General features: G+C 38.0%; 1 protein-coding gene and 2 pseudogenes across 2 annotated transcripts; 1 reads left to right on the plus strand and 2 right to left on the minus strand.

The window, feature by feature from the left end:
• The first annotated feature begins 18,956 nt into the window (after positions 1-18,956).
• LOC145134206 (putative protein phosphatase 2C 65) lies at positions 18,957-21,314 on the plus strand (annotated as a pseudogene). The gene is made up of 5 exons (XR_013719005.1): positions 18,957-19,463; positions 19,559-19,891; positions 20,094-20,208; positions 20,453-20,676; positions 20,756-21,314. The product of XR_013719005.1 is annotated as a putative protein phosphatase 2C 65 (transcript).
• A 1,419-nt stretch (positions 21,315-22,733) lies between these two features.
• On the minus strand, positions 22,734-28,742 carry LOC145134475 (influenza virus NS1A-binding protein). The gene is made up of 11 exons (XM_079069314.1): positions 28,608-28,742; positions 27,990-28,118; positions 27,694-27,875; positions 27,040-27,588; positions 26,830-26,928; positions 25,545-25,863; positions 24,437-24,636; positions 24,276-24,352; positions 24,085-24,186; positions 23,139-23,325; positions 22,734-23,062 (listed from the first exon to the last, which is right to left on the minus strand). The coding sequence occupies exons 2-11, from the start codon at positions 28,105-28,107 to the stop codon at positions 22,973-22,975; spliced, it is 1,923 nt and encodes a 640-aa protein (XP_078925440.1). The 5' UTR covers positions 28,108-28,118; positions 28,608-28,742; the 3' UTR covers positions 22,734-22,972.
• Positions 28,743-34,677: 5,935 nt separating this feature from the next.
• LOC145131103 (secreted RxLR effector protein 161 pseudogene) lies at positions 34,678-35,229 on the minus strand (annotated as a pseudogene).
• Between the last annotated feature and the right edge of the window lie 36,860 nt (positions 35,230-72,089).

A 72,089-nucleotide genomic window follows, 5' to 3' on the forward strand; every position in this document is an offset into this window, starting at 1 on the left:
TCATCAGTAGTTTATCATCTTTAATACATTGGTATTGACTATAGTTTTTTGTTTCATTTTAAGCAAGAAAGATGTTGAACTTGAAAGCAAAAGGAGCATCCGGTGTGAAGCCAACTAAATTCATTGCACCACAGGTTTTGAACCGCAACAGAACTTCAAGTGCAAAATTCATAAGCAGAAAATTACAAGATGAAGAAATCGGCTTCCCAATATCAACAACCACATCCAATGCACCTATAACATCTACCACCAAAACCCCTAAACCTAAATCATTAACATCAACCATGACTACCACTTCCTCGACATCACTTACAACATCCACACCATTCTCCGCAAATACTTCCAAAAGTTCAGAAACTGGAACAATACAATCCTTAACACTTACATTAATAACCAAAATTTTAGCACGTACATCATCTAAACCATCCTCAACACCGACTTTCACTACCACATCATCAACACCTATATCTACTACCACAACCTCAAAACCTGCATCTACACTACCATCCTCCATAAGTAAAGGAACTACAACATCCTCAACATATACATCTATCCCAACACCTACCCCAGAATATACCCCATCAACAACACTTATCCCTGAATCTACCCCATCACCAATACAACCAACCATGAATTGATTTGTTGTGGAAAATATAGAAAGTGAAAATAATTCCTCTGAAGATCATGGACCAGATGGACGTTTAACTGTTCATGTTTGGAAAAAAACATGAGTTACCAATCATATCTTACAACTTTTTCTATGTATAACCTTTTGGTTTACACGTACATATAAATTCAAAACTAAACCGATCACATGATTACTTGCAGGCTCATGCCACCAGGCCCTTGTGCACACTTTATTAGTCGGTACTTTTTACAAAGAGTAGATCCATAAGGGTACACTTGGGGAAAAGTAACCAAAGAAATGGGCGAATTATATTGGGAGGAGTTCCAGGTAGTTAACTATATGTGATCAATTGTTGTTTGGTAAACATTTACATTTAAACTTATGTTTATATTGTTAATGTGTAGAAAAAATGTTGTTGGGATGAAACAATAGACTCGATGGTGAGGCAAGCTTGGGCAAGGAAAACGGCACAAAGTTATGGACAATATCTCTACAACATGCGGTGCCCACAAAGAAACCAACATGGCTTTAAACCAGCTCATATTCCACAGGAAGTATGGAACTCCTGGCAATTAAAATGGAATACAGATTAATACAAGCTAAAATCCGAGCAGAACAAGAAAAATAGGTGTAAGAGTGTGGCTGATGGAGTAGCACAACCTATACATAACGCTGGATCCGCAAGTCATTTGAAGATAGCTTCTGATTTGGTAATTTTTTTAATGGTACATCAATTTTTATATATGTTTATCTCTATATTTGACATTTTATGGTATTTATGTATCACACCCCAAACCGGAACGATGGAAACGTTCGGGGGCGGAGGACATCATGCTTAGTATCACAACACATGCATCATAGTAATCAAAGTAATAAACAACCATTGCATTAATATTTAAGTGTTTACAATGTATTAGATTCACAAAAGATTGACACCAAAAGTAAACAACAAAACAAGAAATGAAGCTACTATGCTCCATCTTCTGAATCCATGTGCGCATACCTGTCTACTAGTTTCCTGAGAATACAAGTTATTTTGAAAGAGTAGATCAGCATTTAAGTTGGTGAGTTCATAAGCATTTTTGTTATAAAAAGTACAGTTTGAGTTCTTTAGAAAAGTTCGCCTGTTCCTCCAGAAAATCCTATATTTTCTGATGTGATAAAATGATAAGTAAAAATGACTCTGCAATTTCTTCTATGAGTACTTGATGAATAAAAGTTATATACAATCCGGATCAAACAGACAATAAATTGTGTGGATCTGCCCTAAGCCCACAACCAAACAAGGAACAGGAAATGAGGCAAAAGACACACATTCCATTGTTTGTTAGATCCTCATTGTATATAACCCTGATGTATTCACCAGGTGCTTATGGAGTTAACTGTAATAGTTCTATTATATTTGATGAAAACATTCCTTAAAAAAATCATACATTTTCTTTAGTAAAAATGGTAACCACAATAGTTCCTTCTATAATCACTTAGTTTATACTAGTTATATATAATCTAATATCGAACAGACAGTTAAATGTGTAAATTTACGCTAAGCCCACAACCAAACAAGGAACAAGAAATGAAGCGGAAATCACACATTCCACTACCTATCGGATATTAATTATATATAACCCTAATGTATAAACTAAAGAATTATAGAATTAACCATTTAAGATCCTTTAAGTTATTCTAGTTTAATAAAACAAATTAAACCTTTTATAGATAAGTTTCTAGTTTCACTAACTCTATTGTGAAACATTGTTTTTGGTAAAAATGCTATTGTTTTCAGAAAGTTCTATCGAAAGTTGTTTATCTCAAAAGAATGATGTTTACCATATAAAATCCTATATTTTCTATAGAACTGACTGGTTGTCTGCGTTGTTCGAAGATTGAAAGCACGAGTACAAATAATGTACTTACTGTAATGTTATCTAGTTATGTTGATAAGTTAGACTATCTGAAGACTTGGTTGTTCTGAAATCCTGAAACGATGATACTACCCTCCTATGATTACCTAATACATACGAGTTGTATATAACCGAGATCGAACAGACAATTGATTGGGTGAATCTGCCCTAAGCCCACAACCAAACAAGGAACAGGAAGTAAGGCGGAAAACACACATTCCACTGCCTATCGGACTTCAGTTTTATCTAACCCTGTGGTATATACTAAGTAAGCACATAGCTTATATCCCTTGAGACTGATCATGAAAAGTATATTACTACGTAAATATGTCGTTTTTATCTATTTGTGAGTTTTACGACCATACTAATTGGACCGGTTAAACACGATGTATTGTAGACGTCGAAAAGAATATGACATTTGTCACCCGCAGACCTGCCGGTCCGACTGTAGCTAAAAGTGAGGTGCGGGATTGTCAATCCTGTATAGATCTATACACGAATTCACGCTCTCCCTCCAGGAGACTTTGGTCGTAAGGGTTGACTTTCACTGGTACTTATATGAGTAGTAGAAGACGTGTCTCACAAGCTAGATTAACGACTTTACAAGTAATAATGTGGAAAACCATTTTTATAATTAACAGATAAGTTCTTAAAAAGATCATTTTTGTGACAACCCGATATTTCGAATCAATATAATGACCTAAAAAGTCAAAAATTGTAATCTCTTTTGATATAATGAAATTAGCGTCAAAAATAAAATTTTCAAAAGTTTCTATTGGGTTGCATAAAATGATAGATATCGTTTCAAGGGTTTCAGAAATATAAAGAACACTAAAATCCGAGTTATAACGAAGAAGTTATGACCAATCTAAGATTCGCGGCAAAAACCGGCAATACTGGTAAACGTAAAACGCGAAGTTTCAATACAATAATTATTAGCCTTAGGTGTCTAAATGAAACTTGTAGATATCATTAAACCGTAAACATACATAAAAACAACGCCCAAATCTGACTTCATATGAGGAAGTTATGATTTTTCGAAGCTTCGGACATAACAGTAGACAGCTAAAAACTCGAATTAGAGATCGAGCGACTTTTTGCCATAATGACCTAAACAAGAATCGAAGATCTCAACAATATTAGCGCAACGGTAAAAAAGTCTGACGAAAACGGACGTCGGATGAAAGAGTTATGGATTTCTGACGGAGTTTTCCTGTCCCGGCCTACTAAAAATAATATATAAATAATATATTGATAATATATTAAAAATAATGCCAAAATTTGCCAACGGAGTCTAAATGAGAGTTGTAGAGCATAATCTCGCCTACGCGTCGATATAAAGAACGTCGAAAACGGAGTTCGTATGCGAAAGTTATGAATTTCTGAAGTTCGGGCGCGAAACCCCAAAACTGTCAGTGGCCACGACGTGGAAACAGTGCCCACGACGTGGCATGACTTCTGACGCCTCCTGGAGTCTGCCAGACCCAACTTGCGATGACACATGCAGTGACGGTCAAGCCCACGACGTGGAAATAGTGTCCACGACGTGGAAATGAAGAAATCAGCCCTATAAATAGAAACCAAAGGTCTTGGGTTTTGGCTGTTCAATTCTACCTTCCTTGCTACTTTTGCTCTGTGTTAAGCATCCCGAGAATGCCCCGAAGCCCCGGTAACACCTCTAACTCACGACGCAAGACCCGAAGTCCCGACGTATCCGAGAAACTTGCTTTCTTACCAGTCGAAGCGCGGCCCGAGTTAAACATCGTCTTCTTCACATCGTCACTTCTATCATGTGAGTTCATACCCCTACAACTATGTTTTCAAATACTTTGTAAATGCTTTTATACACTTTTAAGGGGGGGGGGGGGGGAATACAAGTAAACACACGATTATCCTCGTGTGAAAAACATCAATCTTTTGCTATACTTGTTGTTATTTAATCAATCATATGTGATTGATAACTGTGTTTCAAACAATAGGATTTCATATACTTCAAACTGTGTTTCAAACAATAGGATTTCATATACTTCAAACTGTGTTTCAAACAATACGATTTCATATACTTCAAACTATGTTTCAAACAATAGGATTTCATATACTTCAAACTGTGTTTCAAACAATAGGATTTCATATACTTCAAACTGTGTTATCAAACAAACTACTTTTAAATCATTTTATAAATTGACATCAAGTCATCAATATTTATTATTAAACTCTTCAAAAGGTTTTACAAAACTAATTTTTTAACTTATATATCGTCAAATGCATGTCTATATATATAGTTATGTAAGTAATGTTTAAAGGACTTAGAATTGCTAACCCACTTTATTTCCTTTTTCTTGTTTGAATGTGTACTTAGAGTAATCGGTTAGTTGTCCGAAGGTCGTCTAAACATTAGTTATATATTATGTATACATATGTAGATATAAAAGTACCAGTCAATCATTCAAATACTACAAAGAAGAATACTATAACAGAAATTACTAGTAAGCTATTATAGGTATAGTTTAGGAGAATACTATCATAAACAAATATTAGACAGAGAATACTATAACAGAGAATACTACAACAGAGAATACTATCATATACAAGTACACACAGAGAATACTATCATATACAAGTACATACTAAGATACTATAACAGAACGAACATACTAAGATGCTATAGCATGGAACAATTACAGGATCTAACTATACCAATGATCACTAACACATTGTTCTAAACAAAAGGTGATAATAAATTGGGTATACATGATCATATAACTTTAATGTGGATATTATGACCTAGCAATTCGTTGCGGAAGTCACCCTTGTTTCCCAGAATCTCTTGTAGGGAGAACATTTAGTATGGGAACTACTCATCACATTATGACCTTAATAAAACAAATATGTTTTCAGGTAATTAGTACTGCAGGTTGTCAATTCTGAAGACCCCTGAGTACTTACTTTTCCCATTACTTTTATATAGTGATAGTTCTACTTGAAAGTCAATGCAAGCTATTTTCGAGTTAAGATAGTTATAAACTAGGGGAAAAGCATCCACTTTTATAGAGAAACAAACATTCAAAACAGTCGGGTCTTGGCAGAAGACTACTTTTTATACTAGTAGGAAATATGAGATTTTCTAGGGGTTTTTAAACATATACAAACATTTACATTGAACTTTTACAAACATTTACATTCAAACTTATACAAACATTGACATTCAATACTTATGAACTCACCAGCTTAAATGCTGATCTACGCTTTCAAAATAACATGTATTCTCATATCGTCAGTAGACAGGTACCGATGCCAGGTTTTGAGAAGACGGAGCATCTTCAAGACTCGTCTTTTATTTTTGATTATTCATTTTTGGTGTCTTATTACTATTAAAGAACACACTTGTATGAAATTATACTATTAATGCAATGGATGATGTTGTTGCTTATTTACTATTTTGCATTGTTGTGATACTGGACATGACGTCCTTTGCCCCAGAACGTTTCCGCCGTTCCGGTTTTGGGGTGTGACACTTTTGTTCCTTAAGTTACGCTTATTAAAGTTTATAAGCTTATTTCTATGTTCTATTCAAAGTTTCATGTTCTAAATACAGTTCATTGGTACAAAGACATAATAAGCAATTTATATTTTAAAACACAACATTTCTTGTGTTATACTTGTATTCCTTCCCTCCCCCTAAAACATTTAAAAAGTTGGAAAAAGACATGGGGGTATGAACTCACCTTATGTGGATGATTCAACTGAAGATTCGATATAGAATGATAAGTTCCACAAGTGAACTTCCGAAGCACATACGAGTCGTAATGACATATAATGATACATATAGGCATGAAATTAGTGATTCTAACCACAAAGGCGATTGGGAAACAACCTAGGTTGCAAGAATAATTTACCAATTGAGTGTTAGAAGCAAGTTGGAATGCTGAAATAGAGTTCACGGTTGGGCTTGATGTGTTCACGGCCCTATGGGGTGTTCACGGCCAAAGAACACATGAGTGTTCACGGCCCAAGTTGAATAGTTCACGGCCCAAATGAAGGTTCACGTCCCAAATGATGAATGGTTCATGGCCTTGGAGGGTTCACGGCCCAGAAATGGTGAAGAACACTTGAAGATCTTGTTGTTTGGTGAGTGTTTGAAGGCCTTTTGATGTATTCCAAGAAAATGGTAACGAAAAGGGACGAAAAAGAGTGAAAGATGAAGTTCTTGTGGATGATACTTGAGAGAGATTTGAGAGAATCACGGCCAAGAGGTGAGAAATGAATCAAAAATGAAGTATACTATATATATATATATATATATATATATATATATATATATATATATATATATATATATATATATATATATATATATATAAGGATGGTTCACGGCCTAAGAGGGGTTCACAGCCATGAACATGATTCTTAGTCATGAACCTCACTTGTTGAGGTTTTATGGCTCGAATGTTGTTCTAGTCACTTTCACAAATGAAAAAGATAGACAAATTCATGTAATATTCATTTCAGTGCAATTAAACTTTTATATTGTAGCTAGTCCATAATATCATTCATAACTTTCATATCTTTTAACTTATATTATTTTTATTTTGTAGGCGGCATATACAGAAAAACGGGAAGAGTTGGAAGCTGAAGGTGCTGAATTTGAGGAGGACAAGCTATTTTATGATGTTGTTGGTGGTCATGGCAAAAAAAAAAGACTTTATGGATTAGGCTCTTTTGCAAAGGCGGTTCCCAATAGGAACGGTAAAACGGATGTATCTTACATTCTGGAAAAAAATGATGAAATAGAAGAAATGAGGGAGCTTGTTGCTAAACAAAAAGAGCAAAATGAAGAGATTAAAGAAATGAAGAAGGCCCAAGAAGAACAAAACAATGCAAGAGTCGAGCATCTTGAAAAACAACTTCAAACGGCAATTGATCTTATTAATGTCTTTACAAAACAACACTAGTAGGTCATAAAGTGTTGATATATGTTTATTGCAAAGTATTTATTTTAGATTAGCAACTTTCATTTTTCCATGTAATAAATAATTATTGTATTATTTTATGATATAATGTTATTTGATTTTTTTGTTATTTTTGTTTTTCATATATTACTACAAAATAATTTGGATCTAATTTATAAATCAATTATCCATCGGTCCATATGAAATATGATATATAATATACACCACGAAAATTGCTAGGCATTCATGATCACGGAATTTGTTGGGAAGTCATCAAACAGAAGTTGCTAGGGATTCATCACCACCAAATTTGCTAGGGATCCATGACCATGGAATTTGCTATGGATTCATCACCACGGAATTTGCTAGGGAATCAACACCACGGAATTTGCTAGGGATTCATCACCACGGAATTTACTAGGGAATGACCACCACAGAATTTACTAGGGATTCACCACCACAGAATTTAATAGGGAATCATCACAATGGATTTTTCTAGGGATTAACTACAATGGAAATTGTGATGGAATAACTACCACGAAATTTTTGATGGAATCCTACAACGGAATACACGACGGAATACCATCTACCACGGATTTCATTCCGTTGTCACAATTGCGACGGAATCATTGTTTCCCTACCAAACGCTCGCTATGGGCTTTTTTGGGACGGAAATCGGTCGTCCCAAATTTTGTCGCTATTTGTCCTTTCCAACGGAATTTCAGCTTTTCGCAACAGGATCCTTCCCTAGCAAAATCGCTTTTTTCTTGTAGTGTATGCTTTTCCATTCTTTAATTGGGGGTTTTATAGTCCATAAGAAAGTAAAGGATGTGGCGAAGCAAGAAGCCATTAATCGCAGTTGCTGAAAAACTGAAAATCTAGAATTTATCTGATTGGACGCGGGGCGTCCTTTATTAGGTGTGGCGCGCCTCCAGCCCATGGGTCAATAATGTTTTTAGGGTTTTGGGGTATTTAAAGGCCATTAACCCCTAGGGTTTGTCATTTCTCAGCCTCCCCTCAGTCCTAGAAAGTAAATCCTAGCCTCATTTGAGTGTTGTGAGCTTATCCTCTCTCTTTAAATCATTTTTATGCTAATTTGAAGAGTTTTGGTGAAGGCTTCAAGAAAGGTGTAACTTAGGAGTTGAAGCTTGAAGATCCTTATATTCTCCATACTTCTGGACCTTTGTAAGTCACAAAGACCCTTACTTTATTATATTTCATCCTTGGATCTATGAGATAATGGTGTTTTGGTCCCTTTGATTATTTGATCTTTGGAGTTTGGACAACTCCATGACATTTACATAATGTTCTACTTCAGATAAAATGTTTTATGGGGTAGAGGGTGCATGCAAGAGCTCTATTTACTCTATTCATGAAGATAAATGGAATCTTGGATATTTTAGAGGTTAGGGTTTCAGATCCAGTTTGTTTAGGATGTCTTAATGGATAAAGCTGGAAACTTTATCCATTTAGACATCAAGGAGATCTAGATCTGAAAGTTAAAGGTTTGGACTTAATGGTTTAAGTCGAAATGTATGGGCTGGACAGGGTAGGACGTGGCGCGTCTATTATGGGTGTGGGATGCTTTTTAAGGTTTTCTAGATGCGTCTGATTTTTTAACCGAAACCCGATTGTTTTGTCTTATAGTGAACGTGAGGCGTCCTTTATAGGGCATAGGGCGCCTGTCTGTCCAAGTGTTGACATTTTGAATTTTGACTAAGCTTGATCTTTGGTCAAACTTTAGGAAGTTTGGTCATAGAAGAGTCCGTGGTCGTCATCTATACTCCGCTAGATGACAGAATCAACAACAACAACATTGAGGCCTCTCATCATTTTATCCCACATCGTCTATTACATCTACCCATGTTTTACCCCAACATTTTGTAGATATAAAATACATATACAGTTTAAATCATTTAAAACATGTATAAAAATCTTTCATCAGCATAGACAGCAAGTATTCAGACAATATGCACACATAGCACGTAATTTATATTAAATACTTCATATCTATGTGTAAGATGAAAGTGACTATGCACTCACTTGTTAAGGTGGTGACTCGGTACTCGGACAGTGCTTCATTATCTCAAAACAATTTTCCCTTGACAAAACCTAGCATCAATACCACTAGGGTTTAGTCTAACGTTAACCGCGACTAATTAATAGTCTAGCTATTATTATTATTATATAAGCGTTAAACAACACTCTATATAACTCATAATAATAACCCAAATAATTATTTTAAGGACCTAATAACATTACTATAATTATTTAAAAAGCTATATTAAAAATAGCGTAGGCGTAGCTCACTTACAGCGGGTTTTATAGAAAACCGGGCTTTGCTTGGAGCAACGTTTCTAAATCGAAAGACCCTTTTTTCTCGGGACTCCGGGAGCCTCGGGGCTTCCTTCGGGTGCTAGGGGTTCACCTAGGTTTTAGGGGCGTTAAAAACCCTAGAGAGAGAAAGTAGTGAGAGAAAGAGTGGAGAAAAGTGTGAAAAATCCGGGAGAATTCGCATGGTATTTATAGGGCCAGCAAGCTCGGACTACGCTGCGCGTTCAGCAACGCGGGGCGTAACTTCGGATAGGGCTCCAGCTCCTATACAGTTGGCTCGCACTTGCATCGGAAGGGATAAGGACCGAAGTACGCTGGGCGTACCCGGCCTCGGACGCGGGGCGTAGTGAAGGCGACGTGTCTTCATCCGAAGGCTATCTGCGATCAGCAATCGACGGCTGGAAATGCGCCACGTCAGCACTTCTATCATCAGCTTCACAAATTCAAGTGCAATCTTTAAAAATTCGTAACTCTCGCGTACAAGCTCCGTTTTTGATGTTCTTTATATCCACGTGTAGGCGGGAACGTACTCTACAACTTTCGGTTAGACTCCGTCAGCTAATTTTGACTTTATTTTAAAATTTATATTTTTAACAGGCCGGGACAGGATTGGTCCGTTAAAATTTCATAACTTCTTCATCCGGTGTCCGTTTTTGTCTGTCTTTTTATTGTTACGCTACTATTAACGATATCTTCGATTCTCGTTTAGGTTGTGTTGGCTAAAATTGCTCGATCTAATACTCGAACTTCGGGCTGTACACTGCTAAGCCGAAACTTCGAAAAATCATAACTTCCTCATACGATGTCAGATTTGGGCGTTCTTTTTATGGACGCTCTCGGTTTAACGTTTTCTAAGACTTTTGTTTAGATCTCTAAGGCTAAAATTTTCTCTATCGTAAATTCACTATTTACGTTTCCCGGTGTCGTGCCGGTTCCGTCGCGAAACTTTGACGGGTCATAACTTCTTCGTTATAACTCGGATTTCGGCGTTCTTTATATCCCCAAAATCCTTGTTTCGATAACTACAACTTTATGTAAAGAAATCGGGCTTATCTCACACTTTAATTTTGACGCTTATTTTATTCTTTATTAATTATATCTTTATAATTAAGCATAAAATACACAAATTCACATAATACTCAAATATTTAATCTTTATTACTTCAAAAGGAGTTAAAATAGTTGACCTAGACTATTACATTGTCTAAAAATGATTAGCCACGAAACCCGGACGTTACACTAAACAATTTCAGAACTCACAACAATAAGTCTTAATTGTTCTAACTTACTGTCAAATCTCACAATTCGAACTATGAAGAGGGATGTCGTAATCATAATCGAATTTGAGAATGCAACTTACACAATCGTTATCTCCTTAAAATCTTCCTAGTGAAAGCGTTTCCTCACAATCATTTTCATGACGTGGAGAGAAACCTTATGACACTTAGATTTTATGGTGTATGTGTTCCTATCCATGTGAATTTGTCATAACCATAATCATAAGATAATGTTTGTGACAAATCCAAACTCTTATGGACAGAACTTGTTCATTCTTAATTTCTTGCCATCAAGGGTCCCACCATTGCTTCCATGTCTTTGAGCAGCTCACCCTACCTATCAATGTACTTTCCATTGATCAGGGTGTCTTGCCTCTATACAATCATTTGAGAACTTATAGAACTCATATGCATAGTTAACTTAAACTGGAATGGCACATAAACAAAACTATGTCAACACGATAGGTTGCAAACCTCAAGTCGTGTGCTAGTGATCAACAATAGTGTCTACTCTTGATTAGCTCTTGAAACTCTTCAAGACCATTTAGAATCCCATTGACCTCTTGACATATAAGATTCTCTTGTCAAGAAACATTCCTTGACAAAACAAATATTCAAGAGTCAGTGTGGGTCCTTATCAAGGCAAACACTACACACAATTGGTCTTAGTTGGTCTTTGTCTTATCCAAGACATCACAACTTACTAATTTCAAATGTGTAAGAGTAAGAAAAACATTTTCCTACTCCATATTGTGTTAAAACTTCTTAAGATGTGTCACTCAAATCACAATTTTGGAGTACGACTCTAAGACTCGATTTTGGAACGAAGTATGATTCACCTTTTGATTTAACCATTTCAACAATTTCTGATTCCTCTTCTTATCCATACTAGTGTACTAAGGTGTCCTTAGAGGATCAATTGTGATACAGTTTCATAATCACTAAGTTAATCATAAAATAGATACTTAAGTATTCTCCCATCTTTTCAGATTGGAGAAACTTTTATCTTTCTGCCTGATTGATTCTTTTTATTCGTTCTGCTATTCATTGAAACTTTTTCAATGATTCAGAATCATACTTAATCTTTTAAGTATAATCACATTTACTAGACTTTTAGTAAATCATGACGAATAATATTATTGTTCTTTGTGGTGGACTTGACTAGTGCACAACTATGTGTACTAGATCCCCTAGTTCTTCACTTGAATCACATCTATATGTGAACAAGGAATTAGTCTCAATTTTCCCAAATGCGAAGGTTCTCATTCATCATACAATACCAGTTGCATGATTTCAAGTTTCTGTCCAATTAAAACTTGGGCGATGAGAATCTTTCCTTATTTGGTAAATTTCTGACATGACCACAAATAACTAAGAATCATATCCATTTCAATATTACTAACAATAGAAACAAACAAACATCAATTTTCAATAATAACATTGCAAGGATAAATAAATAGGATAAAACTCAAAATTTCATTTATTTATAAAACGCGGAAAAAACTTGTCCTTACAATGTAATTCAAATGAAAACTATGCTTATTACATATTCCTAAGCAATTTATCCTAACTCTTGAACATCAGCTCAAAAATCCGATCTTCGAATTATGCGATCGAAATGCATCTCTTCGTGATCAGACTCAGCTCACTCTTCCTTTAAGCTTCATTTCTTTTCTTCGATCCTACAAAACATCAAAATGTAATCATATCACATCATGTATCAAGAATCTATAAATAGGAACTTAATAGAGTTAGATAATGGATTTTACCTGAAGCAGAGTCATACATCTTGACTCTCCCATCTCTTAGATCTCTCAGGTAGTTAGGGCAACTTCGTGACCAATGCCCCTTCTCTTGGCAGTAGAAACACACAGATTCTTTGGGAATGGCACAAGGGACTATCTCAGACTTAGCTTTTCTCTTATGTAGAGAAAACTTTTCTGGACTTCCAATGTTGCCATTGTCCATAGAAGGTTGGGACATTGACTTACCGGAAAAATTTGCTTGACCAGTCCGCCAAATCATTTCTGATTCAGCAGCAATAAGCAAATAAGTCAAATCAATGAGTGTCACGTCGTGGTCCATCATATAGTACTCTCTAATGAACTCACTATATGAGTCAGGAAGTGATTGAAGAACCAAGTCAACAGCCAGCTTCCTAGAGACTTCGACACCCAACATTACCAATCTGTCAATGTGCAACTTCATATCGAAGACATGAGCACGTACAGACTTTCCATCTTCGTGTTTGTTTGGCAATAGGGCTTGAGTGACCTTGAACTTTTCAAGTCTTTGAACACGTGGGTCAGGGAGAATTATTAGAGGAGGTTGAGGAAGTGAAGCATGATTTCCATTTCCACAATCCAATCGTGGAACATCATCTTCGTGTGGAAAACTTTTTCCAAAGGATTCAGGAGAAATTCAAGTTAGTTGATAAAATCCTCAATATAGCACCCAAATGAAATATTGAGGCTAGGATCCAACACAATATTCTACAATTTGGAAGAGGGATGTCGTAATCAAAATCGCAGAATAATTGAAGGTAGGTAGATGACGATTTACCAATTTCCACCATGAAAAACGAAAATTGAAAATTAGGTTTTAAATGAATTGAAACTCCTAGATCTTTTGAGATTCATTGAACTTTTCAGTGACATGTTTAATCTCGATTATGCCCTTCAAGTTTGTGACTAGGATGTCGAGGATCACAAACAAGGTGTGGATAACCATGCAAATATATTTGGTACTCTCAATGTTACAATCACGTAATCAATGTGCCGGTTAGCCACACACGCTCCATTGATCTATGACAAACATCGAGTCACCCTTTGCCCCCTTCGCTAGACTCAAATTAGTGTGCCGGTTAACCACACACGCTCCACTAACGTCTTGGCATGGGTACAAAGTGTAATTTCATAGAATAGCATCAATTCCACATTTTTCCTAAAGTAACCAAGATTTGGGAATTTATAAAAGGGTTTAGTTACTTCGTATTTCATTATACTTATAATGGAAGGTTGTGTCATATCCTACCCGTTCGGCTAACGACCCTCCACTAGTCAAGAGTACGGTGGGTAAGAGTGGATACCCATTCAATCGTCATTTTATAGGCAATTTCCTTAAACGCCCCTTAGACACCAGCTTCGTGAATGAGGCCTACTAATGGTAAGACTGACTCTTTACTTATACATATATAATATGTTAAACCTTTAATGTTATATAGTACAAGGTGTATTTTATACTTTTAAAATACTAAGTGGTTTAAACTTATTAATAAATTAGACCTTTAATTTGATTAATCTCAAACCATATAATTATGATTTATTAATTATCTCTTTTAATTAAACTCTTAATTAAATTAATAAACCATAAGGGTGTAAATTGAACTTTTCAAAACTTTATGGTTTTAGAATTTAATATTTCAAAATTAATACCTTTTAATTAAAATTAAATTCCAAAACCTGAGGGCAAGTTTTGAAACCTTTCAAAACGTTAGGGTTTAACTATTTAAATTTCAAAAACTAAAACTTTTAAGTTCAAATTTAAACTATAAAACCTATAGGGTGCAATTTGAAACTTTTACAAATTACTAGGTTAAATATTTGACTAATAATAATCTTATATTATCCATATTTAACCAAATCCATCAATTTTGATGAAGATAATCATTCCAAACTTAAAATATCGGATTTTGGCAAGAAAAACGAGTTTTGGCAATTATCCTCAACAAAATCTGGTAGAAAAATCAAAAATCCCGGCACCAGAGCCCTGGACTCGTCGAGTCCACAATGGAACTCGTCGAGTAGGACCTACTCGTCGATTCCATTCATGGACTCAGCGAGTCTGCCTGACAGAAACCAAAAATTTCGATTTTCAAGATCTTTGTTGGTTCACTTTTGCATCTATTCACTAGAAAAACGACCTAGGCTCTGATACCACTGTTGGGTTATGAGCATTACATCATTCCTATGGTGTACATGCACCCCTAATTGCTTTGATCTAGTTTTTCTACTATGAACACAACAACATTGAATACCAAAGCATAAACCCTAGATCTAACATGCTATTATCGAAATTAACATAAGATTAGGGTTAGAAACTTTACCTTGATTGTTATGTAGTAATAACAATCGCAATCCTTCTTGATCTTGACTTCTGAAAGCTTAGTGACTCAAGTGTTGCACCTCTAATGGAGTCACAAACACCACTAGCAACAAGATGACTTAGGAGAGGAATGAGGAGCACCAAAAACGTCCAAGATCTTCTAGAGGAAGCTTAGCCATGTTTTTGGGAGCCCTAGGGGTCTTTATATACTTGTGTGGGCTGCTAGGGTTTCAGGTGAAACCCTAATTCTCTGCTTAGGCCTTAAGCAACCCATGGAGTCCCTCTAGAAAGCCCTTGGACGAAACTCATATGGGCTTCCCATAGATTTCGTCCAATGCCCTTTCCATTAGGAATCCATAGCCCAATTTGCAACTATAATATAATTGCAATATCAGTCCCTTTTATTTAATTAATCTCTTCTAGCCACAAAATCAATTCTTAATTAATTCTTGACTAATATTTATTAAACAATATGATTTCTCTTTTAATATATTATTCTTATGACATATTAATAAATCATAATTAATCCTCTTTCTCCTTAATTCATCCTATCAGTTGCTATGGTGAAGGCAACCCAAAAGGACCATGCTCATAATCGGGTCAAGTACATACCAAAATAGTTATGGGCTTAGACACCTAATCAAACATTTCTGACTACGCTTATTGTTTTTGCATGACTAACAAGTAAATCACATAACCCTAAATAGTATTTTACAGTACAAGTAATAAGAGAATGTTATTAATTATAGCCTTAAACGGGTTAATCGGGTTAACCCGAACCCGATTAAGAGAGTTTTTATACACCCAAAACTCGACCCTATACATACTACGGGTTATTCGGGTTGACCCGATTTCAATTTTAGACCCGATTAACCTGACCCTATTTACATTATTCAGGTTCGGGTTCGGGTCGGGTTAGTCGGGTTCGGGTTTTTTTGACACCCCTACCTACTTTTGATCGTAGCTTTGGTTAGTTCTTTATAGTCAATGCACATTCTCATTGTACCATCCTTCTTCTTTATGAACAATATTGGAGCTCCACAGGGTGATCAACTAGGTATTATAAAACCTTTGTCCAACAACTCCTGGAGTTATGTCATTAACTCCTTCATTTTTGTAGGCACTAAAAGATGCGGTGCTTTCGCTATCGGTGTCATGTCGGCCAGTATTTCGATTCTGAATTCTACCTGCCTCTCTGGTGGTAATCCTAGTAATTCATCTGGAAATAACTCAGGAAAATCTAGCACCACAGGTATATTAGTCATTGCCTTCTTCTCCTTCTTCTTTTTTATCACATATGCTAAGAACGTTGTACATCCCTTGACTAGGCATTTTCTAGATTTCATCATCGTGATGATTCCAGACTTTACTCTACCCTTATCTTTATACACTATGAATGGCTCTCTCCCTTAGGGATTAATACGCACCATCTTTCTTCCACATAGGATGTTTGCAAGGTTTTCTCCTAACTAGTCCATATCGAGAATTACGTCGAACTCACTTAACTCGAAAGGTAAAAGCTCTCGATGAATTTTGTTTCCATCCAAGTTAATGCTTACGGCCTCTAACCTATTGCTAACAGATACATTCCTACCACCAGCTACTTCTACTAAGATAGGGGTACTTAGCCTAAGTGGTGATAACTTAAGTTTCCTAAAAAATTCATGTGATATAAATGAATGATCTGCTCCATAATCAAATAATATCTTTACATGAATTTAATTAACTAAGAATGTACCTGAAGCAACATCAGTCTCTTACTTTGCTTCATTGAGGGTCTTCTGGTAGCTTCGACCCTTGGGCTTTGGTGTTATGATCCTTGGTATTGGTTTCTCAACCTTTGGGCACTCTGCCTTCATGTACCCCTCCTCTCCATAATTGAAATAAGTTTTTCCTTTTACTGGGCAATTTATAGAAATATGCCCTAGTTTCTTGCACTTGAAGCAGACAACACAGTCGCCGAAATGCTTCTTCTTGCACTGGTCACACCACTTCCATTCCTAGTTTCTTTTAGTCCTATTGCTTGACTTTGATAACTTCTTCTTCTTGTTGTGTTTTTGTTGTTGTTTCCCTCGACTTTCCTCTTTTCACCGACTTCCGCTCTGTCGGTAGTCCTTTTCTTAATCATTCCTTCCACAGACGTATTCCACCAACGAAGTGGCTTTTTGGGACTCAACATTTTTCCTAACATATTCCACCAACGAAGTGTTGTGCCCTTGAACTGCCTTACATATGGCGTGAAGTGGGTGGGGCTGCATGGTCTTATCAGGCCCGTCGCGCTTCTAGCGTGCGAGCGTACCGTTTTTCATATTTTCAAAATTGCGTAACTTCTTCATACAAGCTCCATTTTTTTACGTTCTTTATATACACGCGTAGCTATCAACGGGATCCACAACTTTCATTTAGACTCTGTCAGCTAATTTTAAATTTATTTTTTTCACACAGGCTTAGACTATTAAAGCCCGTATAAAATGCATAACTCTTTCATCCGGTGTCCATTTTTGACAGACTTTATATCATTGGACTCCTATTAACGAGATCTTTAATTCTGGTTTAGAAAAATCATAATTTCCTTTCACGAAGTCAGATTTAGACGTTCTTTATATGCACGCTCTCGGTTTAATGACTACTATGATTTTCGTTTAGATTACTTAAGTTAAAAAGTGATCTATCCAAATTTCACTTTTTACGATACATAGAGATGTGTCGATTTAATCGCGAAACTTTGAAGAAACATAACTTCTTCATACGAAGTCGGATTTGAAAGCTCTTTATATCTCCGGAATCCTTATAGCGTATACTACAATTAGGTTAACATTATTTGTCCTAAATAATCTTTTATCTTCGACGCGTATTTTAACCTTATTTATTATATTATTAAATACTTGTACAGTTTGCATAAAATATCGTAGAAAACACATAAGCACGTAAATATATGAATAATTCTTTTTTATTCATTCATATAAATGTTACAATAGTTTACCAAAGTGATTACAAACTATGACTAATCTAGAAGGAAACGGGGGCGTTACATTACTCTTGCATGGTGGATACTTCTAGAGAATCTCTTCTTTGAGTAGTTTGTCATCTTCATCAACTTCCTAATTGCCAAAAAGAACCAAAGACTTCAAAGGATGTAATCTTTTCTTTTTCTATGGTTGTTTAATCTTTCTAAGTTTTGCAAAATGATCATTGATCAGTAAAATGGTTTTTGTTTATTCAAATGTAAAATCGTTTCCGTTGTTAATTACGTCAAGTTTGACACTATAACTAGACTATTTTTAAATAAAACGCAACACTATATACATACATGTATGTGAGGTTTTTTTAGGCCTAACACCCTTTAATGTATCACCTTTGTTCCAGATGATTATTAAGAAGATTAATTGTGTGCATACAAACATGTGCATATCCTATATACATACATGTATGTTTTTATGGACATATATGTACATACATCTTTAATTGGCATATATCTCTCATCGTTTTACTAGAAAATCAAGCGATAACCCAAAAGAAGTGCCCCATGTCGATGATAATGACGTTTGATTTATCTTGCTGGTTATCTATTAAAAGAAACTTAAAAATCGGCAATTGTTTTATCAAAAAAATAAATCCCCCCATTTATGTATGCATCCTTTGATCGACCTATACAGAAACACCATGAATAATTGCGTAAAATAAGAGGTTCCTAAACAGGAGAGATGATAAAAAGAAAAATAAAGATGCATGGATCGAAAGAATGGCAAAATTACGGTCATTTTGGTTGTATCTTCAATGACCGTATTCTTTTGCCAACGATCATCATTGTAAGATCATTTTTGGCATGCATTCACCTTCAAATCTTCATCCAGATAGAACGATCATCATCTTTTTACCACAACAAAACAAATTTCGTCACTAAAAGAGTCTAAATAATTTATTAATATCTCAATCATGACCTAGCTAGGGTCCATCGTATCAATATGTTCTTTTACAAATTCAAACTTAATCTTTTTGATTTTTTGTGAAACTTTCCCGTCTTGTTAGTTTCATCTATACGAAATATGGGTGCGTGTTGTACATGCCAAACGGGCTTGAGATACCGATCGGCACCCATGGATGACCATCATGCCAAACCAAAGGACATCGAACCCGAGGATAGCAACCAAGTTATAGCCATTGGCGATTGTGGGGCTCGTATAAGGTTACAAGGGTCTACAAAGTTTATATCCATGTTCACTCGACAAGGACGAAAAGGGGTCAATCAAGACGCGATGACAGTTTGGGAAGTAAGAATTTGTAAAACCCTAGATTTTGAAGATTTATAATCATGTAAGATTTTGTTCAAGAAACCTTTAAATTGAATCATCGTACAATTTTTCAGAACTTTGGTGGCAAAAGGGATATGGTCTATTGCGGTGTATTTGATGGACATGGTCCATTTGGTCACAAAGTATCGTGTTATGTACGCAATACTTTGCCATCAAAACTCTCATGGCTATTTAGAGATTCCGATATTCATGGAAAAACTTGTTCCCATCATGGTCATGGTTCTAAGAAAAAGGTGATAAATATAGACGATAGTAAAGATCCCGTTCTTTCTTCGTGGAAAAAGAGCATTGTTGAATCGTTCAAAGAAATGGATGAAGATCTTGAAGCAAATAAGAGCATAGATAGCTACGGTAGCGGCTCTACATCGGTATCTGTAATTAAACAGGTATCGGTGCTTATTGTCACTACTCGAAACTTAGGCATTAACGACGAATTTTAAGCAGATTGAATCCGTCAAAACACCGTTAGCGACGGATTCAATCTGTTCAACTCATCCATCGCTAATGCTCAAAGTATTAGTAGTGTCCAAAACTAATAATTGATGTAACATAATTGTTTGGTTTCTCATATAATGGTAGAATTCGTAGGGCAATAACTTGATAATCACAAACTTAGGAGATTCTCGAGCACTCCTTTGCACAAGAAATGGGAATCAACTTCACACATTCCAACTAACGGTTGACTTAAAACCTAACACTAAAGGTAAAAGCTTTTTTCCAATACTATAATTGTGGATCCTCAATATGTCCTTTCGCGACACTTGTCCATTACATACATTCACACATGGGAAATTCGTCGCTTGCCTATCGCAGAAAAGGTTTTGTTAACTTTTATTAATGAAATACATAATGAAGTTTCGAAAATTAGCAACAAAAGTTTCTTGGTTTGCAACATTTATGTACAATTTCCATTATATAGTGATTCTTAATGAATGATCACTAAACAGGCGAATACGAAAGAATAAAGAGTTGTGGTGGGAGAGTACAAGCAATGGAACGTGAGTTGAGTGTGTTTAGGGTATGGATGCCGGATCAAGATTGCCCCGGACTTGCAATGTCATGAGCTTTCGGGGATTTCTGTATAAAAGATTATGGACTTATATGTATTCCAAATATATACTACCATAAACTAACGGACAAAGATGAATTTGTGGTATTAGCGACGGATGGAGTAAGATCAAGATCAAAACTTTCACATTGTTCGATGTAACCCTATGTTCATTTTTTGATTTTATGTTGATTTGGTTTAGGTGTGGGATGTGCTCACAAACAACGAGGTGGTAAAAATAGTCGGATCTGTAAGGAACCGATCAATGGCGGCAAGATTTCTAATAGATAACGCGATGCGAGCTTGGCGACACAAGTATCCATCTTCAAAAACCGACGATTGTTCGGTCGTTATTTTTTTTTTAAGAAACAACGATTTTCTTTAGCAAAATCAGGCCCTGAATTGATCGATTTAAGTGTGGATGATCACTAGGATCTTGATGCAATGAACATACAACCCTAAAATCGATTGGGGATGATGGCTTTGACATTGCTATATTACCACATTGAAGGAGATAAAAGTTCGAGAAAGGCAACCAAGAAAGCACAACTTCTCAAGTGAAGGGCATGTGAAAGATCGATTGATGGACTCAGGTATTCGTTTGGTTTTAGATAGAGTTTCAGATGATAGTGATATAGAAGCAATCTAAACTCGATGAATATATGTACTTGTAGATGAAGAACAAAGTGGATTTCGATGTGTATACATAGGAATTTCACGTCGATTTCACTTTAATATAAACTCGGAGTTAACGGTTTTCACGAGAGAAGTTCACTCATATCATGATCCTTAAATCAGTTAAATATAATAGAAACACATGTAACTAAGAATGTTCAAAAAAAAAAAATTAACCATCCATGTTCATTCAAATCATTCATTGATCATAAAGAGAAGAGTACGTATTTGTACATTCAATCATTAAAGTTTATAAAAAATACAAAAAATAGGAACAATGTCAAAAATAACTATGTACTTTTTGATTTGTATGCTTTAGGGGGTGTCTGGGAAAACAGTTTATTAGCTTATTAGCGGTTCCACACCGCTATAATCTAAAATAGTGTTTCAATAAAAATAGTTTATAGCGGTAACAACCCGCTAATAAGTTATCTTTTTAATAAGTTAACTCCTAATTTATTAGCTTATAAGTCAATAAGCTAATAAGCTATAAGCTAATAAATAATAATTTTTTTTTTGCTAAACACCAACTTAGTTGAGTGTTTTTTTTAGTGTATACCTAGTATCCCCACTTTCTAGTCTCAAGACATTTAGTTAGCACATTTTTGTTTAATAATAAAATATTAGACTATTCATAAATGTATATTACGGATGACGATGTGTTAATTTGTTTTGGTTATTTTTGGCTTGACTGGTTTAAGTAAACGGGTTGTCTTAATCCAACCTAACATGTTTATTTATCAAATAGGTTGATCTGGTTGTTTATTTTATCAAACGGGTTGACCTGATTATTTATTTTTATTCTTTTTATCAACCTAACATGTTTAAAAATACATAAAACTTAAAACTTCATTAATCTTTCAAATAAAAATACATAAAACTTAACAACTTCAATAATTGTTAAGAATGATTGAAGGCCGATAGTGAGATGACAAAGAAGGAGAAGGAGGCAGAGTACTTTCAAAAATACTATAGCGATTAGGGTTTGTTCATAATATGGAAGGGTAGGAGGAGACCGATAGTAACGATTAAGGTTATGTGAGACAAGAAGAATAACATAGTAGGCGAGTAAGGATTTAAGGTTTATCCGATTACGGCTACTACTTGTATCGTGTATATTTTTATTTTCTTTTCTAAACTTTAAATTATTAAAATATTAATTACATATTAATGCTAAATAAATATAAACTTAAAAAACTTAAAAATCTTAAACAGGTTAGCAGGAAATTTCAACCTAACCTAACTCCTTAATTAAAGGTCATAGACTAATTGACCCGTTTAATTAAATGGGTTGAAAATCTTAATTCAACCTGCTAATTATTAGGTTGGGTTGGGATTGACAACTCTAAATATATTAATTAAAAATCAACAAAATACAATAATAATAAGTTATCTCATTGACAATTTCGAACTATTAAGGTAAAAAATGATCACAACCCTAACTACAATACCCTAATTGATTATTTAACACCGTCAACCTTCATGAGCATAAGGTAAAGCTCGACTTCAACTTAATCAATATTTTCTTAGAGAGTCTAAAAAGAAATAAAATAGACTCGATTCGAAAACCATAAATCTCTACAAATTTGTTACTTACAACTAGTCGCAATATTAGATCATAGCAAAAACTATTAATCTCCCATACGTTACCCTAATACCAATTTACTCCATAAACTTCATACCATAAATCCAACAACATTTGATTAACAAAACCGGTTTAGCGAAAATTAGCCTTTGCTCATATTCATAGAGCTATAGCCGATAAAAAACACTTTCGCCAAGCAACATTGGAATTTGTCATTTCCCACCCTCGTCCTTCCTTGTAGCATTCAACCTACCATTGCCAAATGCCAACAGTCAGAATCTGAGTCAAATGTCTAAAATACCCTTAGATGATGGAAGCCACTTACAGTGTCGTTAATTTCTTTGCCACTTTTGAGGCCACCAAAAACGTAAATAGAATCTCCGGCGACTGCGGCGGCCGAAAATCCCCGAGGGTGGTTCATTGGCTCTCCGGTCATCCATGATCCAGCTCGAGGATCATAGACTTCTACGGTTGACACCATTGCATTACCATCATAACCTCCTAAAACATATCTACAAATCAACAACAAATTTAGCATTAAACTATCAATGTAACAACATTTTATTTTAATTTTTTTTCGAATTTATGCAACAAAGTTGTTTTTAGATGATATATGAAACCACAAAAATAAAACATTCTCATGATTTGGCACCGGTTAAATGTTTATTTATGTAACTTTGTTTTGCTCTTTTACCAATTTATGTAACAATGTTTCAATTTTTTACCATTTTATGCAACAATGTTTTTCTCTTTTACCACATTATGCAACTATGTTTTTCTCTTTTACCACTTTATGCAACAATGTTTTTCTCTTTTACCACATTATGCAACTATGTTTTTCTCTTTTACCACTTTATGCAACAATGTTTTTCTCTTTTACCACATTATGCAACTATGTTTTTCTCTTTTACCACTTTATGCAACAATGTTTCACCTTTTTACCACTTTATGCAAAATGTTTCACCTTTTTACCATTTTATGCAACAATGATTCATTCTTTACCAATTTATGCATCAATGTTTCACCTTTTTAGTTTTTCACCAATTTATGCAACAATGTTTCACCTTTTTAGTTTTTACCAATTTATGCAACAATACGTTTCAACTGGTTAAACAAGTTACTAACAAAATGTCACATCTTTTTGTCCTAAAACAAAACGTGATGCACATTTCATATAAAAAAACCACTTTGTTGCATAAATATGAGAAAAAGTGAAACATTGTTGCATTAATACACATTTAACATGTGAAAAAAAATATCAGAAGCCTTACAGTTTTTCATTCAAAACGACCATAGAAGGGCATCCCCTCACTGAACTCATACTCGCTATTTTCTTCCAAGAATGTTCTCTGGGATCAAATCTTTCAGCAGTCCTGCAGACATAACAAAATTTCCACTTAATAAGAAAGAAGAAGGGTATTCACGTCTTTTTCACATTAAGAACGCCTTAAAGATGAAGTACCTCAAGTAGTATTTTTCATCATAACCACCAGCAGCATAAAGTGCCCCATTAAGTTCAGCAGCAGCCAAAGCAAACCTCTGAAAGAACATATATACATTTTCTTTTTAGTAGTTATATAATTTCATTTGAATCTTTTACAATTTTATAAAAAAAAATTTAACCTTTTGAAGCATAGAGCGAGTTGGAATCCAAGAGCCAATATCAAAATCCAACATTTCAACAGCTGAATAGCATTCTACACCATTTCCACCACCAACTGCATAAATTTTATCATTCACAGTAGCTCCACCAAGACTTCCATTTTTCCTACTTAATGGAGGGCAAATTGTCCACTCATTTGCTACCGGATTATATGATTCAGCTTCACATATACAAACAAACAAAAAAGTAAACAATCATTACTTAAAACACGATTGTGAGGAGATAATGAGGATCCCGTTGTTACAGGGGGAAAAAACGAGACTGAACAAGGGTATTTACGTCTTTTACACACATAATAAATCCAGAGGAAGTCATGGGACAAAAAGCTGCAATTTTTGTCCCAATACACCAATGCACAATAACCTTTCTAGGGCTATTTTTTATGATGAGGATAAGAAGGGCATTAACGTCTTTTACACACATGAAAGATCAAGAGCGAGTCTTTGTCCCACCTTTTTTAATGGGACAAAAAACTGCATTTTTTTTGTCCTATTGACATCGATCTCACTCACAATCCATTGCACAATAACCTTTCTAGGGCTATTTTTTATGATGAGGATAAGAAGGGCATTAACGTCTTTTACACACACAAAAGATCAAGAGACAATATTTGTCCCACCTTTTTGAATGGAACATAAAGTTGTAATTTATATCTCATTGACATCAATCTCAGTCTCAGTCCAATGCATGACAAGCATTCTAGGGCTATTTTCCATGATGAAGATAAGTAGGGGTATTTCCGTCTTTTTCAAACACAAAATTTCGATCGCGGGTCCCAGTCTAACCACGTCCCACCTTTTTAAATCATACAAAAAACTGCACTTTTTGTCTCACTCACACCAGTGTCCCAGTCCGAGTCCGAGTCCCAGTCCCATGCATAGAGGGCTATTTTCCAAGATGATGATAAGGAGGGGTATTTCCGTCTTTTTCACACACAAAAGTTCAATCGCGGGTCCCAGTCTAACCACGTCCCACCTTTTTAAATCATACAAACAAATGCATTTTTTGTCTCATTCACATCAGTCTGAGTCCCAGTTTCAGTCCAATGCATACCAAACACAGTAGTACCTGTATCGAACCACTGACCACTTGTCCCACCACCAAAAACAAAAATATCACCATCTAACTTTGTGACAGCTGCATAACATCTTTCACCATTCATGGGCTCAAGAGGTCTAGTCATAATTTGTGAAGGTGTGTAGCATTCTAATGATGATAACCATGATACACCATCATATCCTCCCACAAGAAGGATTGAATTGTCAACCGAATTTTCCAAATTGATTCCATTATCTCCTTTTATTTCATAAAATTCTTGACTATCTACAGATGTTTCAACAATGTGACACAGATCTTTTAGGTTCTTGATTTCAATTTCCGCTTCAGCCTGAAATGTATCATAACATACAAAAATAAAAAAGTTATTTATATTGATATTTGATATTTGATATTTGATACTACACCATTCCAAGAATTTTTGCTTTTTTTTATATGAATATATCATGAAGACAGTAGTTAGTGTTTCTGCAAAAAGGTAATTCTTTCAGCTATCTGTAATGTAGCCCACACTGAACAGAATGTGAGATGTAAATAAGATACACAGTGGCCCACTAGGTGGCTAACATGGGTTTATGAATTTAATATTACTTATAGGGTTATATCCGGAAAAGTCTCATTATTTTTGGAAAATTTTTGATAAAGTCGTAATTTTTTTTTTTGAAAAGAAAATTCCTGATTATTTAACATTTTGCCCAAATTAATGAAAAAGTCATTTTTTTATTTTAACAGGAAAGGGTTTTATGCAGAAAAGTCTCATTATTTTAGGAAAATTTTTTATAAAGTCCTAAATCTTCTTTTTTAACAGAAAAGTCCCGATTATTTAACTTTTTGCCCAAATTAACGAAAAAGTCCTTTTTTGTATTTTAACAGGAAATGACAGATTATATGATTTTCCCAAAATAATGGGACTTTTCTTTTAAAAAAAAAACATTTAGGACTTTATCAAAAAATTTCCCAAAATAATGGGACTTTTCTGCATAAAACCCTTACTTATATTAGTTTCATTATGAATTTATAGAAGAAAGTAAAAACATTTTGTGATTCATAATTTAATATAAAAAAATACAACTCTTATAAATCATTTAGAGATCCAAAACGTCCCAAATATACTTTTTTATAAAAAAAAACTTTGTTACAATTCTTAATTATTGTAGTTTTGTTTAATAGAATTCTTAATTTAATAAGTTAAATATATACATAAGTTAATAAAGATCCTATAAGTGAATGAAACTTCAAGATTCTTTAGATATAAAAAAAAAATAAAAAATAAAATAAAAATAAATAATAAAGATACCAGATTCTGCTCCATATAAGCAATCTTCTTTTCCAAATGAACAATCTTGTCATTTTGTGCTATTTTACAAGCCATCAAATCTTCAACTTTTTGAATCAACTAAAATCCACCCAAAAAACAACAAACTTTTTAGATATTATTATCACCAAGAACAATGCACAACACAAAAAATATAAACAATCATATTTATATTTTATAAATTTATATAACCTGAGCTATGACAGGATGATCATTGGATAAAGAACCAATATGCTCCACACTCATATCTTTCACAACAACAACAGAGGACTCATCTTTTCGGTCAGCAGAAGAAGGTCGGGCAGCAGATTTGGGCAGCATATCATTTACAACAGAAGTGACATTTTCATGTTTTTCAGAATTTTTACGCTTTAAAGCAAGTTCTTTAAGTTTCATGCATATAGCTTCCTTCTCATTAGCAATGTTGAAAGTCTTGATATCTTTTATATTGTTAGGCAAACTCTTGGCACTGTTTAAATTCCCAGTGATTTCTAGGGGCATATAGGGTACACGTTCGTTTTCTAAAGGGAAAATGGTTTTTGGTTTTGTTGTACCATGTGGAATAAGTGTTGTACATGGACCCGAAAAAGCTTGAGATGATAATAAAGATAATAACCGATTTGTTTGAGCATGATCTAATTCAAACCAGAAGAGATTCTGAGCATAGTAGTTGTCCATAATTATGGGTTTGAATTGAATCTCTGTTAATGCTTTGCATTGCAGCTTTACTCGGATTTGAACCTGATTTAAAACATCAAGTTTTCAATGACAAGTATGATGAGGGTATCTGTGTCTTTTTGTCTAAGTCCAATGCATGTCAAATACAGTACAACTTATACAGTGTACCTGAGCAGGATATGGTGTTCTTTGTGAACCATCACTATTCCATGCATAAGGGTCAATGTTCATTTGACCAGAGCTTGCAGCTTCAAAGATGCCAAGTAATGTTCTATCAGTGTAGTTGAAGAGAAATAGTGGGAGACCAGGGTCGATTTTTTTCACATACACAAAGTGTTGATGTGGTAAACCTGTTACAATTTTGTAATTTGTAATTAGTAAGAAACTAAGAATCAAAGTTTTTTGTGTTCTAATATGGGATTTGAGTAGAAAAGAGTAATTGTAAGTGAAGTTTTGGGACTTACCAAAGAGTTGCTTTGAAAGACATTCTTTGATTGTTGTCTTTTTGGCACCAAAAATTACTCCACCAAGTTGGGTTTTCCCTAAATTTCTAGTGCTTGAATAACCATAATCTGAACCCATTGATGGTTCTCCTAAAAAAAATTGAGGGTAAAATTTGGTTTAGACATTTTAACAAACAGATAATGTGCACATGTAACTGATCAGAAGACATTGCATTTCAATTCTCGCAGAACCAACAAAAAAATCGAGAAAGAAGCACATGGAATGAAACGAAATCACATTTGTTAACACAAACTAAAATCAATCAACGATTGTAGCATTGTCGAATGCAGGATCAAAACACCCGTGAAACCTCTGAATCGTTAGTATGGAGATCATCACATGGAGTAACCAGAAACAAAAGGAAATAGTAAATTCTCGACATTCAGGGTAAATATTCAAACAAGAAACTTTAACTTTAACATATCAATCATCAAGGAGATCAATTTTCTAATGAACAAAATAGCGAACACATTCCCTAACTTGATCAAAACCCTTTGAGAAACTTAAAACCCTTGTGCGAGAAATCCCAGAAAAATATTATTCAAAAACAAAACCGAAATGAATTCGGAAACAAATACCTTCAAACCACGAATCACTTGTGTTAATTTACTACAGAGAGAGTTTGTTTTAATGAGATTGTTGATTAAGGAAGCGCGAAACTACGAGGAACTTGGGCAAGAAGCACTGTTCTATATATAGCATAAAGGTTGATGCTTTAAAGGTTGTACATGATGCAAAGATTGTTGAAATGACATTTGTGCTTATTTGCAAGTATTTTAGAATACTATATGAGTTTGCTATCTGAGAATATTTTCATAGAACTTTCTGTTACATTATCGTAACAGAAAATCAATTCAAAAGTTGTCATTTGATTATTTCCTCAGTTAAAATGTGTGTAGAATTTCAATCATCTATAATATTATAAACATATTATTATCAACTAGTGATTAAACTTTATAATAGTTCCTTTTGCTATGAAATATATGGTTTCATAATAATTTTTTATTTTAGTTTTGTGAAATATACTAACATTTCTCTTTAAATCTACGTATAAAATTTGTTATTTTTTTTTTAATTATCATTACACTTTGCTATCTAGGTTATCTTCTATCAATAAAGGTTGTACTCGTAGTTATTTGATATATATTTATTCATAATTTGTAAATGTGTATTGCTTATCAATATATTGAAAAAAGTATTACTTGTTATGATTTAAACTTGTATAAAAAGATGTGTTCTTTCCTACGTGTCATGGAGTGCGTCCATATCTGGGTAGAGTATTCTACTATTCTTTCCAAAATAGGACATATATTGAAAGTCTACCAAACTTTTGAATTTTAACTTTTAACGTGGTGGGGAAACTATGTTTGGTGCTCAACTATTTTACTTTTCATAAAGCAAAAGAATTGAAGTAATATTCTACGGAAAAAAAATCATAGCTTATCATCAAATGAAATCTTTCCTCAAGTGTTATACCATTTGATAGATCTAATTTTTCATTTTTGTTAGTAATTTTAAGGTCATCAACTCGATTTAATATAATGGAATTTATAAATTACCAATAGGTTTAAAAAAAATTTATTTTAAACAAATTATGAGGTATGGAATGTGCATTTTATATAAAACTTTGATCTTGGTTTGACCAATGTTGGAGTCAAAGGGGTTGCACCTCTTTACATGGTCTAAGTGGCAACTCTTTTGACAAAGTCGTGAGGGGTCATTACGTTGTGCAACACCTCGTCCATTTCCTAAGGAAAGTATTATAAAAAATATTAATTTCAAATTATATGTGTTAATAATTTCTTTGAAAACGTCATTTTTATTTATGGGATAAAATCAACATTTAATGTTGATTTGATCATTAGTAATCAAAAGATCTCAAATTATGTAAACACTAATCGGTGATTGCTTTTTTTTTACTATCAGCCAGCCAGAAGTTGTTCCTTGGATGATTATCCTCATAATCTATCATATTCTGAAAAGGATTATACGATCCTTCAAATAGATCCAGAAACCCTCTTGACAATTCCTCCCAAACCCTAACAATTTTTATATTGCGTCTACCAACTATCAAAATAAATGATAAATGATACGAAATAAACTACCGGAGCAAAGATAGCCTAAACATAACGCAAAACCACAAACACAATGTTATTCTTTGAGAATTAATGTCCAATTATTATAAAGGTTTTATCCAAAACTCAATCCAAATTTTCAACTCTAACAAACACAAAGACGAAGACAGTTAACGTAATTACGATAAAAACTAAAATCTAAATGAAATCCTCTAGTTTAGGAGATTTAGGAGATAAAATAAATGCACTCATAAGTGGGATATGAATTATGTAATCTAAATCATAGATATTTTATGAGATAATTTCTAATGAGAATTAATTTGAAGAAAAAAATAATAAACTCTACGAATAAAATAACTTAATTATATGGCTTAGTACTTTTAACTCGTTGTCCCAAAACCCTTTAGCCCAAGAAAAAAAATTTGAAGAAAAAAATAATAAACTCTACGAATAAAATAACCTAATTATATGGCTTAGTACTTTTAGCTCGTTGTCCCAAAACCCTTTAGCCCAAGAAAAAAAACTCCAAAACTGGGTCAAAAATTCATATGAAAGGTTATGGGTTGAAGTCTCGATGGAGACATAGATAATTATTTAGGAGTAGGTTGGTTAGTTTGCAGTTTCAAAAAATAAATAAATAAATAACACCTGAACAAAACTAACAATAATAAAAATTCCCCCAAAAAAAAAAGTATTGAATTTGAAGGTCTAATACAAAGACGCCAAGAAGAAAGACAATCAAAATGATAAATAAAAAAATAAAAAATAAAAAAAAGTTAAAGTTTTAACTTGTTTGTTGTTTTCCGTTTAAGGTTAAAATGTGAAAAATAATGATATATTTGAACTTATTTGTTGGTGTTTTTAGTGTTATCAATATATTTTAGTATAGTTATTATTAATTTTTAGATAGGCTCGATTCTATGTACTCACCGATATTGGAGGTGCGGGTAGCACGCTCAAAATGATAAAATATAAACTCGGGAATACAAGGATCTAGGGATAGCTGTCATGGGACGACTCAATCACCGTGTGTCACTTAGTGTTGTTTCAACTAAGTTAGGCTTATTATGCTTCCTTCATATGTACTAACGACTTGGAAATCAAGAGACTAAAGCTTTAGAATTACTACAAACGATAGAGAACTCTACTATAAGAACTCGAGAGAATATAATGCAACTTTCGATGATTTGCTACAAATGACTCTACCGCTATTTATAAAGTTCTTACACCTCCTCAAATGGAAGTATCTAGATCCTGATCTTTCTCGATTATTCTAGATCGTTCCTACGTAATCTTTATATTTACAAGGTTCTAAAATATTCCAAACTATGCTACGATGTCCTAGAGAATTCTAGGATGTTCCAGGGTCTTTCAGGTTACTCTTTTATGATCTAGCATCTTCTTGAGTACTTTGGTGAATTCTGGAATCTCGATCGTGACACAACGCCCCTGAGTATAGTATAGGGTTCCAAGGGGCAGCGTCTGAAACCTAAACAAATTTCTATCACATAAAAGAGTTTGAACATGCATATCTCGCCAAGTTGTGACATCATTGTGATGTAAGAATCGGTTATGTCTTATAACCACTGGGTTTTGGAGTCATTTTGTATGTAACCAACTTCTAACCGTCATCTTCCTTGTATTAAAAGAAGATGAATGTTCCAGAAAATGGTTAACACTTTCAATACCCGAAATTGATTATTTGAATCTATCTCTAAAAAACCACAAAATGGCAAGGTAATTTCTGTGTTTTGAATTTGAAAGTGGTCTGACTTCTAAATTGTCATTCTTGGATTATCCCAAATTAGATTGTGTGATATCCCGAGCAAAATGATCAATATAATAGATTTTGAAAAATAATTACAATCACGATTCATGAATTATCGAAATTTATAATGATATTTTTAGACTCAAAATCTAATATTATTTGTATACTATAACGTCCTATCATTATTTCTTATTGTTACCAGAATGCATTTTGAGTGTTTTCTTATCAAGGTAATCTACATTGAAAACTCTATTTAATTATAGCATTAAATTTTTTAAAATTAAAATTATTAACGAGGCATAGATAAGTGTTAAACTAAAAGCAGAGACAGACCCATAAATTTTCCAATGTGGGGGCATATTAAAATACAAAACACATCTTACATAGTATTTAACAACTTTTTTTTTATCTTTTCTCAACAACCATTTGTTTAAAAATTACAAATAACCCTACGCTGACTTCCCGTCATTGACTTCATCCCCGGTCACTTTCCGGTGGGGGGAGGGTGTTAGGGTGGCTCTTCTATCTGCGTTTTGTCTACTGATCTCGTTCTTCTTCAGTGGATTTGTTTCCTTCTTCTCGCAGGATTCTCGACTTCCTGATCGCGTTCCTGATAAGAATAGGTGTGTTTTAATTTGTTATTATCAAACGGAGATGCGGGTAGTCGTTTAACTCTAAGGATACATGGAACGTGGATAGGATATCAGTGCCTTTTTATTTTACCAATTTCCCTGATGATATTCATTCGAAGAGGCTGTGTGTAGGTTTCAGACCTGTTTACACAAGCTTTACAGGAGCAGGGGACAAAATTAAGTACAGAGCAAGGACAAAATTAACACAGTAGGATAAAGCTGAAGTGTATACTTTTATTCACTAAAATAGAATGAAAACAAACTGGGATACAATCCAACGTACACTTCCTATGCTTTTAAACTAAAACTCTGCTAAAAACAGGAAACATACTTGACTATATGCTAAAGACTAGGGACCACTCACTGGTTACTTTGATTTATTCAAATGCTTAAAGAAAACGTGCATAAAATAAAATAGTTCTGAATTATACTTAACATTTTCCCCCTTAATTCTGAATCTTCTTCACCCCAATTAAGTCCCTCATTTCTTCATGCTTCACTCTTGCTAGGGACTTTGTAAGAATGTCTGCTTTCTGGCTTTTCCCACACACATGAGTCACTGTGATTTCTGTGGGGTAATCTTGATAATTATGTTTAGTCAAGGGCCATGTGACAGACATGTACGGGGCTTTAGGAAAGTAGCACATGGGTTGGTTTGCTTTTCCTTATTTTCAGCCATCCATGTTTACATGTTTTTATGATAGACTAAGTATTTTATTCTTCCTTTTGTGTTTGTAAGCCTATATAAGGCATATATATTTGAGTTAATATAGAACCCAAAAGAAAAGCACCTTCAGTGTACATAACGTGAGTGTGTGTTGTGTGTGTTTGAAGTGCCAATTTCCAACATTTGGTATCAGAGCGAAGGTCGAAGAGGGCCGGTTTGAGAGTCGACTTCCGAAGGGGAGGAGCCTTCGCGTGCGGGGCTGCCATCGCAGCAGGAAACCGGGTTTCTGGTGAAGTGGGTTGATCACAACTGGTCTTAGCAGCTGTTGTCGGCGAGGTTTGCAGGTGAGGCAGCCGGTGGGTCGAAGGTAAACGGAGGCTATGAAGGTGTGGTGTTCATCAGTGGTCAAGGGCAGAGAAGGTGGTGGGTTTCTTTGCCGGCTGTTTTTTTGCTTTTGGTGGTGTCCGACAAGGTGGTGATTCCGGCGGTAGGTTGTGGGTATGTCACCGAAAAAAGAGAGAGTTACAGAAGTTGCGTGAGAAAACGAAAAGAAAAGATCCGTCAAAGTAGGTGGCTTTGGGTTTGTTTCGTTTTGCAGGTGAAAGAAGACGGAAAAAGCGGGTTGCTTTGTTTTCTTGAACGGTGGAAGAAGGCTCTCGTTTCACAGAAGTGTTATGCGCGAACGGTTTCTGTGTGGTGACAAGCAACAATCGGGTGTGGAAGACTTTGGATGTGGCCAAGGTGAAGGTCGGGTGTCCGGAAAAAGTCGTAATTGAGAGGAGACTTTGGACGTGACCAAGGTGAAGGTCGGGTGTCCAGGAAAAGTCGTGATTGGGTGAAGAATTTGGACGTGACCGAGCTGAAGGTCGGGTGTCCGGAATAAGGTCAAGACTGCAAAGGTGCAGTCTCCATCCTTGATCAGAATGTTCCGGGTTATAGAGTGCCTAACCAGAAGAAGCGGAGAAGAGAAGCGGAAAGAAATCAAAACAGGTGGGTTTTCATTTGGCTTTTTTCAGAGCTGGTAAAATGAAAACAGAAGAAGCATGAGCTTGGTTTTCTTAAATGGTGGAAGAGGACTCTAGATTGGAACGGGTTAGATCGGAAAAGGTTGGGCTGTCACCAAGAAGACAAGAAGTGAAGGGTGGAACATCAAGATTAGGGGGTGAATGTGGGGTAGTCTTGATAATTATGTTTAGTCAAGGGCCATGTGACAAACATGTACGGGGCTTTAGGAAAGTAGCACATGGGTTGGTTTGCTTTTCCTTATTTTCAGCCATCCATGTTTACATGTTTTTATGATAGACTAAGTATTTTATTCTTCCTTTTGTGTTTGTAAGCCTATATAAGGCATATATATTTGAGTTAATATAGAACCCAAAAGAAAAGCACCTTCAGTGCACATAACGTGAGTGTGTGTTGTGTGTGTTTGAAGTGCCAATTTCCAACAATTTCTCCATTTTCAACACACTCCCTGATGAAGTGATACCTGATGTCGATATGTTTGCTTCAACCATGAAATACAGGATTTTTCATCAGATCAAGGGCTGATTGGTTGTCTACAAACAATGTCACAGGTGGTACTCTTTGACCTGTGATTTCTGCAAGGAGTCTTCTTAGCCATATGCCCTGACAGGCTGCCATTGTGGCAGCAATGAATTTAGCTTCGCAAGATGAAAGTGTCACTACCCTTTGCTTTTGAGATGCCCATGTGACCAAGTTTCCATTTATATAAAAAGCCATTCCCCTTGTGCTTCTCCTGTCATTAACATCCTTGGACAAATCACTATCTGTATAGCCTGAGATAGTGACCTTTTCACCTCCTTTAGAATAAGCTAGACCATAATTCAGGGTTCTTTTTATATATCTAAGGATCCCTTTCACGGCTTGGAGATGTTTTATGGTGGGCTTCTCCACAAAGCGGCTGACAACACCTACAACAAAAGTTATATCGGGTCTAGTATGAGTGAGATACCTTAGGCAGCCAACAATGCTCCTGTATTCAGTTGGATTCACCAGCTCCTCATCTCCATCTTTGGTCAAAGTGAGTTTATGCTCCATTGGGCTCTTGGTGGGATTGCAGTCAAGCATCCGGGTTTTGACCAAGATGTTCTTGGCATAGGCTTCCTATTTTAGTGTAATCACACCTTGTTGCTGGCTTACTTCAATGCCTAAGTAATATGACAGAAGACCAAGATCACTCATCTCGAACTTGGTGTTCATATCATTTTTGAACTCTTGAACATGCTTGTGGCAACTACCAGTTACTAATAAATCATCTACATACACCCCAACAATCAATATGTCACCATTATTTTTCTTGGTGTAGACTGAATATTCATGAGCACAACGAGCAAAACCCAATTGTTTTAGGTATCGATCCAAACACGCATTCCAGGCCCTCGGGGCCTGCTTTAAGCCATACAGGGCCTTAGTCAGCTTGTACACCTTGTTTGTTTCCCCTTTTTTCTGGTAACCTTCTGGTTGTGAGACGTACACCTCTTGCTCTAATTCGCCAGTAAGGAATGCTGATTTCACATTGTGACAACCGTCAAATTTCGGTCAAGTCAAAGTCAAACAAAGTCAACAAGTCAAACCGGTCAACTCCAATAACCCTTGTATGTTAGGGTTTACGTTATGTAATCACTGTACAATTCGCTATTTTAATGAGAAAACATCATTTGGAAAATTCATGTGTTTGATTTTCCTTAGCCTTAACAGTGCTAAACAACGAACCAAAGCGATAAAACACTATTGCACAATCATCGGGATTGTGTAGGACACTAAATCATGGCTTAACGGGGTTTACGGACCTTGCGTTTCAAAGCCAAACACTCAAAAAGGTCTCAAAAGAACTCTCTCTCAATCTCTTTCACTCAATCTCTCTCTATTAGAAATCTCTCCCAAATCTCTCTCAAAAGTTCCTTTAACTTTTTGTAATCATTCGGGTCATCACGACCCTTAACCGGGTCAAAAACCACTTGAAACGGGGTAAAAACGGGTAAAATAGCCTTAAGGACCCAAAACCGAAGCTTCAGGACCGAAGCCTCGCCTCTGAAGTGCTCAGGACCGAAGCCTCGGACTGAAATGCTCAGGACCGAAGCCTCGGACCGAAGCCTCAGGACCGAAGCCTCAGGTCCGAACCTCGGCCCAGGACCGAGCAACTTCGCAGATTCAGCTTTTTTTCCCGGTTTTCGACTACGACTTCGTTTTAACTCCGTTTTTCATTATTTTAACGTGGGATTTTCACCCAAAACTTTATTTTATAAACTAAGGCCCCAAAATATATAAATCTCCAGGGTTTTTATAAAATATATTAAAAGAATTAGTGGTTGAACTAATTATTGAGGGAATATTTGCTTTTCCTTAATTTATGGCAAAAGCAAACCACCACCACCTCACTCTATGATTAGCCACTCTTTCCCACTACCCCTTGTCTCCTTAGTGGACCTTTACACCCAATCTCCAACTCTTCCCACGTTCTAAGAGCTGGAGGATTGATCCTCTCTCCTCATTCTCCATAAAGTTCTTTCATTCTACACTTAGCAACCAAGAACACTCTCCAAAATTCTCTCATCTTTTCTCTCAACTTCAAGAACTTCAAGGCTTTCTCCAGGGATTTCTTTCTTCAATTAGTAAGTATCTTCATCATTCACATAATTATTAAACTCCATTCTACTCAAATCATTGATATCTTACACAAGTTCCATCTTATTCGGTGTTAGATTCTCGAATCATCAAGACATCTTCTTAGTGTTCTTGGGTTGAACACTTCCTCTCTCTCACTTTCATCTACTGAAACCACATAAGGTGAGTTCATACCCCTACATTTACATGTTTTTCTTAAGTTTTAAGGGGGGAATACAAGTAAAATCATCAAGAACATAATTAAACTTTTTCTAACAGATTACATCAGAAAAGATGGACTTTAATCACGGACTGTTTTGGTCAACTTAAATATTTTAGTTTTCAAAACTGTTCCAGGTGCAAGTAGTTCAAACTCTTAGCTTTAAAATGGATACTTGCACATCTCCATATGATTTTTCTACAATTTATGGTGATTTTTACAAAACTGCCTGTCATTTCAGAGGCAAACCCGGACCAGTCTGTGATTATGAACATTTTCACCTCTATTAGAGATCACTAAAAATCATGATAAAATTTACGAACAAACTAGACTCATATTCCAAACTCTCAAAATTTGCGGATTTGGATTTAGAGCTTTGATGATTTTTCTATAAATTTTCTAAGAACAGTAACAGAAACTGTATTCAACGAAAAGTTGCTGTTAATTTCATTTCACCTTGTAACATGTTGAGCAAGGTGTATATCTTTATGTGATTATATGTTATTGCAATATATGACATTTTATCTTAATATTTAGACACACATCAGTTTACAAATGGATTTGGACATATAAAATATAAAGAATAACAAGTGATTATAATCAAAGTACAACCGATACATTCAAACATTTAATAAACTATTTTGAATATAGTTTGCATACATTACTACGTACTACCCTTGGTTGATAAACTATAATAGGTATAGTTTATGATACATTACATAACACATACATTTAAAAAGGGTACATTTATACAAAGGATATTTTCATTAAGCAAAGTACGGGCATACGGTACCAAGTTTTCATAACACGTAATTCCGTTAATGACTTTGTGAGACATTTACTTCAAATTACCATTAAGTCCTGTATTGTAACCAGAGTCTCCTTGAGGGAGAGCGTGATACTTGTGTATAGATCTATATTGGGTTTGACAAACCCACACCTAAACTGCATGCAACAGTTAGACCGATAGGTCTGGGGTGACAAATGTCATAACATTTCCGACGCCTGAAGAACGTCGTTTTAGGCAACCTTGGTCATAGTATGGTTATAACAAACTCACATAAAGTATTAATAAACATTGGAATTTACGGGAACTTCATTAAAATTTAACGAGTTTATGTCGATTTAAACTTGCATTGTTTTACTATAAATATGATAAATTACTTGTACATTTCGGTCTTTGGGTTTTAAGACTACATTTACACATTAAGGAAAATATTGGATTTTCTAACACAAATACTACTTTTACAAACGAAAGGCTTTTAATAATACCAAACAAAAGCTTATGAACTCACCAACCTTTGTGTTGACACTTTTTCAAACAACTTGTATTCTCAGGAAATCATTAAACAGGTAATCAAGTGCTTTTGAGGATGGGACGCTAAGGCGTCTACTATTTCATATTTTGTCAACATATTGTAATTGATTCGTAAACATGTAATTCATACAATGATGTAACTTTTTCAATTATATATATGTTGGTTGTGTTTGCTTGAATTACTATTATAATTGTTGTTATGATACTATACATGAAGTCCTCCACCCCCGGACATTTCCGCCATCCTTGGTTTGGGGGTGTGACAGATTGGTATCAGAGCCACAGTTTATAGTGAATTAAGTATATCAAACCACATAAGATATACAAACTATAAACACAACTGGGACTAATAGTCTCTGATTTGTGCATTTTTCAAATAAATATACTCTTAGAAAATAAATGATTTTCTTGATTAAAGTATACATACATACATTACATGCTCGCATGGTATCATAACAAGCGAAAACATAAAGCAAAAGAAGAAGAGTTGAACATTTTGAGTATGCCTTAGTATATGTGGATTAAATCTGGGAAGGATATAGCCTGATCAACTATATCTGTCCGGGAATTGACTTGCATATACCGGGGGATGGTCAGGATGGGCAACAAATCTAACAAACCTAATAACAGACTACAAAGGATACTTTAAGAACTCAAAACTAAACATTTACAAATACTATAGGAGTATTTTGTGTTACTATAATAAATTATCTGAGAATTAAATAGGTCTTTATTTATAGATCAATAGCTGCTAAGTGGATGCGCTAAGGTCATATGTAACTAAGATGCTATAGACTTAGAATTTATGTATCTTTGTTTCACTTCCTGTCCTTGTTTGGTTGTGGTCTTGGAGTTAGGGTCATCTATTCGAAGGACTATTATATCTTAATCACATATGACTGGTATGCACTTTGCAACTAATTAAGTAACCGATAAAGATCATTTTAAAATATAATATATTAATTATGTCCCGACTAAATTAGTATATGTGAAACTTTTACAAACAGTCATATACTTGGAAACAAGGAAACTCAAATAAAATATTTTATACTTTCATTTTACCTCATAACCCAATGTATTGGGTCAATTAAAAGTATAAAATCGTATGTATCGTAAACATACCGGAAAACAACGTAATAATATACTTTATGTATAAAAGATTTCTCTTCCTATAAATATACTTTTACTAAAAGTACATTGGTTTACGACTTATGACAGAACCATGCCGCCAAGGAGAAGACCAAGGCCTTCCAGCAACACAGCAACACCTCCTCCGCCGCTGCCTCCACAGTTTGATCCTGCGATGTTCCAGGCTGCAGTAACAGCAGCCGTAGCGGCCGCAATATCGCAGATAGGGACAAACGGAGCTGGTGGTTCTGGATCGGGTGCTACAAACTCTAACCACGGAGACAGTACGTGGCGTGCAAGAGAGTGTTCCTACAAAGACTTCACCAATGGCAAACCCGACAACTTCAATGGGAGCGGGGGAGTCATCACTTTAATGCAATGGTTTGAAAAGACCGAAGTAGTCTTTCAGGTGTGCTCTTGCCCCGAAGCGAGCAAAGTTAAGTTCGCAGCCTTCACTTTCACCGGCCGGGCCCTTACTTGGTGGAACTGCCGGATTAATTCACTTACTCTCGAAGTGGCTAGCTCCATAACCTGGGCAGAACTAAAAATGTTGATGATGAAGGAGTACTGCCCGAGAGGTGAGATTCAAAAGCTGGAACAAGAAATTTGGAACCTCAGGATGACGGGCTCCGACCTTGAAACCTACACCACCCGATTCAATGAATTGGCTCTCCTCTGCCCAACAATGGTTACTCCGGAGGAGAAAAAGGTGGAGCGATACCTTTGGGGACTGTCTCCCCAAGTGCAAAGTAGTGTCCTGGCTTCAAGGCCAACTACTTTTGACAGTGCCAGGGAGCTGGCACAACAACTTGTTGACCACCGAGCCGGTCATAATACTACAACCACCACCAATGATCAATCAAAAGGGGGAAACAACAAAAGGAAGTTCTGGAACCAAAAGAAGAGCCAACCAGCACAGGACCCCGCTAAGAAGCAACAAACTGTTGATGTCCATGCTGCCACTAATGCTGCCACTACTGCACCACCGAAGCCATATGCTAGAACCCTACCCAAGTGCAACAAGTGCAACTTTCACCACAATGGTGCTTGTAGGGAGATGCACTGTAACAATTGCGATAGGAAGGGGCACACTGCTCGTTTCTGTAAAGCGCTGGCTCGACCAATCAACCAAGTCGCCAGTACGGCGGCAACCCGGACCTGCTACAACTGTGGAGACGCAGGTCACTTCAAAAGAAACTGCCCCAAAGCACAAGTCCCTAATGCTGGTGGAGTAGGAAGAGTCTTGGCAATAGGACATGGGGAAGCAGTCGAGGATCCCACGGTGGTTACCGGTACGTTTCTCCTCAATAACTCTTATGCATGCGTACTATTCGATAGTGGAGCGGAGAGGAGTTTCGTGAGCCGCCAATATAAACAATTACTTGAACAAAATCCCCAATCACTAAAGGATACTTATGTAGTAGAAATGGCAAATGGGAAAGTAGAACGCACTAGCGATGTATACTCAGAGTGTACTCTCACTCTAGACAACCATACATTTAAAATTAACCTGATGCCGGTCACCATAAAAAGCTTCGACGTAATCATCAGGATGGATTGGTTAGTTCCTCACCGTGCCGACATTCTATGTTACGAAAGGGCCGTTCGCCTCAATCTACCAAATGACGAAACCCTTCTCATCTATGGTGACAAACCTAGTGCGAATTTACAAATCATCTCATACATCAAAGCCCAAAAGTATCTCCGGAAGGAGTACCACGCCTTCTTGGCCCACGTAGTAGACAAGAAACAAGACGTGAAAGACATCAAAGACATCCCCGAAGTGTGTAACTTCCCGGATGTGTTCCTAGAAGATCTTCCTGGTGTACCACTCGCACGACAAGTCGATTTCAGAATTGACTTAATACCCGGAGCTACCCCCGTAGCCAGAGCTCCATACCACCTCGCACCAACAGAAATGCAAGAGTTGTCCAGTCAGTTGAACGAGCTTTTGAGCAAAGGGTTCATCAGACCAAGCTTCTCACCTTGGGGAGCACCAGTCCTTTTTGTAAAGAAGAAGGACGGATCCTTTCGCATGTGCATCGACTATCGGGAACTAAACAAACTCACCATCAAGAACCGATATCCTCTACCCCGAATCGACGACCTTTTCGACCAACTCCAAGGAGCAAATTTCTTCTCAAAGATCGACCTAAGGTCAGGTTACCATCAGCTACGAGTTCAAGAAGAAGATATTCCCAAAACTGCATTCAGAACTCGCTATGGGCACTACGAGTTTGTGGTGATGTCCTTCGGTTTAACAAACGCACATGCGGTATTCATGGACCTAATGAATAGAGTGTGTCGACCCTACCTAGACAAGTTTATAATCGTATTCATCGACGATATCTTAATCTACTCGCGAAGCGAAGAAGAGCATCGCCTACATCTACGCCAAGTGCTAGAGACACTAAGAGCGGAGAAGCTTTATGCTAAGTTCTCTAAGTGTGAATTCTGGATTAGAGAAGTGGATTTCCTTGGCCATGTGGTAAGTGAGAAAGGCATACATGTGGATCCCTCCAAGATCAAGGAAATCGAGAATTGGTCAGCACCCAAGACGCCAACCGAAATTCGACAATTCCTTGGGCTTGCTGGCTACTACCGAAGATTTATACAAAACTTCTCCAAGATTGCGAAACCACTCACCACCTTGACGCAGAAAGGTGTGATATTCAAGTGGGAAAATAAACAAGAAACTGCTTTCCAAACGTTAAAACAAGCCCTATGCAGCGCACCGATCTTGTCTCTCCCAGAGGGAACCGAAGACTTCGTAGTGTACTGTGATGCTTCGAATCAAGGCCTCGGATGTGTGCTCATGCAGAGAGGGAAGGTTATCGCGTATGCATCAAGACAGCTTAAGACGCACGAGGTTAATTATACTACCCACGACCTAGAATTAGGAGCAGTAGTATTCGCTTTGAAGATCTGGAGACACTACCTCTACGGCACGAAATGCACTATCTTCACTGATCACAAAAGTCTTCAGCATATCCTCAATCAGAAAGAGCTCAACATGCGACAGAGGAGATGGGTAGAGTTGCTGAATGACTACGAGTGCTAAATTCGTTATCATCCGGGCAAGGCCAATGTAGTGGCCGATGCTCTAAGCAGGAAGGAGTACTCGGGCCGCCGAGTAAAATCCTTAAGAATGACAATCCATTCCCACCTGACCATACAAATCAAGGAAGCTCAACTGGAAGCTTTGAAACCAGAAAAGGTGGCAGGAGAGACATTAAGGGGAATGGATAAAAACTTAGAAGTCAAGGATGATGGAGCACGTTATATCATGAACCGGATTTGGACACCGAAGTTCGGTGGACTCCGAGACGTCGTCATGAATGAAGCACACAAGACTCGATACTCCATCCATCCCGGGTCGGATAAGATGTATCTGGACCTCAAGAAATTATACTGGTGGCCGAACATGAAAGCTGAGATTGCTACCTATGTGAGCAAGTGTCTGACTTGCGCCAAGGTCAAAATCGAATACCAGAAACCATCCGGGCTATTACAACAGCCGGATGTACCTCAGTGGAAGTGGGAACGAATAACCATGGACTTCATAACCAAGCTGCCTAAGACATCGGGCGGGCTTGACACCATATGGGTAATCGTAGACAGATTGACCAAATCAGCACACTTCCTACCGATAAAAGAAACCGACAAGATGGAGAAGCTGACTAGAACGTACATCAATGAGATTGTACGACTCCATGGTGTGCCGATATCCATTATCTCCGATAGAGATAGTAGATTTACCTCACGGTTTTGGCAGTCTCTACAAAAATCATTGGGAACTAGGCTTGACATGAGTACGGCCTACCACCCACAAACCGACGGACAGAGCGAACGAACCATTCAAATGTTGGAAGACATGTTAAGAGCTTGTGTGATAGACTTCGGTAAAGCATGGGATACCCATCTACCGCTTATCGAATTCTCCTACAATAACAGCTATCATACTAGCATCAAAGTGGCTCCATTCGAAGCTCTTTACGGTCGCAAATGCAGATCACCCCTGTGTTGGGCTGAGGTGGAGGATACACAACTAACTAGAGGGCAAGTCTCTAATAGCACCCTCACTGGCCCTGAAATCATAAGGGAAACCACAGAAAAGATCGTTCAAATTCGAGAAAGACTGAAAGCGTCTCGCGATCGGCAAAAGAGTTACGCAGACAAACGACGCAAACCCTTGGAATTCCAGGTGGGTGATCGAGTACTACTAAAAGTTTCCCCTTGGAAAGGAATGATACGATTCGGCAAACGCGGGAAACTAAATCCAAGGTACATCGGGCCATTCGAAATCCTTGCTAGGATTGGGCCAGTAGCATACAAACTTCGATTACCTCAGGAACTCGACAAAGTACATCCCACATTTCACGTATCGAACCTAAAGAAGTGTTTGTCTGATGAGACACTCGTAATACCACTCGACGAAATCGAAGTTAACGAAAATCTCCACTTCGTGGAGGAACCAGTCGAAATCATGGATCGGGAAATCAAACGAACGAAACAAAGTCGTATTCCCATCGTGAAGGTCCGTTGGAACGCTAAACGAGGACCCGAATTCACCTGGGAACGCGAGGATCAGATGAAACAAAAGTATCCACATCTCTTCCCAAACTCTTGAAATCCCAGTCAAAATGAAAATTTCGGGACGAAATTCCTTCTAACGGGGGGATGATGTGACAACCGTCAAATTTCGGTCAAGTCAAAGTCAAGCAAAGTCAACAAGTCAAACCGGTCAACTCCAGTAACCCTTGTATGTTAGGGTTTACGTTATGTAATCACTGTACAATTCGCTATTTTAATGAGAAAACATCATTTGGAAAATTCATGTGTTTGATTTTCCTTAGCCTTAACAGTGCTAAACAACGAACCAAAGCGATAAAACACTATTGCACAATCATCGGGATTGTGTAGGACACTAAATCATGGCTTAACGGGGTTTACGGACCTTGCGTTTCAAAGCCAAACACTCAAAAAGGTCTCAAAAGAACTCTCTCTCAATCTCTTTCACTCAATCTCTCTCTATTAGAAATCTCTCCCAAATCTCTCTCAAAAGTTCCTTTAACTTTTTGTAATCATTCGGGTCATCACGACCCTTAACCGGGTCAAAAACCACTTGAAACGGGGTAAAAACGGGTAAAATAGCCTTAAGGACCCAAAACCGAAGCTTCAGGACCGAAGCCTCGCATCCGAAGTGCTCAGGACCGAAGCCTCGGACTGAAATGCTCAGGACCGAAGCCTCGGACCGAAGCCTCAGGACCGAAGCCTCAGGTCCGAACCTCGGCCCAGGACCGAGCAACTTCGCAAATTCATCTTTTTTTCCCGGTTTTTGACTACGACTTCGTTTTAACTCCGTTTTTCATTATTTTAACGTGGGATTTTCACCCAAAACTTTATTTTATAAACTAAGGCCCCAAAATATATAAATCTCCAGGGTTTTTATAAAATATATTAAAAGAATTAGTGGTTGAACTAATTATTGAGGGAATATTTGCTTTTCCTTAATTTATGGCAAAAGCAAACCACCACCACCTCACTCTATGATTAGCCACTCTTTCCCACTACCCCTTGTCTCCTTAGTGGACCTTTACACCCAATCTCCAGCTCTTCCCACGTTCTAAGAGCTGGAGGATTGATCCTCTCTCCTCATTCTCCATAAAGTTCTTTCATTCTACACTTAGCAACCAAGAACACTCTCCAAAATTCTCTCATCTTTTCTCTCAACTTCAAGAACTTCAAGGCTTTCTCCAGGGATTTCTTTCTTCAATCAGTAAGTATCTTCATCATTCACATAATTATTAAACTCCATTCTACTCAAATCATTGATATCTTACACAAGTTCCATCTTATTCGGTGTTAGATTCTCGAATCATCAAGACATCTTCTTAGTGTTCTTGGGTTGAACACTTCCTCTCTCTCACTTTCATCTACTGAAACCACATAAGGTGAGTTCATACCCCTACATTTACATGTTTTTCTTAAGTTTTAAGGGGGGAATACAAGTAAAATCATCAAGAACATAATTAAACTTTTTCTAACAGATTACATCAGAAAAGATGGACTTTAATCACGGACTGTTTTGGTCAACTTAAATATTTTAGTTTTCAAAACTGTTCCAGGTGCAAGTAGTTCAAACTCTTAGCTTTAAAATGGATACTTGCACATCTCCATATGATTTTTCTACAATTTATGGTGATTTTTACAAAACTGCCTGTCATTTCAGAGGCAAACCCGGACCAGTCTGTGATTATGAACATTTTCACCTCTGTTAGAGATCACTAAAAATCATGATAAAATTTACGAACAAACTAGACTCATATTCCAAACTCTCAAAATTTGCGGATTTGGATTTAGAGCTTTGATGATTTTTCTATAAATTTTCTAAGAACAGTAACAGAAACTGTATTCAACGAAAAGTTGCTGTTAATTTCATTTCACCTTGTAACATGTTGAGCAAGGTGTATATCTTTATGTGATTATATGTTATTGCAATATATGACATTTTATCTTAATATTTAGACACACATCAGTTTACAAATGGATTTGGACATATAAAATATAAAGAATAACAAGTGATTATAATCAAAGTACAACCGATACATTCAAACATTTAATAAACTATTTTGAATATAGTTTGCATACATTACTACGTACTACCCTTGGTTGATAAACTATAATAGGTATAGTTTATGATACATTACATAACACATACATTTAAAAAGGGTACATTTATACAAAGGATATTTTCATTAAGCAAAGTACGGGCATACGGTACCAAGTTTTCATAACACGTAATTCCGTTAATGACTTTGTGAGACATTTACTTCAAATTACCATTAAGTCCTGTATTGTAACCAGAGTCTCCTTGAGGGAGAGCGTGATACTTGTGTATAGATCTATATTGGGTTTGACAAACCCACACCTAAACTGCATGCAACAGTTAGACCGATAGGTCTGGGGTGACAAATGTCATAACATTTCCGACGCCTGAAGAACGTCGTTTTAGGCAACCTTGGTCATAGTATGGTTATAATAAACTCACATAAAGTATTAATAAACATTGGAATTTACGGGAACTTCATTAAAATTTAACGAGTTTATGTCGATTTAAACTTGCATTGTTTTACTATAAATATGATAAATTACTTGTACATTTCGGTCTTTGGGTTTTAAGACTACATTTACACATTAAGGAAAATATTGGATTTTCTAACACAAATACTACTTTTACAAACGAAAGGCTTTTAATAATACCAAACAAAAGCTTATGAACTCACCAACCTTTGTGTTGACACTTTTTCAAACAACTTGTATTCTCAGGAAATCATTAAACAGGTAATCAAGTGCTTTTGAGGATGGGACGCTAAGGCGTCTACTATTTCATATTTTGTCAACATATTGTAATTGATTCGTAAACATGTAATTCATACAATGATGTAACTTTTTCAATTATATATATGTTGGTTGTGTTTGCTTGAATTACTATTATAATTGTTGTTATGATACTATACATGAAGTCCTCCACCCCCGGACATTTCCGCCATCCTTGGTTTGGGGGTGTGACACACATCAAGATGGTGCACCCACCATCCATTAGTTCCTGCTAAAGCTAGAATGAGGCGTATCGTTTTAATTCTGGCTACTGGAGCAAAAACCTCATCATAGTCGATTCCGTGTTTTTAGATGTACCCCTTTGCCACAATTCTCGCTTTGTGTTATATGATCTTCCCAATTGGGTCTCGCTTCAACTTGTACACCCATTTTAAACCTATGGGTTTTCGATTCTTTGGAAGATCGACTAACTTCCAGGTGTTGTTTTTTTCAATTGATGCCAATTCGGCATACATGGCAGCTACCCATTCGCTTCTTTTCTTCGCTTTTGAGTATGATGTTGCTTCTCCATCATTACGAATCATCAGGAGTTCTTCTGGGGGAAAATTAATTTCATCAGTATTCTCATATAACTCTGTGAGCAGCCGGTATCGCTTCGGGGCACCACCGCCTGTGGAGCTTGAGGCGGTGCTGGGAGATGCTATCGGGCTTGGAGTATTTGGTGTACCAGGTGAATTAGGCGTACCCGATGTATCAATAGGTGAGTTATGTGGGCTTGACTCAGAGTTGACTTCAAAATTAATGGATTGAGAGTCTTCGGCCCACTCATCATTACTTGGAGACCCAATTTCTTGTTGTGGGGTATCCGAATCCAACTCGACTTCAACATCATAAACCTCGTCTAGGTTAAAACCTTCAACAGTGAAACTTATACCTGGTACCTTTTTAATTTTCGTACACTTCTCCCACTCCCAACCTTGTTGTTCATCAAAGACTACATCTCTACTCAAGTAGATCTTCCCGGTATCTGGGTCCAGTAACCTGTACGCCTTCGTTCCCTTTTCAATTCCCAGATTAACCAATCGTACACTCCTCTCATCTAATTTCTTCAGATGATTCTTCGCAGTTCTCATATGGGCGATACAACCGAACACCCTAAAGTGTTCAACATTCGGCTTTCTTTTGGTCCACATCTCGTAGGGAGTTGAGTCCTTTAAAGCTTTCGTGTGTGCTCTATTTAGGACATAGACTGAATGAGTTACATCTTCACCCCATAAACTATCTGGCATCCTCATAGTCTTCAAGTTACATCTGACCATCTCTAATATCGTTCGATTCCTTCTCTCCACAACCCCGTTTTGTTGTGGGGAGAATGGAGATGTATATTGTCTCTTCAACCCTGTTTCATTGCAATATGTGATGAATTTGTTTGACAAAAATTCACCACATCGGATTGTTCTGAACATCTTCAAGTTCTCCCCAGTCTCTACTTCTACCTTCCTCCTGAAGTTCTTAAAAACTTCAAAGGCCTCATCTTTTGACTTTAACAAATAAACCCACATTACTCTGCTAAAGTCATGAACAAGTAGCATGAAGTAACGATTACCTGAGGGTGTAGGAGGTGAAACAGGGCCACAAAGATCACCATGAACTAGCTCTAGTCTTTTCTTTGCTGTATAATTAGAGTGTGAGGGGAATGGTTTTCTTACTTGCTTTCCCACTAGGCACCCTTCACAGGGTTGTGCAGGAATATTAACCTTTGGCATCCCTTCTATCATCTTTTTCTCCTGCATATGCTTTATAGAGTTGAAGTTAACATGACCCATTCTCTTGTGCCACAGCCACGATGGATCATTTAATGTAACATCCCAAAATTCAAGCCCAAAAATTTCATTTTTAATTAACTGACTCATAAAAGCATTCATTAGAAAATACTGTGAAAACACGTCATTTCATAAAACAATGTATCATGTCTGAAACCAAAGTCATAAACTAATAACATATCAGAGTACAGTCCCAGAAGACTCCATGCGGAAAATCAGATGTGTGTGTGATGCGATGCTACGCCGCCGGCTCCTTCCCCTTTGACGAAGAGGTACCTGAAACCAAAAACCGAAACTGTAAGCACAAAGCTTAGTGAGTTCCCCCATCATACCACATACCATATAATATAATCGGTATCTTTCAACCGGTAATCTTTGTCGGTATCTTTCAACCGGTAAGCATCATCGGTATCTTTCAACCTGCAATCATCATCGATATCTTTCAACCGGTAATCATCCTCGATATCTTTCAACCGGTAATCATCATCGGTATCTTTCAACCGGTAATCATCATCGGTATCTTTCAACTGGTAATCATCATCGGTATCTTTCAACCGGTACTGGGGACTATTCCACCCCCTACCACTAGCATACAATAACAAGATATAAGCATACAGTCAGGCATATCTGGGTACCGACCTACCCTTTGGTCCTAAGGACCACTGTCAGGGAACTATCCCTATCATACACGTAACATATCATACATATATAACTCATATCCAAAACACGTAACCAGACCAGGATAATTATCACAAAGACAATCATCTTCTAAGTACTCCTCTTTAGTGGGCCGGCATTGTGGCCTTAGACCCACCCCTACTGGAAGGTAACTCACCTCGTACAAGAAGCTGCTGATAATCTGTGCGGGAAACCTCCGTCCGCTGCTGCTCCGGAAATCCTCCGGCTACAATCCCCACAAACACTCAGTTAGAAACTGATATCTATTCTTAGGGTAAAATGACCATTTTACCCCCAACCAAGTCCAAGTCAAAGTCAACCTCCAGTTGACCCGACTCGCCGAGTTGGGCCGTCAACTCGCCGAGTCCCTCACCCTTTACTCGTCCTCATCCATGACCCCACTCGTCGAGTTGGGCCGTCAACTCGACGAGTTCTTCTCTCATATGAACATCACATGAAAACTCATCCGACTCGCCGAGTTGATGAACAACTCGTCGAGTTCACCTTCATCTGATGAACAAGTTCTGTCCTCGACTCGCCGAGTTGATGAACAACTCGTCGAGTTCATCTTCATCCTTAAGAAGATTGCCTTGGACTCGCCGAGTCTGTTCTAGCACTCGCCGAGTCCCATGAACTCCAGGACCATAGCTTAGTCCAGAACGTTGGGTCACTCCCCGGGACTCCCCAAAACCTTCCCACACTCAACTGGGTCCTTTTGACCCTCAACTGATATGGGACAGAACCCCAGGACTCGCCGAGTCCAAGAATGGACTCGTCGAGTTGGTCTCATCCTCTCACTAAATCTTCGATTTCTGATGTACAACCCTTGATCAAAAGATAGATCTATGCTTCTACAATCAATCTAGCACGTAAAGTTACAACCTTTACGTGCTTGCATGGGACTTTGAGCTCAAAAGGTCCTAAAACAAGCTCTTACAATGCATGGGGCCTTCTTTAAGTGCAAAAGCCACTCCTTTCTGCCTTGTAACCCCTCTAAGGACCTAGATCCGAAACATCAACCCCAAACCATGCTTGCAATCATGGTTAGTGACCAAAATGGCTTAGAAAAGCCCTAGAACTCCACAAAATGGGATCTATCAAAAGAACAAACAAGGAATAGACTTTATACCTTCTGTAGACTGCAAATGATGCTCAAAATCGGATCCTTCTATCCTCCTCTTGATCCTTCAAGCTTTTCCTTCCTTCCTTGGGTCACAAAAGCACCAAAATCACTCCAAATGCCTTAGATTGCTTCAATAACGGCTAGGGTTTCAATGAGAGGTGTTTGGGAGCATAAAGGGGCGATGGAGGCTGCATAAGGTCGTTTAAATAGGGTGCAAACCCTCGGGTTAGGGTTTTTTTTGCCCAGACAGCGTCTACTCGTCGAGTCCAGGACCCGACTCGCCGAGTACATCACTTAAATCTCGCGTCCCGTCCCGCTTCTACTCGGCGAGTTGGTCCTTCAACTCGCCGAGTCCAAGGCCAAAAATGCAAAATACTTAGAAAGAAATATGTACCAAGAACCAGGTGCTACATTTAATTTTGCAATTAAGCATACTCCTTTGACCTCTTCTAACTCTATTTTATAGAGTCTATTTGAGGACCTTCTAACCTTCATCAGTAGTCTCCCAGTAACATCATGGACCCACAAAAATGGATCCTTGATTCTTATTTCATCTCCACCTTCTGCCAATTGTCCTAAACTTATTATATTACTACATAAGTCTGGAATGTAATATACTTCATTAAGTTTTTGTTGGCTTCCATCCTTGCACTGAAAGACAATTGAGCCCTTTACTTCAATTCGAACTTTTGCATCATTCCCAAACTTCACATATCCTTGAATTGACTCATTCAGATTTCTAAACTTGCACTTATCTCCAGTCATGTGATTACGAGCCCCTGTGTCAAGATACCATATACTTGACTGGTTGAAGGTGTCACCTTGTGATCTTAACTGTGGGGTCATATTTTCTTCATTGAGAAACACTTCACCATGTTCGAAGGTTGATAGAAGCAAAGCGGGTTCATGGTCTTGTATCAGATTGCTTTCTTGATTTCTTTCTCTTCTGGGATTCTTACATTCAGCTGCATAGCGTCCAAACTCCTGGCAGTTGTAACATTGGATTCCACTCTTATCTTTGCTACCAGATGCTTGGTGATTGCCTTCCTTTTGATGATATGAACCCCCTCTACCACGACCTCCACGGCCACCAGACCTACCTCTGCCCCTGCCACGTGAGTTTCCAATATTGCCCCTATTTGACTTCTGCTTGGTTTCCCCCCTGTTTTCTTCTTGTTCCTTTCTGACCATTCCTTATGAATCAAGAGAAGTTTTTTCTCGTCACTCTCTCCATGACCTTTCATCCTCTCTTCATGGGCTTTCAGTCTTCCAATCACCTCCTCGACTGTCATTGTCTCTAAATCACCAAATTGCTCCAATATAGAGGCAATTTGAAGGAACTTGGATGAAACAGCCCTAAGCAGTTTCTTCACTACATAGGACTCTTCCATCGTGTCTCCAAGAGTGCGCAGGGTACTCACTGTGTTGATTACCTTCACAGTAAACTCATCAACACCTTCCGCTTCCTTCATGCTTAATGTCTCAAATTCAGCTTTCAATGTCTGAATTCTTGCAGCCTTTACCCTATCTGCCCCTACAAACATCAATTTTAAGGCTTCCCAAGCTTGTTTTGTTGTTTTCTTCTCAGCCAAGGATAGTAGAAGGTCTTCAGGAATCCCTTGATAGATGGCTGCAAGTGCCATCTTGTCCTTCTTTACTTCCACCACAGTATTGGCTGTTCTGGGCTCCACCGCATCCCACACTCCCTGGGCTTGCATGAAGACCCTCATCTTGATAGCCCAAGCAGAGTAGTTACTTCTTGACAACATCGGATAATGGAGAGTAACCAAGACTTCTTTCTCACTATTTCCATTGTACCCTGACATCTCTATCACTTGAGGCTGATACTTTGGCATACACCAGGAATGCTCTGATACCAAATGTAGGTTTCAAACCTGTTTACACAAGCTTTACATGGGCAGGAGACAAAATTAAGTACAGAGCAGGGACAAAATTAACACAGTAGGATAAAGCTGAAGTGTATACTTTTATTCACTAAAATAGAATGAAAACAAACTGGGATACAATCCAACGTACACTTCCTATGCTTTTAAACTAAAACTCTGCTAAAAAACAGGAAACAGACTTGACTATATGCTAAAGACTAGGGACCACTCACTGGTTACTTTGATTTATTCAAATGCTTAAAGAAAACGTGCATAAAATAAAATAGTTCTGAATTATACTTAACACTGTGGACCATTTGTGATAAATATGGTGTAGTGTCAGATGTGTACATGGCTCGTAAGTTGTCAAAACTTTGTACGAGATTCGCTTTTGTTCGGTTTATTAAAGTAGTGGATGAAAGGGCTCTTGAATCTAAATTACGTGAAATCTGGATTGGAAAATTTCACTTATTTGTTTCTTTTGCTCGGTTTTGGAGGGATAATGTTAACACTTCCAAACCACAGGTGCATTGGTGGATGGTGGAGGATTTAGTTCATATATATGTGAATGTTGTTAAGTCTGGAATTGTCCCTGATTAGTCAAAGAATTTGAAGTTCATTGTTTTACAGGGATCAGACATTACGAACCCTCAATCTTTAAGACCCTCGATATTTGGCAAAGTCTGTAATGTTAAATTTATCCTAAAACTGGTGGTATTACTTAGGGAAGAATGCTTTCGTGGCGTTCAAAATCAATATGTGGGTGGTGATTGGGTTTATGTGTCTTTTGATTTGTAAAAAGATTGTTCTAGATTTAAAAAATCTAAACACGTTCATGCATATTTCTCAACGTTTAGACCTGTGGTTAATGGATTTCTAGTTAAATAAAGACTCGATTGGATTGAGGTTCCAGGACTCCCTTATTGTGGCTGGAATGATGGTGATGTTTCAAAGGTGGCAAACATGTGGGGGAGGTGTGTTTCTTAGAGGAAGATAGTGAAGCACGATTGGCTGTTAGAAATCCTTCTGCTGTCCACAAATCTCCAATTCTAGAAGGTGAACAGCAGCTCTCAGTAGCACAGATGGACCCCACTCTGGTTACCAATGTTTAGGAGCAGCCGCCGGTGGTTCATTCAGGGCCGGCTCAACATCCTGCTGATCCTGTAGAAGCCCAACTCAGCAGCAAAATCGTGTTCCTATCTCGACGGTTCGGCCTAACGAGGAGGGCGACTCTCCATCCCAACCTCCTGGTTTTAGGAGATCTTTTCCGGGTGTTGAATGTAATTCAAATAATTCTCTGAATGTTGCTTTTAGAGCTAGATCTTCAAGCTCTATTAAATCTTCTAATTTACTAAAGAAACGGGTTCCGGTTGCGGTTGATGATATTTCTGATGTTTTGTCTCAATATTTCGAAATGGGTACTCTTCTTGGATATGATAAGGAGAAAGTTTGTCAAATTTTGTCTAGCATTGGTATTATATAGGTTGATCAGTGAATTGTGTTTCTTTAAATATTTGTAGCACTCGTTATTTTTTGTTAAAAATAGTGTCGTTTGTAATAATAATGTGGTCATTGTTGGTGGAGTTTGGGTTCCTTTTGATATTCATTGCTACATGGTGAATGTCTATGCTCCTTAGGATTTGGAAGGGAAACAACTTTTATGGGATTATTTGAAATCTTTTGTTCAAAGACATGGTGGTCATTACATCATATTTGGTGATTTTAATGTTGTTAGAGATGTGTCGGAAAGATTTAGTTCCAATTTCTGTTAGATCCATGTTGATGCTTTCAATGATTTCATCGATTATTTGGGGTTATGTGACAACCCGAAATTTCTATCTTGTAAAGCCATTCGATTCAATCAAAAGTCAGACTTGTTTCTGCTATCTTTTAGCTTTTTTAAGGGTCTGTTTGAGTGTTCTAAACCTAGTACATTCAAGCATTATGTGTTAGGAAGTATCTACTAGAGTTTATGTGTTGCATTCAAGCTGGAAAACTCCATCACATGGAGTTTACAGCCGTAAACTAGAGTGTACGGCCGTAAACTCATGTCTAGCCCTGAACTCCACCCCTAAGTATGATTTTCCTTCACTTTTCTTCACTTCTCACACTTCCAAGTCAAGAACACTCATTTCTCTCTCAAGTATCATCAAGAACACTTCTATTTCTCGTCAAATTTGTAAGTGATTCTTCCATTTATAAGTTGATATCCTTCTTAATCTAATAAAACCCTATGATTTCATCCGTGAATTCATCTCTTTTGGGTTAGATCTTCAAATCACCAAGAACACCAAGTGTAACGCCCCGATTCTCAGGTATTGTTTAAATAAGATTTATTGGGTTAAGCTCTACTCGACGAGTTGGTTGACCTACTCGTCGAGTAGCAGCGGGGTGGGATCACGTGTCAAGTGACCTACTCGACGAGTCCATATTGGGACTCGGCGAGTAGGAGCTGGCAGATGAAACCCTAATTCCCGGGGTTTGCACCTCTATTTAAAGGAACCTCAGCCTCCTTTGGCCTCTTTGCAGTCTTTGAGAGCCCCTTAAAACCCTAATACGTGTGTGTGTGCCCATTGTGTGTTTGAAGCTTGAAGAGAGGATCCTTGGAGGGAGAAGGCTTAGAGGAGAAGGAGATTGGAGCAAGTAGAGTGTGGGAATCAACTCTTATCTCAGTTATCATCTTCTGGAGGTAACCAAATCGCCTTTTTCCTTGTGAATCTCTTCTATTGGTTGAGTTTTAGGGTTTTTGGTGAGATATTAAGTTGGAAAGATGAGCTATGGGCTAGATCTGAGGTTGTAACTTCAGATCTGGACCCTCCTTGGATTCTATAAGCATAAAGTTTCAGTTTTGGTCATGATTAAGGTCCCTCTTAAGCATGAAGTTCCATTAAGAACTTAAAATAGGCATTTAGAGCCTTTATAGCCATGCATGCACGTAAAGTTTGCAACTTTACATGATAAGCATGCCCTAGAAGCTTGGATCTGTGATTTGGAGCCGCTGCATGGCTCAAAACAAGTCTGTATGGAAAAAGGACTGAATGGACTCGGCGAGTCGCAAGGTTGACTCGGCGAGTCACATGAAAATGGCCGTGGACTCGACGAGTTGGATGAACAACTCGGCGAGTACGATAAAGATTACCATAAGACTCGGCGAGTTGAAGAACAACTAGGCGAGTCGGATGAGTTTTTCCTAGGATATGTATGCGTGTGTATCCGTCGAGTTGCAAGGAGGGAACTCGACGGGTGGCCTTAAAGTTTGAATGAGAATCGAAGCAACTCGATGAGTCACCCCGATGACTCGGCGAGTTGGATTGTGCTTCAAGGAACTCGGCGAGTAGCCGAGGGTACTCGGCGAGTTGGGGTCAACATGGACTGTTGACCTTGACTGAGGACTTTGACTTTGACCAGGGGTTGACTGGTGGGTTATGGAGTACCTTATAAGGTTAAGGACTTATGAGTATATTGTACTATGATCATAGGTGGTGGAGCCTGTGTCAAGTGATCCGAGAGTTGGGGTTTATCTTCCGAGTCGGCATTTGCAAGGTGAGTTATCCTCACTATATCGATAGGGTCTACGGCACCAAGGCCGACCCTTTAGTTGATATTGTTATGGTATGCTACATGTGATTATGATCTGCTAGATCGGAATCAGGGTAGACAGTATGTTATGCTCTTATGATCCGTAAGGATTGGTATGTTAGTGACCTGCTAGGTCGATACTCTAGTTACGAGAGGATTCTATGATTGATGATCAGTGTGATAGATATGTTTATATGCAGTATATGATAGTTATGCGCACATGGTTATTTGCTTGTTGGTTGGGTTGAGGCGGTCCTGCTTTGTGCTGAAGGCCAACATACCCTATGAGCGGTCCGGGGAGACTGCAGGCCCACGTGGCGGACCAGTCATGCCGAAGGCTCGGGATAGATTCAGATAGACTGTAGTGTTGAATAAGGTGTCTAAGTCCATAACTTATTTGATATATACTTGACCCGACCCGGCATGGTCCATTTGGGTTGCACTTCACCCGAACTATTTATATGGATAACATTATGAGAAGAGTATATTTAAGGCTTATTAATATATTATAAGTTATAATATATTAATATTAAATCATATTATTTAATTAGTATTGGTCATAAATTAATTTAGAATTAATTTGGTGATAAAAAAAGGTGACTAATTAAATATGGGCTCTTGTATTTTATGTAGTGTGGGCTAATACTCATTTGGAATGGGCTTGGCATGCATGGGAATCCATTGATAGTCCATGGAGCTTTTAACCTATGGATCCTTGGAAAGGAAGAGTCATGGGTATTAGGGTTTACATGGATATAACCCTAATCCTCCACACTATATAAAGGAGCTTATGATGCTTGAAATGACCCAAGTGTGTGTGAAGAAAGGTGGCCGATTTCTAGAGCATAGATATACTCTCTCATAAGTTTTCCAAGTTTATGGTGATTTGTGATTTCCATTTGAGGCATTCACATTATTGGTGCTTGGCTCTCAAACTCCTAAGGAATCAATTCACAAACAAAGGTATGTAATTCATCTAGTTCTTTTATGTTTAAAAGTTCCCCATGCCATGCTAGATAAGTTATAAACCTTGGAAAACAAATTTTGCATGTATTTTAGACAAACATAGATCCAAGGTTTATTAGGGTTGCATGTACACTTAGGAAGTGTTAGAATGCTCAAAACCCAACAGTGGTATCAGAGCCTAGGCTTGTTTGTTGATACTTGATGCAAAATTGTGTTAAAAATCGAAATTGTTTGCTGTCTGAACAGTGGACTCGCCGAGTCCATGGGGGGACTCGACGAGTCCAAGTGAAAATTCATCCTACTCGTCGAGTAGGTTCGTGCACTCGACGAGTAGAATGAACTGACAGCAGATTTTCGACTTTTGTTGCTGGAAATGGACTAGAAACATTACTCTAAACTGTTTTGGTGTTTTAAAACCTGTTTTAGATGGTGTAATGTTTATGCTAATCCATTTACAATGGCTTATATCAAAATTCCATGATTTTATGTGCTCATATAATTCTTGAAATCTTGATGATCATGTTCATGTTCTTATGAGTTTAGAAAAATGATAGGAATTATTTGCTGAATTGTTTATCATTAATTCTTGATCATTTATGTGTTTTAATGGAGTCTATAATTTGTCCTCAAGTTATGGATATCCAAAGGTCACTTTCTTTTAAACACACATTTAAACACATAAGTTACATAAAAATGAAGAGTCTTCATTTTTATGAACAATTAACTCATAAGTTATGAAATGAAAAGTTTTGAAAAGTTTCAAAACTTGCCCTCAAGTTTTGGAATTTGTAAAGTTACACACACTTTAATATACTTTAATTCCAACCCTTAGAGTTTTAAAAGTTAAAATTCAACCCTTATACTATTTATAACATTAATGGTTAATTATTATATATATGTATAAGATCAAGTCGTTTTACCGTTAGTAGGCCTCATTCACGAAGCCGGTCTATAAGGGGGGTATAAGGTTGTTGCCTATAAAATGGCAACTTAATGGGTGTCCATTCTCACCCACCGCTTCCTTGATCGGTGGAGGGTCGTTAGCCGAACGGGTAGGACAATGACTTTAAATTCTCATTAAAAGTATAATGAATATTATAAAGTAACTAAACCGTTTATAAATTCCCAATCTTAGTTACTTTAGGAAAATGTGAATATGGTGCTAACCCATAAAATTCACACTTTGTACCTTACCAAGTCGTTGGTGGAGCGTATGTGGTTAACCGACACACTAACTTGGACTAGTAAGGATCACGAAGGGTGACTTAATGTTTATCATAGATCGGTGGAGCGTGTGTGGTTAACCGACACATCGATTAGGTGATAATATTAAGGGTACCAAGTGAGTTTGCATGGTTATTCACACCTTGTTTTGTGATCCTCGGCATCCCAGTCAGAAAACCTGAAGGGCACAATCGAGATTGAAACATGCCATTGAAAGTTCAATGAATCTCAAAAGATCTAGGAGTTTCAAATCCAATTAAAACTTAATAATTTATTTCGTTTTTCATGGGGGAAATTGGTGAATCGTCATTCACCTACCTTCAAATATTTTATAGCTTGGATTACGACATCCCTCTTCCAAGTTATAAAATATTGTGTTGGGTCCTAGCCTTAATATTTCATATTGGGTGTTATATTAAGGACTTAAAATCAACTAACTTAAATATCTCCCATTGTAGATGTCTGGTTTAGACAACTGTGATCTTCCTAAATCTCATGGAAATCATACTTCTCTACCTCCACCTCCTCCATTTATTCTCCCTGACCCACAAGCTCGAAGACTTGAAAAATTCAAGGTCACTCAAGCCCTACTAGCAATGAAACATAAGGATGGAAGACCTGTGTGCACTCATGTCTTAGGAATGAAGTCACACTTTGACAGGTTGAGAATGTTGGGTGTCGTTGTCCCAAGGAAGTTGGCTATTGAGTGGGTTCTTCAGTCACTTCCAGAGTCATATAGTGAGTTCATTCAGAACTACTATGTGATAAATCACGACATGACCCTAATAGATCTATCTTATTTGCTTGTTGCTGCTGAGTCAGAAATGATGTGGTGCAATGGTCAAGCAAATATGGGTGGAAGGTCTATTTCTCAAACTTCCATGGACATGGACATTGGTAACATTGGAAGTCCAGAAAAGCCTTTTCTTCCCAATGGAAAGGGATCGGCCTTGGTCGACCCTGTTGACCAAAAGGCAAAGGGAAAGGCTAAGTCTGTGATAATCTCGTGTACCATTCCCAAAGAGTCTATATGTTTTTATTGTCATGAGAAGGGTCATTGGAAGCGAAGCTGCCCTGAATACCTAAAAGATCTGAAAGCAAGTAGAAACAAAAGGTTTGACTCTGCTTCAGGTAAGTCCCCTATCTAACTCTGTTAAGTTCCTTATTGATGATTCTTAATACAAAATGTGACTCGGTTACATTTTGGTGTCTGGCAGGATCAAGCAAAGGGAAGGACACTTAATAAAAGGAGTATGCTGAATCTGATAGCGAATATGGATGGTTCGAAGATCGGATTCTTGAGCTGCTACATAAGAGTTATGATAGATTGCTAGAAGATATGTAATAGCATAGTTTTCATTTAAAGTTGCATTGTAAGGAAAAAGTTTTTCCGCATTTATAAATAAATAAAATTTTGTTTTATTTTATTATATCTCCTTGCAATGGCATTTTATGAAATATTGATGTTTGTATGGTTCTAGCAATAATGGAAATGTGCATTTGATTCTTTCATTAGTGGTAGTGTCTAAATTTATCAAATAAGGAAAGATTCTCATCACCCAAGGTTTCAATTGGACTGAAACTTGGAATCATGCAGGTTGTATTGCATGATGAATGAGAATTTTCATTTTTGGAAAGTTAAGACTAATTCCCTAACCACATGTATATGTGAGATAGGTGAAAGACTAAAGGATCGGGTACACTGGTTGTGTGCAGGTCAAAGTCCACCACAAAGATCGATAAGACTATTCGTCATGATTTACTAAAGTTTAGTAAAGATGGTTGTACCTACAAGTTGAAGTACAATTCTGAAACATTGGAAAAGTTTCAATGTATGGCAGGACGAATGGGAAGAATCAAATTGGGCAGAAAGATAAAAGTTTCTCAAATCTGAAAAGATGGGAGAGTACTTTAGTATCTTGTTTTATGATCATCTTAATGATTAAGAAACCATGTCACAATTCATCCTCTAAGGACATCTGAGTGAATTTTATGGCTAAGAAGAGGATTCATGAATTGTTGGAATGGTTAAAATCAAGAAGATGAATCATACTTCGTTCCAAAAACAAGTCTTAGAGTCATACTCCAAGATTGTAACTTGAGTGACACATCTTAAAGAAGGTTTATAACACTTGTCAAATGTAAGAGTAAAATGTTTTCTACTCTTGTACATTTGAAATTGGTAAGTTGTGATGTTTTGGATAAAACAAAGACCAACTGACATCAATTGTGTGAAGTGTTTATCTTGATAAGAATCTGCACGGACTCTTGAATGTTTGTTTGGTTGTCAAGGAATGATTCTTGACAAAGAGAAACTTGCATGTCAAGAGGACAGTGGGAGTCTTAAAGGTCTTCAGAGTTTCAAGAGCTAATCAAGGATAAAACCTATAGTTTATCGCTAGCACACGACTTGAGGTTTGTAACCTATCGTGTTGACATAATTCTTGTTCCTGTGCCTATTCCGATAAAGTTGACTATGTATGTGAGTTCTGTGAGTTCTCAATTGTGTGCATAACAACTTGGAAGCAATGGTGGGCCCTTGGGCTACCAAGAGGCAAGAAATCAAGATTGAACAAGTTCAATCCATATGTTTTGAGTTTGTCACTAACCTTGTCTTTTGATTACGGTTTTGACAAATTCATATGGATAGGAACACATACATCATAAAATCTAAGTGTCATAAGGTTTTTTCCGATTCATGAAAATGATGGTGAGGAAACACTTTCACTAAGTAGATTTTAAGTAGATATCAATTGTGTTGTTTGCATTCTCAAAGTCGTTAGTGGAGCGTGTGTGGTTAACCGGCACACTGACATGGACTTGTGAGAAATGGCAAACAGGTCTAAACATTATGATTACGACATCCCTCTTCATAATTGTTTAGACACACATGCGAGCTATCTAAAGAAAGATGTATGAGTCTGAGAAGCTTAGATAAAGTTTTTTCGAAGCATCTCGTATCAGAAGTCTGAACTTTGGTGATGAAAGTCAATAAAGTATTGATTTCTAGAAGTCGATTTCTGAGTACATGTCAAAGCTAGTGGGAGCATAATTGTTGTGCTAAATAATTATTATGCTAGTGGGAGCATAATCAATTATGATGAGTATTGTTAATTATAGAAAACAAGAATTTCACTTGGAAAAGGTTGTTATGCTATAATTAAGGGAGAGAAGATTATACTTCATTTCAATCCTAAAAGTTTAGATTGAGATTTCAATCATCTTTAGTCAAGGATATATATATGAATTTTATGTTGGAATGGTTCGACATAAGGAAATTCTATATATATTGCGTTCTCAAATTCGATTATGATTACGACATCCCTCTTCATAGTCGATTTTTGAAAACATGGAAAATAAAAAAAATATTGTAGCAAAAGACTGATCTAGTATCAGGTCTTTATGTGAGACATCGTGAATCGTGTCCCATATGCTTCGGGTATAGGATCGGTCACATGTGCTATAATATTCATCCTTTCTAAATTTTCCAAATGCTCAGAGCATTAAGAAGGGAAAAGTCTAGAATTGGATAAGACTAAAATGATTAAGCAATTGTCGAGGACAATCTAAGGTTCACCAAAGATTGGTTGCTCAGGGACAGTTGGAAGTATAGTGTTAAATTTTGGAAGGACCATATGGATATATTCTGAAAAGAGGTAGCTCTTGTTCAGATATGATAATCAAAATGGGAATATGGAAATTTTCCATATTGGGAGTTGGATATTAAGAATCTATGAGAAAGTTAGAAACTTTTATGCAAGAAGGATGTTCAAAGCAATGTACTTTGAATATGAGAGTTCGTTTTCATAGAAGTGATCTCCTTTGGAATACTCTGTAATGACTGTTGACAAGTTTTGTAACTTTTGTGCATAGTCATTGCAAGAGGATCAATGCATATAAGTTTGGAATCTAACAGATTACAGTAAATGACAAGAATTTTGTATTCTTTCATTTACGGTAAGGATTTGGGACTGTGAAATGAGCATCATTGGAATCATGTTCAATTGATCTACTTCACAAAGTAAAGATCATAGACAAACATAGTGTGCATACTTGGTGTATGGCATGACTGTTGTTTAGAAAACATAGTGTACATGCTTGGAGCATGGGACAACTATTGTTTTAATTCAAGTGTTAAGTTGATAAATCGAAACAGAATAATGTGGAATCAATATGCTGATGAATAAAAGGTGTTTTATTTATATTCATAAGGGCTGAGACCATATTGGATTCAATTATTCTTGTGTTTCACTTTGCATGTTTTGACTTCCATAATAACTAGGTTATTCTTTCCGAATGATTAAGTTATTCAAACCATCCACAGTCGGTCATATGTTGGAAGTAGATATGAATCAAGACTGTCATGAGTTGGTTGTAGAGGTCTAAGATGTTGGACATGGCTACAACACTCATGAGTGCTCATAAGTTATGAGTATTGGATTCAACCCACGCTCACTTGCATCACTTCATGGAATTTATCTCGAGTGATCGTAAGACGGTAATATCATATAAGTCTTCAAACCTAGAGATATGAGTTGTTACCTATGATTTGGTTGTACATTGATTGCACGAAAACGCATCAGTAACTTGATGTTATAAAACGTGCCTTTGTGTATAATTCAACAAGTAGTAGAAACAAGTATATGAGTCGAAGTTTATCTGTTCCTTCTAGTCCTTGGAGGATTAGAAGCGATATCTGGGCCCCTCCCTGATTTTGTTTTGACCTATGTACCGGGACCGGTCAGAACTAAATTGATGTGTTCGATTAAGTTCTTTGTCAAACAAATCGGAAATCGGGAAACAAACTGCTGGACAATAAGTAAAACATTGTTCCATGTATTTGTCCGGCTGATATCATGAGAGCAGAGGATTATATGATCACTTATCTAAAATGGCGCTTCATAGTTCAACAGAGTTTTCGAGAGCTACGATTGCCGGTTGGTTCCTGAAGTCATATAGGCAAATATAGTTATTAGACTTATCCAAGTGGGAGACTGTTGGATAAGGTGTCTAAGTCCATAACTTATTTGGTATATACTTGACCCGACCCGGCATGGTCCATTTGGGTTGCACTTCACCCGAACTATTTATATGGATAACATTATGAGAAGAGTATATTTAAGGCTTATTAATATATTATAAGTTATAATATATTAATATTAAATCATATTATTTAATTAGTATTGGTCATAAATTAATTTAGAATTAATTTGGTGATAAAAAAAGGTGACTAATTAAATATGGGCTCTTGTATTTTATGTAGTGTGGGCTAATACTCATTTGGAATGGGCTTGGCATGCATGGGAATCCATTGATAGTCCATGGAGCTTTTAACCTATGGATCCTTGGAAAGGAAGAGTCATGGGTATTAGGGTTTACATGGATATAACCCTAATCCTCCACACTATATAAAGGAGCTTATGATGCTTGAAATGACCCAAGTGTGTGTGAAGAAAGGTGGCCGATTTCTAGAGCATAGATATACTCTCTCATAAGTTTTCCAAGTTTATGGTGATTTGTGATTTCCATTTGAGGCATTCACATTATTGGTGCTTGGCTCTCAAACTCCTAAGGAATCAATTCACAAACAAAGGTATGTAATTCATCTAGTTCTTTTATGTTTAAAAGTTCCCCATGCCATGCTAGATAAGTTATAAACCTTGGAAAACAAATTTTGCATGTATTTTAGACAAACATAGATCCAAGGTTTATTAGGGTTGCATGTACACTTAGGAAGTGTTAGAATGCTCAAAACCCAACATGTAGGCCCAGTAGTGCGGTCCAGTCAGGCCAATGGCCAGTATGCATGTTGATTGATTGATTGTTACTGATATAGCATTGTCAGTGTGGTATTGGTATTTTGGGGATAGCTCACTAAGCCCTCGGGCTTACAGTTTTCAGTTTATGGTTTCAGGTACTTCAGGAGATCATGGCAAGGCGAAGGCATGACCGTACCACTCCTCATCCTTATGTTATATTTTTGGGACACTCCGATGGATATTGATTTGAAAACATTTTTGTAAACGATACTATTTGACTTTTATTTATGATTTTAAAAGTTTAAATTTGGCGTAAAATTTATGGATGTTACAAGTTGGTATCAGATCCTTGGTTTGAGTGAATTGGAGGAACACTCGTGTGAATCCAGTCTCAAATCAAGGGGATTTTCGGAAAGAAAGTTTTAAAAATGGTTTTCATAATAAAGGATGGAGGATGCAGAGGGTACGATCAGCCGGAGCCTGTAAGTAAACCCCAAAATACCATACAGTTATTTGATATTCTGATATGTTAGAACAGCATGCTAGTGCTAGGCTAGGGATCTTCAGGAATCTCATGATATATTTGCCTGATTATATGATACCTATTAGCCTAGGGTTTCTTGTATATGGAATTGACATCATAACTGTAGATGTTTAGTATATGCATCACGGCTGTGTATAGTTGAGATCTTATAGCATGAGAATGTCTGATACGACCTTAGGGTAGGATTGGATATTCGAAAGTCTATCGGGTCCAGCGCTGCAGGGGCTGATGGAAGTTCCATGGAGGTGTGAGTTGTGCAGAGCTGTGGGATCAGTTGGGAGATAGGCGATGTTCCCTAGTAGTGAGGGTTGAGCGCACATTATGTTGAGTATAGTATTAGGGCGTTGTGATGATACTTGAGACAAATATGGGTAGGTGTGGAAGGTAGTATGGGCCCGTACTACTGAAAGCACAGGACCCATACACGTAGCAAGGAAGTTACAACCCCTAGGATTTGTGGGTTTTGGTCTTCCGATATTATGTTGTTTATCTGATGTCTTGAATGTACCTTTCCGTATGGTGGTGACGAGACGTTTTGCTGCTGGGTCCGGATCAGGATCGGGATCCGGGTCAGGGTCAGGGTCGGGGGACGGAGGGTCAGAGGTGCTGGTAGCACCTGAGCCCGTGGTTCAGATGGGGACTGAGGAGCTGGATGCCAGGATCCGGAAGATTCTGCACGATAAGGTCGCTGCGGCTTTCCGAGCGTAGCTACCAGAGATGTTTGGGTTGATCAAGACCGCGATGGTTGAGTGTTTTGATGAGCGATATGCAGCTCTGGCAGAGACAGCAGCCGTTGCAGCCACTTCGGCTGTAACTGCAGCAGGGGTTGGAGGAGGAGCCGACAGGGCTTTTCAGTACCGGGACTGTAACGCCCCGTTCTAAGAGTAATTATTCATGGATCCCCGAGATCAAGAGTAAGGGCTTTTCGGTCTTTTATGGGCAATGGGTTTTATTCGAGAAGGTTTCGGACCGGGGTGTGTCGTTAGAAGCGTAGGGCTTCTCGCCACCTTTTCGTGGATATAAAGTTCGTCGGAAACGGACTTAGAATGAAGGAGTTATAACATTTTGAAGTTGTTGTCATTTATGGTCCCTTAATGGAAAGAGTTGTCGAAAAAGGGGCATGCATGCTTTTGGACACGCATGGCTACGCCCAGCGTAGCGGGTCTTTGGATCGCGGAGGTGTGAGGCGCACGCCCAGCGTACGCAAAAGTTCATTAAACCCTAATTTGGGTTGAGCCACTATAAATAGAACATAATGGCTTCAACCCTAGCCCCCATATCAGCCTCCCTAACCTCAGAAGAAACCCTAGAACGTTCCAACCTCCATTTTTAGAGATCTTGTCCTTGAAAAGCTCATCTTGGTGGTTTTTAGCTTGGAAGAGAAAGGAAGAAGATTGGGAAGGAGGAACCTTGGAAGCTAGAGCTTATAGATCTGGGAGAAGTGTTTCATTTCGGACCTCTTCAAGGTAAAAAGCTTTGAGCTTGATGAATAATCTCTTAGATCCCTCTTGGTACAATTTTATGGACTTTTTGGTCCCAAGAACGGACCTTTTTGGAGCAACTTTGATTTTGAGCTTGGGGTTGCCACCCTCAGAGCTAAAAGTGTCCCACAAGTAATAAAGTTGCAATCTTCATGGTCCTAATGAGTTCATGCATGAGATTTATCCCTTGTTATGGAAGTATGTTGTCACCTTATGAATTTGGGCTTATTTGGTGGGTTGCAAGTCACCAAGTTAGTGACTTTATGGGTTAAGACTTGCAAAAGGACCAGGATCTGTAATGGTAGCTTGTAGATCTGAGAATTAAGCACTTATTGGGAAAAGGTCTTAACAGAGGTATTACGTTGAGCGTACGTGCAGGTACGCCCAGCGTACTCACCATTCTACCTGTACGCTTAGCGTACATGGGGGTACGCCCCACGTACTCTGTCTGTATGGATCATGAGTTTTTGGGCCGTGGTTTGGGGCATGTTTGGGTATTTGGGCCTTAGTGGGCCATCAGAAATCATATTATATGGGCCAAGGAATATATTCTGGGCTTAGGGTGAGGCCCATTAAGGGATTGGGCCCAATGTAGCAAATTAGGCCATTAGTGGGTCACTAGTGGGCTTGAGAAGCTTACCTAGTGTTGGACCTTTCATATTATGGTGTTGGGCCTTAGTCATGAACCAGATTGGGTTAAGGGTAAAATGGTCAATTTACCCTTAGAAGGATATTGTTTTGGGCTAAGTGTTATTGTGGCATTGATAGTTCGGGGAGCTAGAGGAGCAGCAGTGCGGGGATTGTCAGATAGCAGCCAGAAGGGTACCAGCAGTGTATCAGCAGTTCAAGGTGAATTTTCCTCACTGTACTCAAGGGTCTAAGGCACCAAGGCCGGCCCTTTGAATTGTTGTTAGAGCTTGTTATGTTATGTGATGATATGCTTGCTAGTATCATGGTAGATGAGATAGTGATATGAGGATATGCTTTGTTAGCGTAGTATCCTAGAGAAATGGATAGTTGTATGATGGCTAGTTCTGTTGGATCAGCGCCCTGGTAGTTGGGTAGTGATTATTTATAGATCGGTAGTTGGTCTTACACTATGTACGCTGGTAGAAGGTTACCTGCGGGTTATGTATGTTGAGCAGTAGCAGAGGGTATTCCATCCCGGTAGGATGATAGGGCCCTAGTGTGTTGGTTCTGTAGAGTGTTATGTGGTTGCCTGTTATGTGTACATGTCTACTAGTGTAGATTGGCATTCCAACCCGATGGTTGTGTGCCAGGAGTATTCCATCCCGGTAGGATGATTGGACTCAGAGTAGTTTGACATTCCAACCCGATGGTTGAGGGGCCTGGGGAATTCCATCCCGAGGGATGATTGGACCCATAATAGTAGTAGTAGTTACTGTATGTATAGGAAGTGGGGCATTCCAACCCGATAGTTGTGGGCCAGGAGTATTCCATCTCGGTAGGATGATTGGACTCATAGTAGTTTGGCATTCCAACCCGATGGTTGAGGGGCCTGGGGTATTCCATCCTAAGGGATGACTGGACCCATAGTAGCTATTGTTGTACGTATAGGTGTTTGGGCATTCCAACCCGATGGTTGTGGGCCGAGAGTATTCCATCCCGGTAGGATGATTGGGCTCGCGTTATGTAGGCATTCCAACCCGATGGTTGAGGGTCGGGGGTATCCCAACCGGAAGGTTGAATGGACCCGTAGTATGTTGTTCTTTGTTGTATGTGTATGTTTGTGTGTGTGTGGGTAGTTTGGGGGAAACTCACTAAGTTTTCGGGCTTACAGTTGTGGTTTATTGTTTCAGGTGCTTCAGGAGATCGTGGCAAGGCAAAGGCGTGATCGTACCGCTCCTTATGGTTATGTTTTATGAGATATAGTTCTGGGGAATTACTCTGATGTTTAAACTGTTTTGAAAACAAGATGTATGAACGTAATGGTTTTTGAATGAAATAAAATGTTTTAAATTGGTTGAAATTTTTGGTCGTTACAAGTTGGTATCAGAGCTTTGGTTTGAGTGAATTGGAGGAATATTCGTGTGAATCTAGTCTCAAATCAAGGAGAGATTTTCAAAAATACTTTTCAAATGGTTTTCAAAATAAGTAAAGGAGGACGCAGAGGGTACGATCAGCCGGAGCCAGTAAGTTACCCCAAAATACCATACAAGTTATTTGTTTATGAGATATGTTAGAACAACATGCTAGTACTAGGCTAGGGATCTTCAGGAATTGCATGATAGAATTGCCTGATTTGTGATGCCTGCTAGCCTAGGGTTTTCTTGATATGAGATATTCAGTATTCCTCTAGGGGTGAGGATTGAGTGCCTGCTATGTATGTTTGTGCTTAGGGCGTTGTGATGATACTTGAGACAAATATGGGTAGGTGTAGAAGGTAGTACGGGCCCGTACTACTGAAAGCACAGGACCCATACGCATGTCAAGGAAGTCACAACCCCTAGGTTGTTGGTTAGAGTTTATTTCTCGGCGGTTATGCGAGGTATCTGAGGTTCTTGTGGTTTATTGCAATATGGCGGATGCGAGACGTCTCGAGTCAGGATCTGGTTCGGGATCGGGAGAGGGTGGTCAGGATGGATCAGCACCACCCGAGGTGATTGGTCAGATGAGTACGGATGATTTGGATGCTAGGATTCGTGATATCCTGCATGATGAGGTTGCTGCTATGTTCCGGGCTGAGTTGCCGGAACTGTTTGGGTCGATCAAGACTGCCATGGTTGAGTATTTTGATGAGTGTTATGCGGCTCTTGCAGAGACAGCGGCCACGGCAGCCGCAGCGGCTGTGGCAGCGGCAGGGGGAGGAGCTAGTTGGGGTTTTCAGTATCGGGATTTTGACAATACGAAGCTCCCTACTTTCGATGGAGTTTAGGATCCGATTGTTGCTATGAGGTGGTTGTCAGACGTGGAGGGTTGTTTCTTCACGTGTTCATGCCCTGCGGATCAGAGGGTGCGATGTGCTCTGAACCTTTTGAGGCTCGGGGTGAAGGATTGGTGGAGGTTGACTACGGGATCTTACTCTGATGTGCAGCGGGCAGCGGTTTCGTGGGATCAGTTCCGGGAGATGCTCAGTAGCCGTTATGTTCCACAGGTTGAGAGAGAGAGGTTCGCTCAGGAGTTCCTGGAGCTGAAGCAGGATTCAGAGTCGGTGACGGAGATCACCAGGATGTTTACTGAGAGGGCGATGTTTTGCCCGGAGTTTGCTTCGGAGAAGGCTCAGATGTCCCGATATCTGAGTATGCTCAAGAGGGATATCCGGCAGTTTGTGTCCACGCAGAGGTGTAGTACCTTGTTGGAGTTGCAGGAGGCCTCCAGGCGGCGCGAGTTGGAGATGGAGCTCCAGTTGAGAGAACAGAGGCAGGCCCCGGTGCAGTCGCAGCCTGCACCAAAGCGGAAGAGGGCCGCTGATTATAGGCATGGTGGTCAGATAAGTCGTACTTGCGGGAAGTGCGACAAGGTGCACGAAGGTAATTGTCGTTCTTCTTCGGGGTGCCACAGGTGTGGCAAGGAGGGCCACATAGCCAGAGATTGCAGGCAGTCAACTCCATCTGCAGGAGTCCGACTTTGTTATCATTGTGATCAGGTGGGCCATATGAAGGCCCAGTGTCCTCTGATGGCTGCCAGGTCAGTGCAGGCCCCAGCGCCATCCAAGTTGAGACTTACTGACGGGATTCAGGGTCGGGCAGAGCCTCCGATGGCTCCAGGGCGTGCTTATCAGCTTGTGACTGAGGCGATCAGGTCTGAGCCAGAGGTGTCAGCCGGTATGTTTTTCTGCTTTATCTTGTTTATGTATGATTGAGTTGTTGTTTCTCGTATGAGATATAAAGTGTAGTATGTGTTAGAGAAGAGTTAGTATTGAGAGTTGTTAGAGAGATAGTATCCGGTGTGGAATTCGTGATGAAGGAAGGTTATGGTTCGGGAATTCGGGAACTTTTAGCAGAAACTTAGGTTCCTTGAAGTTCGGTGTATTAGTGGGGTTCGATTGAGCAGCGTGTTAACTTCTCCGCCAGTGGATAGAGGTTAGTGCCCTAAGTGGGGAGAATTGGAAATTCTCGGATGAGCCGCTGGTTGTAGAAGGTTGTCTGACGCGGTTTGAAGGCTTTGCAAGTGTCGAGGATCTTTGAACCAGAGGTTGGATGATGCGTAGGCATGTTTTCAGTCTCCTTGGAAGAGGAGGGGGATAGTGTCTCCAGATTGGAGGTTTGGACAAAGGAAGGCGAGATAGCAGGTTAGCAGACTCGGGAGCAGTCTGGATCGGTGATGAGGATTGTACAGTCGTAGGTCAAGGACCTAGAGATCGTGTTAGGGAAGTATGAGTGGGTTATACACAAGTGTGGCGAACCGGAGAATTCGAGGGGAACGCAAGGACAAGGTCCTTGGTTCCGAGTATGGTTTTGGGTTTGAGTTATGTATGTGGAGGTATTCCAATATGGGGTATTCCATCATGAGGATGACCGGACCCTATGATTGATTGGACCTGATGTGTTTGGTATTCCAACCCGAGGGTTGACTGGGCGAAACATGAGTAGGATGCGAGGGTATTCCATCCTAGGGATGAGCGGACCCGTCGTAAGCATGCCTGGTATTCCAGCCGGAGGCTGATTGGGCCAGGTGTGAGTGTTGGTTTTGGTAAGGGTATTGATGTATGTACGTTTGGGTAGTCAGAGTTGACAATTGGTGATTTCGAGGGCGAAATCATATTTAAGTGGGGGAGAATTGTAACGCCCCGTTCTAAGAGTAATTATTCATGGATCCCCGAGATCAAGAGTAAGGGCGTTTCGGTCTTTTATGGGCAATGGGTTTTATTCGAGAAGGTTTCGGACCGGGGTGTGTCGTTAGAAGCGTAGGGCTTCTCGCCACCTTTTCGTGGATATAAAGTTCGTCGGACACGGACTTAGAATGAAGGAGTTATAACATTTTGAAGTTGTTGTCATTTATGGTCCCTTAATGGAAAAAGTTGTCGAAAAAGGGGCATGCATGCTTTTGGACACGCATGGCTACGCCCAGCATAGCGGGTCTTTGGATCGTGGAGGTGTGAGGCACACGCCCAACGTACGTAAAGGTACGCCCAGCGTACGCAAAAGTTCATTAAACCCTAATTTGGGTTGAGCCACTATAAATAGAACATAATGGCTTCAACCCTAGCCCCCATATCAGCCTCCCTAACCTCAGAAGAAACCCTAGAACGTTCCAACCTCCATTTTTAGAGATCTTGGCCTTGAAAAGCTCATCTTGGTGGTTTTTAGCTTGGAAGAGAAAGGAAGAAGATTGGGAAGGAGGAACCTTGGAAGCTAGAGCTTATAGATCTGGGAGAAGTGTTTCATTTCGGACCTCTTCAAGGTAAAAAGCTTTGAGCTTGATGAATAATCTCTTAGATCCCTCTTGGTACAATTTTATGGACTTTTTGGTCCCAAGAACGGACCTTTTTGGAGCAACTTTGATTTTGAGCTTGGGGTTGCCACCCTCAGAGCTAAAAGTGTCCCACAAGTAATAAAGTTGCAATCTTCATGGTCCTAATGAGTTCATGCATGAGATTTATCCCTTGTTATGGAAGTATGTTGTCACCTTATGAATTTGGGCTTATTTGGTGGGTTGCAAGTCACCAAGTTAGTGACTTTATGGGTTAAGACTTGCAAAAGGACCAGGATCTGTAATGGTAGCTTGTAGATCTGAGAATTAAGCACTTATTGGGAAAAGGTCTTAACAGAGGTATTACGTTGAGCGTACGTGCAGGTACGCCCAGCGTACTCACCATTCTACCTGTACGCTTAGCGTACATGGGGGTACGCCCCACGTACTCTGTCTGTATGGATCATGAGTTTTTGGGCCGTGGTTTGGGGCATGTTTGGGTATTTGGGGCTTAGTGGGCCATCAGAAATCATATTATATGGGCCAAGGAATATATTCTAGGCTTAGGGTGAGGCCCATTAAGGGATTGGGCCCAATGTAGCAAATTAGGCCATTAGTGGGTCACTAGTGGGCTTGAGAAGCTTACCTAGTGTTGGACCTTTCATATTATGGTGTTGGGCCTTAGTCATGAACCAGATTGGGTTAAGGGTAAAATGGTCAATTTACCCTTAGAAGGATATTGTTTTGGGCTAAGTGTTATTGTGGCATTGATAGTTCGGGGAGCTAGAGGAGCAGCAGTGCGGGGATTGTCAGATAGCAGCCAGAAGGGTACCAGCAGTGTTTCAGCAGTT

Source organism: Lactuca virosa, chromosome 8, assembly GCF_052849685.1.
Source record: "Lactuca virosa cultivar CGN04683 chromosome 8, Lactuca_virosa_CGN04683_v6, whole genome shotgun sequence".
NCBI classification, from domain to species: domain Eukaryota; kingdom Viridiplantae; phylum Streptophyta; class Magnoliopsida; order Asterales; family Asteraceae; genus Lactuca; species Lactuca virosa.

Coding starts and splice junctions, on each gene's coding strand:
- LOC145134475 (XM_079069314.1), bottom strand. CDS start 28,107: ATGGGTTCAGATTATGGTTATTCAAGCACTAGAAATTTAGGGAAAACC. Junction 24,187..24,275: donor GATGAAAAATACTACTTGAG/GTACTTCATCTT, acceptor TTATGTCTGCAG/GACTGCTGAAAGATTTGATC. Junction 23,063..23,138: donor GCAAAGAAATTAACGACACT/GTAAGTGGCTTC, acceptor TGGCAATGGTAG/GTTGAATGCTACAAGGAAGG.